Source organism: Arachis ipaensis, chromosome B2 (genome assembly GCF_059453495.1).
Source record: "Arachis ipaensis isolate K30076 ecotype BB chromosome B2, ASM5945349v1, whole genome shotgun sequence".
Lineage (NCBI taxonomy): Eukaryota > Viridiplantae > Streptophyta > Magnoliopsida > Fabales > Fabaceae > Arachis > Arachis ipaensis.
Genome location: NC_142437.1, coordinates 8,068,816 through 8,140,904, shown reverse-complemented (window position 1 = coordinate 8,140,904; position 72,089 = coordinate 8,068,816). Strand labels below are relative to the sequence as shown.

Genomic DNA, 72,089 nt, shown 5'->3' with positions numbered 1-72,089 from the left:
CGCTCCACTGGAAAAACCGATAGGCGCTGAAAAAGGTAATGTTTTTGGCCTTTACGTCTTATTCTTTGTGCATCTTGCTTTACTAAGTCTACTAAGTCTCCACAAACCTTAGATTTCATTGCATGCTTCTGTAGCTGTTGACTGCTGTCATGCCAAAGTTACTTCTGTAGTTAAGTTTATTTTATACATACATTAGATTTCATTACATGCATGCTCTTGTAGCTGTTGAATGCTGACATGCCAAAATTTCATCACTAGTTAGTTTTCCCTTGCACATACATTTATTCTGATCCTATAAGTTGGTTCTTCATTTTTTCTCAGCAGGGGAAATTGTTTTATGCTCGTTGTTGGAGAAGTTTCTCGGCATTACTGGAGGCTGCCAAAAGTTTTGTTTCTCTATATTAGTGATACTGTGTTAGATTTAAGTATGGTAATGTTGCCAAAATTTTATTATATACCTCTGCTTCAATTTTATTTTAGAATTTTCACTGTGTCTGTTGCACAGCTTGCATTATTCATAGTTGTATGTTTTGTCAAATTTTGGGGACCCTATAATATAGTTATTTGATCGAATGAAGATGGTTGAGCTTTTTTAAATGTTTCGTCACGTAACTCGAAAGTAAATAAGTATCGTTTCAGCATTCTGCATCGTTTGGTCTGAACTTATTCCAAGCTTTTGTGTAGTTATTGGAAGTTTAGCATTATTAGTGCGCATCAAACGGTAATTTATCACAAGTATTTTGCATTATTGCAGGATTGGGAAAAAAGGCCGTACTTAGAGTATAATATAGGTAGTCTAACATGAGAATTATATCACTAATTCTGCAATTTGAATCCGTAGTTTTGGGTGATACGGAATCAACTCTAGTTATTCAAACGTTGTTCTAAGATTCCCTCACATAAGTTTAATGCCTAGTAAGTAAACAAAATTGAAGTTCCTACAACTACAAGTGTATGAAAATATAGTAGTTACCGATTATAAAGAGGAAGAAGTGCTTGGATACATTAGAAAATCATACTATACTTAATGCTTATGGTAGTTTATTAATTAATTTGTTAGCTCCAAATGGATATTGTCAAATATTTTGGGTGTAGGTTTCGGTTTGTTGTATTGAATCAAGTTTTATTCTTAGTATGTTGGGTAACAAATGTGTTTGAGGCCCGCAGATTATAAAAACAAAATAATGAAAATATCGTTTCTCCAGATAAAAGAACTTAGTATATCATAACCAAGATGTCAATGAGATCCTCATACCATACCTACTTTCCTTAGACAGTTAATGCGGTCAGAATTGTAAGTTTTGATGTTTCCTGTGTTGTACTTGCTGATGGTGATTGGCTAAGTCACTTGGCTGTGTTGCACTCCCAAGTGCCAAAGTAAGATGTAGCCTAGCTTATATGGCATAAAGGTAACAATTACTTGGTAACAATTTGCTTAACCATCACTAATTGCATGTTCAGCATTAAAAAGATTGAATACTTAGTAATTGAATAACATATATTTGATGTAACAACTTCTATACATAAATTTACAATATATTTGTTGACGATTGAATATGCTTAAGGATTACAGAAACATCCTGATCACTATAAATAAGTTAGTATCATCCACATTTCAGGCGCATTTCCCATCATTTTGGAGCTTTCAATAGTCTTGATAGATTTCAGCTTGCACGTATTGAGCAATCTTGGTATTGCTGATTCTAAGACTCCTTCTTTTTGACCAACACAAACAGAACCAGAACCACTTTTTCCATGATAAAATGTCTGATCTTTATAGTGTAATTGATGCCAAATTTTAATCAATTGTTGAAAGATTCATTTGGATTCTTGTGCTTTGCCTGTGAGAAAATCAATTAGCAAGTTCATATATTCATGTCCATAGCATTCTTAACATTCTTAACGTGAACCATTTTAGGGGATGAGACAAAAGAAAATTAGAAAATGATCGAAAGCAGGAAAACAGAAAACAAATTAGAAGAAAATAAATAATTGATATCACAAGCACCTCAAACACTGACCTTCATCTTTTCCCACTCTCCTTCTGCTACGCCACAAAAGCCGAATGGGTGTACCAGAAAAACCAGCATCAGTACGCAGTTGCCTCTCCATATAGCGGCGGTAAGTCTCAGGAAAAAGTTTTGCATCATTGACAAAGAACACAAATGTAGGGGGCCTTATAGCAGCCTGCAAGGGAACAACACCCAGCAAGAGTGTATATGATAACAAGTAATTAAATTGCATTATGACTTGTGAGTATGTCAAGTAGAAACAACCCACCTCATGATTGATCCAGTTGGCATTAATCATATCATTCATGTTCTCATTGGTAAAAGTTTTCACCGGTAAAATATATTATTCATTTTAACATTTTAACAAATGCAAAGGGCAATACTCCGGCATTAAAAATAAAGGCAACAGGACAACAAACAGGGATTCATACAAACATCTAAGCTAAAGGCATACAATAGCAACTATTACAAGCATCATTACATGGACATACCTGTGTACAATAGTAAACACGCCCTCTTTTACCAGCTCGTGTCCTAGGAGGAGGCTTAAAAGCCACTGCTTCCAGCACTACTTGATTTAGTATAGAAGTTCCGAGTCTTCTTGATCTCTCCTTTTCAACCTCACTAGCAGCATCAATAATCCTTTGTTCAAAAAAGCAAAAGGGAATCAGCAATTCTCTCAGAGGATCAACTCCAATAAAAGATTTCAATCCTGAGTAAGTCATAATATCATGACAAATATGGCACTAAATTATTGTCTACCTCCAAGAAACCTATCCACCATAATTGATCTAAAGCATTAATTACACTCTATAGTAAGGGAGAAAAGAAAGCCTGTAAGGCTGTAACTGAAATAGAGAATTTGTTTGAAATAGCTGAGTCCATTGCCATGAGCATAACTCAATCCCTATAAATAATTTATGAAATCATTTTGGTAGTACTAGTCTAGTATAGACTAGTTATGCAATGGAGATTATGTAACTACCACCATCCCTATATAGCAAACCCTAAATTTCAACAAAATATAAAAAATTGGGCTCATTCACAATGTCAATTTCAAGCTGATATTTATTTATAAAGATGAACTCCGCAGAAGGGTGAACCTGTTTTTAAGGAAAAGATGGAGTAAGTCACAGAATGAACGATTCGTATATGATGCAGATTAAATTTATCAATAATATTTCAGCTAAAACATACTTGTCAACACTATGGCCAGCTATTGCAGTAGAATAAACAATTGGAGCCCAGTCAAGTATTCGAAGCTTCTCTCTGACATCTTGCTCATAGTATGTTGCAGTCTGCTGGTTCTTATTTGGTATTGTATCCCACTTGTTAACAACTATTACACAACCTTTCCCTTCTTGTTCTATTCTTTCAGCTATCTTGTAGTCCTTCAAAACATATTCATAGATGTGTGAGGAAAAATAAATTAAATAAATGAATAACCAGTGTATGAAAATTGATTATGAACTAGAATACATAAAATAAAAGCATCTATCAAGAACCTGTTCTGTGATACAAGCCATGGCCTCAATTACAAGGGCAACAACATCAGAACGGCGAATAGCACGAAATGCTCTATTCACTGACAAAGCCTCTGTGGTACTTCCAGCTGAGGCTACAGCTGCTCTTTTCCTGATTCCGGCAGTATCAATAAGCTGGAATTTCTACAGAAAGAATACCAGAAGTCAATTATCATGTTGACCTAAAATTCAAAAAGCTCATACAAATATAATTATGGTCCAAGTAAATTAGCCATATGAACCAAGTGGGAAAACCTTATAACTAACAAATCCTTCCTAGTTTTCATTCTCACAGCATAAATTCATAAAACAAGTTATTGAGTAGTCATTAACTTCACAAAAATTGAATTACTGGATAGTCACCAAAAGAATCAAACCTGGCCATCTGGTCCGGTAAATTCAGTATCAATGGCATCACGTGTAGTGCCACTGACAGGGCTTACTATTGTTCTGTCCTCACCAACTAGTGCATTCAAAATGCTACTTTTGCCAACATTTGGTCTGCCAACAATTGAGATTGCAGGAACATAATCTTCTTCTTCATCAATATTGTTTGGCTCCTATTGTTTTGCAAAAATAAATCATAAATTAAACAAGCTCGGGATTCAAATAAGATTAAAACAAGCTGATCTATGATGGTAATTATAATATTTTCAATGAAGTGCCCATGATTTGTTACTGTTTTGGAGAAAGCATGATTTAGTCAAACCAACTTCTTGTGACATGAAAAAAGATAGGACCCAAAGTTGGCTATTATCAATGATATATACAGAAGAAAATTCAATCTTCATAGAAACCAACCTCAACTTTTTGCAACCCTAAACAAACAAGATCAAGAAGATCTCCAGTTCCAGTGCCTGATATAGCTGATATTGGAATTGGTTCAAACCTGATATAGTAGCATGTAATATATGTTAGATTCAAAACTACTCATTTGCTCATAACCAGTGGCTTAAGCTTTTGGAAGAGAGTTTTTTAACACAGTATCAGAGTCTGCGTGATTAAATGTTGGCAAAATTAATCAGTTCCATCTCAGACCTCAACTGGATCTTCAAACCAATCCACAAACAATTCATGCTCATTAAGGCAAATTCAAAACCACATTTAAAAAATGACATCAAAAGCAAACATAACATATTGTATATCTAGTCCACGATATCCATGCCAAGAGACCATAAAAATATGAGTGTATCATGATCATGTTGAATTGTGTCTAATCATGACTCAAGCATGTAACTTTCCCACCCAATGACTCACCCATGGAAGGGAATCCTCACAGATATAACTTACCCAAGGGACCAAAATTCAGATGCCTGCAAAATTCCTTTGCGTGGAGATTCACACTTGTTAACTGCAAGAATGACACATTTATCTGAGTAGTTTCTACGAAGCCAATCCGCAATCTCCTCATCGGCAGCCGATGGACCTGCCTGTTTAGCATAATCAACTATGATCTTCGGGTGATGATCAGGAGTAGTTTAATAAAACAAGATCATATGACACACTTAATATACATAAAACCCAGATGTTATCAGTCATGACTCACAATAGACTCAATGTGAAAAAAATAAAATATTTTATGCAAGCATCAAAATACCTGACCATCAACAACGAAAACAATAACAGATGATTCTTCGACAGCTGCAACCGCTTGCCTCTCAATCATTGATGGCATCCTGGCAACTGCAGCCTCTCTAGTGGCAAGCGGAATACCATCCATACCAACTGTAGTAGTAATAGCCAGATCTTCCATAACATTAGCTTGTGATTTTGAAAGAGTAAGAACCCCGCCTGTGTCCACCACCATGAATTCACGGTCTCCCCAGTAGGACCTACCATACAAGCGATCCCTAGTCACCCCAGGTTCGTCCACCACAATTGCCCTGTTTCCCTAACAATGTAAGCAGCAAGAAGACAACTTTAAAAACACAGACGAACTTTAATTCCCAATTTAAAGCTCAGAGAAAGATCAAATACCCCAACAAGACGGTTGAACAAGGCTGATTTGCCAACATTTGGCCTCCCTACAATTGCAACTCTTGGGAGAAGGTTGTCAGGGATCTGCCATTCAAATCAGTAACCTCTTTCAAAACCTATTTTATTTCAATATCTTAAAGATATTGAACTCATAACTACATACAATCATGCAACTGCTCCTGTATTCTCAGATTCCTCCAGAATATAAAGAGTTCCATAATTCAGAAAACAAAGCTGAATGTTACCCTGACATTGTTAGCTCCGGTTTTACCCCTCTTGTGTCTTTTAGCTGTTTGCTTAATATCATTTTTCTCGTCATCTGAAATCACCAAACACAAAAAACACAAAGAAAAATAAAAATAGAGTTACTGAGGAGTTTCGTGAATAAGCAAAATGAAAAGGAGAGTTTAAAAATGTAGAGTGACCAATGGTGAGAATGCGAGAGAGAGAGGTAGAGTAAGCTTCGACAGCGTCCTTGGCTTCTTGCTCTAGCGCGTTGACATCAAGCTCCTCGTTTTCATCTTCGTTGTCAGTGTCGGAAAATTCGAGGTGGTTGAGTTTGTGGGACGGTTCGTGGCGGTCATGGGTGGTGCGTAGGGCGGAGCAGGGGAGTGTCCGACGGGAGATGGAAATAGTGGAAAGGAAGGGAGGGGAGAAAGAGAATGAGAAAATCGAGATCAGGGTTTTAGGGATGGAAGTGGGAGCTTGCAAGTGCTGAACAAGAGATGACATTGCAGCAATTCTCAACTCAACTGTTAACTGTTTACAACAAGTGGAGCTAAGCATAGTTATGAGAATTGGTAATCAATCCGGTCATAAGACGGGATCATTGGGTCACTAGTTGAACCGGTGGATCCAATCACAATTAAATATAAATATAAAATTACAAAAAATAAGCTTAAATTAAAAATTCAAAAGCAAGCCTTCACAAATACATTAATAACAATCAAGTATTAATTCTTAAACATAACTAATAATGCAAAAATAGAAAATAAACTAGTCACTGGTATAAAATCCTTTCTCAATTTAAATGGAGAGCACAGTTCTTAGTTTACTTGCGAAATAGGTTGCGAGAACCAACCGGTCAATGAACCGGTAGAGTGACTGGTTCAATGGTTCAGAGGTTCAACCGGAGTTTAACTGGTTTAATTAAATATAAAATAAAATTATTAAAAATTTAATATATAATTTTAATTATTTAAATTTAATGATTTTAAGTTGATAAAATTTAAAAATTTACAATTTTATCTAATAAATTATCCATAATTTATCATTAAAAATTCACAAACATCTTCAAACATCAAAATTTATAACTAATAAAAATAAAAATGCTCATAAATGACAAATAAGAATAAGAAACATCAGCATAAATAACTCAATCAGAAAAATCAAAATAAACAAAGAAAAATTCCAACATAGCTTTGCACCACAGTATCTTCAACAACTCAGATCAGACAAATAAACAACCAAAATCAACAAATCAGAAAAATCAGCATAAACAATTCAAAATCAGAATCATAGCATAAACAACTCAATTAATTCCAGCATAGAAATCAATGAATTGAAAGGGCTAAGTTATATGTGACTGCAATCCCTACCAGTCCAGTCCCACAACATCCGTTTGCAACATTTATAGACCCTGAAATGATTAATTAATTTAAAACATACATGATATGGTGATTATCAATTGCCACCAAATTAAATAGCACATGAGAGCCACACTAACCTGAACTAAAAGGATTTTGTATGATCTTGAGCAGTGCAGCACAGAAATCAATGAATTGAAAGGTAGAACCAGAAAGTGGCTTGCGAAGAACTAACAGTCGATGCTAATTGACCATTGAATAATTGAGCTTCTCCATTGACAATATCAGAACACAATCTTAAAGGTCCTCCTGCTGCAGTTCTACCTCCTGGCAAAGCACCCCAATGGCAATGTACTCAGAACCCACATTTTTCTTGCTCCGGCATCGTATAGTTGCTTCATCATATAATCATCAATTAACCAACAATAACATTATATAACGGTAAGCATGCATGTTGGAATCGGTGACAAATTAATTACCTTGGCGACGGAGCTTCCCAGCGGAGGAGAGTTCCGCGATGACAACGAAGTGGGGCTGCGGGAGCTGCGGTGACTGCGGGGGCTCCGGTGGGTGCGGGGGTTGCGGTGGCTGCGGGGGGCTGGGGGTGCTAGAGTTCTTTGTTCCCTTTTCACTTTTCAGTTTCAGCTCAACCGCGGAGGATGACAGCGGGTGCGAGCTGCGCGAAGGACGACGGACAACAGCTTCGAAGTGTGACTGTGGGCGACGGGCGATGAACAACGGCCGCTGCGACAGCGAGGGAGAGAAAGGGTGAGACAGGGACTGCGAAGGTGGAGTGGCTGACCGACGGTGAGGAGGAGAGTGGAGATGGGCTGAGTCTCTGTGAGAGTTGAGGGAGAGACTGGATTTTGAACTGAAGTGGAGAGGACTTAGGATTGGAGGTGACAACACTACCCAAATTTACGGGGAATTGCTTCATCTTTACCCGCCCGAGTGGATAATTATCCGCTCCGGGCAGATTTTTTGTGGGGTGCCACAGAGTTAGATAATATTTCCCTCGATATATAATATATATGAAATAATTAATAATATTATATTTAAATTTATATTTTAATTTATGTTATGTATGTGATAATAGTTATATAAATTTTAAAATTTAACTTTATTTATTAAATTTAATAATTATAAAAACGGATATAGGCGGGACGAATATTTACAAGAATATATTAGAATTCAATTTTTTATCATCTACGAATAGAAATGGCATAATTATTGTATGACAAGATGAGTAAGACAAAAATCTGCCCTACTCATTCTATTGTCACCCATACTTAGAATTAGGTTTAATTTAATGGTAATTTTTGGATTTAATTTGTTATACGTTGTTAATTTTTGCTATCTTATTTTATTAAATCTAGAATTATATTATTGTTTATTTTATCCAAAAAATATTTTCTATTAATTAATTTAAATATAACTTTTGAAAAATTATAAACACATGATATTAAAACAAGATTACAATTAGTGAACAATAGATAAAATAAATTGATAAATTATGTTTGTTTTCTATATACGTTACATTAAAAATGAGCAAAATTTTAAATTAAAAAGATAAATGAACACTTATAATAATTTCTTTTGGTGTATAATAAAAAAAATAAATTAAGACTTATAATTATTACTCTAAATCAGTACATAGTTTGAAATTTAAGATTTATTATTAAAATTTAAAATTTAAAATTTATAATTTTTAGATTAGGAATAAGGGTTAATATTTAGGAATCAGGATTTAGAGTTTAGTAATTTTGAATTAGAATTTTGTATTTAAGCTCTAGGATATAATTAGGTATTAGAATTTTAGATTTACTATTAATGTATAAGTTTAAGGTTTAGGGTTATTTAAATTAGGGTATAGGATGTAAAGATACCGTTTGTCAGATTAGGTTTTAGAATTTAGAGTTTAAATTTTAGGATTATAATATTTTTAGGTTTATGGGTACTTTATTATTTATTTACTTTAATTTACGTCATCTATAATTCATGTAATTGACTTATTTAATAATTATAAATCTATATTATGTATTCAGTCATTAATTAATATTTTTAAATAATATTAAATGTTTAAAAACAATCTAAAAAAAAGTTATCTAAATGTTAAAATATCAGATGATAAATCAGTGTAATGTTATGTATAGTTATTACAAACTATGTTGTGGAGATATTTAATTATATTTATGTATAAATTATCAACTAAATTATAATTGCATAAAGTTATTATCTAGCCAATGAGTAATAGTTTAAATGGCATAGTCTTTCCATACTCAATTAAGAGGTTGCGGGTTTGAGTCTCCTATCTTTGGTAAAAAATAAAAATAAAAATAAAGCTATTACCTAATATTGATGTAGAAAAACCAGGAAAATCGTGTAAGCAAATTAGGAAACAAAAAAATTATTTATAAGTATTTATTATAGTAATATTAAATTTTAAATTTGTCCTTAAATTTCAAATTATCTAGTATTTTTTAGGTAAAAGGTTATATATACACACAATAGGTTGAGACTTTTTTTTAGCGGAATAGTCAAATTTTTTTATCCACAGCAGAAATGTGCGATTTGTTTTTTTTTTTTTTTTTTTTTTTTTGAGTATATAAAGATTTGAATTGTGAGTGTAAACACTTTCTAAAGAGGTAATAAGAATGAGAGTCAATCTATAGAGATCGTTATTCGTAATAAAAAAAATTAGTATTTAAAGATAATTATAATAATATAAATTACATACGTATATATTTTTTTAAAAAAATTCACATACTTATAGATGCAGTTATTGAAAAAAAGGAGATTAGGTCAAAAGCGAAGTTAAAAAAACTATTTAATAGTTTGCCTAATTAATATTATATGGATTATTTTATACCATATAGATATTGACACTTAATAATACTAAGGGTCAAAAACCAAAATAAGCCATAGTTGGTTTAATATTACACGAATAAGCTAATGAAAAAATTGATTCAGCAATCAACCAATCAACCAATGTGCATAACTATGTAATTCGAATCACCACGATTCGAACTCAATTTGAATGTAGTTTGAATTAGTGCAATTCGAACTACTTACACGCATGCATCCAACGTAATTCGAATTGATGCAATTCGAATTAGCTTCACTTAATTCGAAACATGCTGATTCGAACTATGCACGTTTCGCCACTAGTAGTAATTCGAATTGGGGTGTTTCGAATTACACATTGGTCAATTTGAAATGTGCTAGTTCGAATTAGTGAGGATGTTCACGTTTTGTAATGTTGGTTCACTACAGAGGATCGATTAAGAGAAAAAATTGTTCGAGAAGTCTGTTGAAAACACAATGCAAAGAAAAGCTCTACAATAACATAGTTACCGAAAGTAGCATTGAAATGCCGTTTTCAAAGTACAACATCATGATAAAATTCTAACGAACCGAAACATAAATAGTCAAAATACAATAATAAAGTTCGCTAAAATACAATAATGAACATGAAAAAAAGCCATACAAGATACATCAATCATCTAAAAAGATGCGAACCGATGAAGCAACGACGGGGTACCCGTGTCCTCTGGCCTCTCCGGATAAGCGGCTCCTCGTCCTCAATCTCATCATCCTCCTCGTCCGGGGCAGGCTGTGCAGGTGGCCTAGGCTGAACGGAGGCCCCAGACGGCCCGGCACTTGAATGTGACGCAGCAGTATAGGCGGAAGGAGGAGTACCACCCAATGCAAAAGGGTCAGCAACTGGCATCGAAGGAGACTCATTAAGATCGACAGCTAACGGTGCAGGCGTGCCGGAACTCTGACCACACCGACGGGCCGCATCATCCTCCTGCATGATGGCAGTAAGCTCATCTAGAAAGTGTGAACCGCTATATGCCGCATCAAGCCCGTCAGCTGCCAGGAAGTCTGAAAACATCGAACCCGGGCTAACCCAAGGCGTACTCTCCTGAAGTGTCTGATCATCGGCAGGGACACCAACAAAGTAATTGCCTAGCGGCCCTGAGCAAAGTCCACCATCACCCTGATTTGTCCCGTCCCCCATACCGGAGCCGTACCACTCACCTCCATGCCCTACATGATGGGGACTAACACCCCCTACTGCAGCATGCCCTCTAGCGTCCCCACCCACGGGCCCGTGCTGATCGTCATCGTCGTCATGACCATGGTGTCCGTGATCGTCGGCCGCAGCACGCCCTCTCCGTCTGCCTCCGTGGCCTCGTCGTCTTCCTCCAGGGCGGCCGTCCCCATCACCCTCCTCCATAACCTGGTCCAGCCACCTCCACTCTCGCTGGCTCCGACGTGTCCCTACACGAGCTCTCCTCTCGACCCGACGCCTATCCGGGATTTCGTCAACACGATCCATGTCGGGAACTCGCCCAGCACCCCTCTGCGACGCCTCCATAGGAATAGGAACGGCTCTTGGATCACCCAAATACATCTCTGGTGACAGAAACCTCTTTCCATGCTGACTCCACCACTGCAGGTAATCATGTGTTGGTCCAGGGTCAACATCGAACCGAAGAACGTGGTCAGCACGGCTCTCCCAATGAAGATGCCATAACTGAAGAGCCGATGGGAACCAACAATCACCCCATCTCCCGTCCTTCGACATCAGAAAGTCGATGTTCAGGGCGGGATGTGGACGGGGCTGGACTCCGCTGAACTGCGGTAAAACCCTATCTATCTGATGCCACTCTATCACGGCAAAGTAGATTAGTGACGTCACAGATCGCCACATCGCCGTATGCCGAGGCTCCAACACCTCCGGATGCACAACCTGCAGTACCTCGGGAGAGCTATAGGGCATCCAGATAAACTGCAGAAATATTCCAAAATTTTTCAGTTCAATCCATGATCTAAAGTCATAAAGTTTAATTAATTAAATAAACATAGCCGGTTAGTATACTTACATCGGTGGCCTGTAACATGTCTAGCCTCAGTCTCTAGTTCTGCACTCTAGGTCCCTTCTCGCCACCGGGAGGGTTGTAACCTGACCACCTGCATCTCACATCGGTGTTACAGCTAATTAAAAGTGTGACAAATTTTGTATAACATAAGAAGCGAACATTTAATCAACTATTTTAAATTGAAATAGAAAGGTCTAAGAACGGTACCTCGAGGCCAAGGGCCAGCTGCACGTATCATACCCAGCAGGCCTAAACCTAGGAAAGTGCCAGAAGATCCAGGACTGAAGTAACTGAAGTGGGCCCGCTAACTTTACCACATATCTGTTCGCCACTCGGTACATGCACCGGTACAACCATGCTAGTGCTACAGACCCCCAGCTGTAGGTAGCCATCTCCTCAAGCCTAGCAACGTATGGAAGCCATCTGATGTGAATATGGTTGCCGGACTTGTCGGTAAATAGCTGAGTACCCAACAACATCATGATATATGCACGAGTGTTCCGAGGGTTACCTGAAACTGTAGGTCGATCTCGGACGAGATCTTCTGTACCGGTCTAAGATGATGTGTCCGGCTAGTAGGTGGCGGCCGGAGTCGTCGTGTCCGACTTGTTGGACTGTCTGCACTGCTGATTCTTAGTCACCGGAGGGTGGGGGTACCTGCAAGAGACTCCGATGCCTAAGTTAGCATGGGTATTAAACAGGTTTTATGTAGAATCAGAGTATGAGTTATACCTGGATGCTCCAGTGTATTTATAGTAGTGTGGGCTGACCTTTCTGATAAGATAAGTTAGTTATCCTATCTTATCTTATCTTATCTTGAGTGAAGTCAGCTTATCTTCAAGGGAACCGCCTTTATCTTTGTAGGCTGGGATTGCCTTTGGATTCTGGGTCGTGTTCCTCTATTTGGGCCCTTCTATTGGGCTTTGCTGTCGATTTGGCCGAGTTCTTCGTAAAGAAGTCGGTCCGCTTGACCTGAACAGGTCGGTCGCTTTGCTACTGCACATCCTGGTTCGGACAGCTCAACCCTGGGTATGAACAGTGCCCCTGCTTGAGCTCGGTCTTCTTTTTGAGGTTGAGTTCTCGACTTCGATCCCCCCTTTTTTTAGTGAAGCCGAACTCAAGCATTTTGTCAATTTTCTTGCAGCAGCTTTTTTTGAATGTAGAACGTTTTCCTCTAAAAGCGCGCCCTTTTATATTAGTGCTTTGTCCTGGGGAACGTGTGAGGATTTAATGCCCTAATTAATTAGCTTTAATTGCCCCGTTTTTTCCTTTGGCTCTTTATTTTGATTTTTGAATAATCAGAGACGGTTTCTGTTCTTTGCTCTTTCGTAACTTCTTCATCATTTTCTCCGTTATTCTCGTTCTCTGTTTTTCGCCTTCACTTCTTCTTTTCTTTCGTGGCGGCGTTGCCTGGCGATTATCGGGACGACTTACATCTTTTCCTTTGAAGCTTTCTCTTCTCCAGGTGAGTTCCATTCGCATTTTCTTTTCTCTTTCGCTGCTTTTGGCTTTTTTGTGATTAAGTTGCGATTTTGCTTTGAGGGAAGTTTGGACTTTTCTGCTTCTACTTGTGCCTTGGTTGTAGTCGTAATGCGTGTTCTGAGTCTTTTTCGCCTTTCCTATTGCTTTGATGTGTTTTAGGGCTTTCTGCATGTTATTTCATGTTTGTGCTTTTGATGATAACGCATTTGATTCTTGGAAAAAAGGGGGCTGGTGTCTTTGATGATTTTGGTATGCTCGGTGTTGGTACTTGCCTTTTACTTGGTTTCGAAAAAAGTTTGCACCTTTCCTCTTGACCGTTTTTACTAAAATGTAGAAATAGCGCTTTCTTCTGATAAACCGTATGAGAGCGATCCTTTTTGTATTTTCACTTTCTTTTTTGTTTTTCTTTCTGAGAGGTACTGGGGTGCGAGTTGTGGATTTTTTTTTTGGAAACTTTGCCTGATTATTGCCTCCAAAGGATGCCCCAAGATTTTGGTTTGAGTCTTGGGGTTTTCCTTTTCTGTGTGATCTTCTTGCATCGTGTTGAGTTGTTTTTCCCTTGTCCGAGATGTTTTTAGTAATCCCCTCTTCTTTCTTTACTTTGTAGGATTTAGTTGGCCTCATGTCTTCTCGCAATAACATTGTAGAGATGTCTTCCAGAGTTCCCGAGGGGATGTCCGATTGGCTGGACTCCCTTGTTTTGTTGTGTGTTTCCATTGTGGATGCTGAATTTTGCACAGAGCTGAGGAAGCGCCATAGGATTTGTGCTAACGGTTCCTGCGAGGGTGATTATGAGCTTGTTGCTCCTGATTCTGATGAGAGAGTCTGTTTTCCGACTTCCGTCGAGGGGGAGCGTCCCTCTTTCTATGCTTATGAATACTTTTTCAGCCAATTGAACGTTACTTTCCCTTTTACCGCTTTTGAAACTGATTTGTTGTGGTCTTGCAACATTGCCCCATCTCAGCTGCATCCAAACTCTTGGGGTTTTATCAAAATATTTCAGCTTCTTTGTCAGGAGTTGGATATAACACCTTCCGAGACTCTTTTCCTTTATCTTTTTGTCTCGGCCAAACTTGGGGGTTCCTCTAAAAAGAAAGCTTCCTGGGTTTCTTTTAGGTCGGCCCAGGGGCATAAAGTCTTTGCTATGTATGATGAGTCGTTTAAAGATTTTAAGAACTACTTCTTCCGAGTCTGTGCCATTGAGGGGGTTCGCCCTTTTTTTCTTGATGAAAATGATGAACCTGTTTTTCCTCTGGAGTGGCAAAAGAATGTAAGAGTGCCACGCTACACGTGGGAAATGCTTAGTGAGGTTGAGCGGGCCTTTGTGGTCGTTCTTGAAGATTTGTGGGGGAAGCCGCCCCACCTGGACACGAAGAGATTTTTGAGTGATCCATCGTTGGTTCGGGCTGCTTTGGGTATTGTATGATTTATTTTTATACTTGCTTCCGAGCTTTGTTTCTCCTGTGTTGTAACAATTCTTTTGTTTTTTGTGTTTTTCAGAGATGTCGAAGAATAATGATTCTATGAGAGCCTATAAGAAGGCGATGAAGGCGACCGCAGCACTAAACCTCTCGGCCAAAGTGGCTGGAGAGGGATCTTCCCAGCCTCTGGTTAAACCTCCTATACCGAGTTCTCCTGGGCCGAGGAGAGCAATTCCTACCCCTCGGGTCCGTCAGGTTGATCCTCCACAATCTTCCATTGCGGCTCCTGGTCCCCCTCCTAGTAAGAAGCAAAGGACAGCTGAACCTTTCAATCTCGACGCTCCTGACTTTGATGCAGTTGAGTTTGTAGATCAACAAGTCGGTCCTTATGGTGTTCTTCCTATGGACGACGTGTCGATTCTTCATCATTTTGATTACATCACTCGTAGTGGTATCAAGTTGGCGCATATGGGGGCGGCCCTATATCGGACTGCTCAAAGTCTCCCTCTTCATGCCACTAAAGCTTTTATGGAGGAGGCCAAACAGGAGTTTGATCGGATGAAGGATTTGAAAGGGGAGCTTGAAGTGAGGGTGGCCAGGTTGGAGAAGGATTTAGAGAATAAGAAGGCTATATCTACTTCCTTGGCTGGCTCTCTGAAACTGGCCGAGGACACGGCTATGCGGCACAAGGATAGTTATTTGACATCTTACCGGGAGGTGTTGCGCCTAAGAGAAGAATTGGAGAATGCCCGGGAGAATTATTCCGAACTTCAAGGTCACCTTGTTGGCAGTGTAACTGCTGCCTATGAAAACCTGAAGGCACAAGTTCGGGTTATTGCTCCTGAGGCTGATCTGAGCCTCTTTAGTTTGGAGAACGTTGTCAGGGATGGCAAGGTTGTCCCTGATGACGAGGATGAGGATGATGTCGATCCTCCCCTTGTAGCTTCTATCAAGGTGTCGACTCCTGCTGTCCCTGCCGAGGTTGGTCCTCCTATTTCTGATCCCGACTGCCAGCTTCTGAATCGGGATGACGGTACGGTAGATGCCGTTCCTCTCCAGACTCGGCCTCCGTCTCCTGATGCTGCTAAAAAGTCTTCTGATTCTTAGCTTTTTATATTTATTCAGGACATGTGGTTGGCCCGGCCTGTGGGCTTTATTAAACTCTTTACGTTTTGCTGACACTTTCCTTATGCTCGCCTTAGCAACTTTTGTTTTTTTATAAAAAACAAATGGTAGCATGCTTTAGCTTCTTTGTGGTAGGTTTTGGTTGCCTCCGAGGCTTTTTGACCTTGTGGATTTTATCTTAGTATTTCTTTTTCCGTAAATGTTGGAGCCCTACAGCTTAACCACTTTTTTGGACTACTTTTGTATTTTGAATTTTGAATCCTTTGTGGTTGTTGCTAGGTAGATCTAACTTGATTTTTGGTTCGTTCTTCGCTTGATTTGTGACCTGATTCCTTCAAGTTGGTCTCCGAGTTGTTTTCGCAGTCCATTTCCAAGTTATTTTTGCGATCTCTTTCCTGGATCTTTGTCAAATCTCTTTCTGGTACTACTGTTAGTAGTAGTAAGAGTCCGACTTAGCGTATCGGTCTCCTTTAAGTTATTTGTAGTCCTCTTTCTTAGATCTTTGTCCGATCTCTTTCAGGGACTACTTTGATAATTTTTAGTGGTAGTAGGAGTCCGACTTGGTTATATCGGTCTCCTTTAAGTTATTTATAGTCCTCTTTCTTGGATCTTTGTCAGATCTCTTTCAGGGACTACTTTGATAACTTTTAGTGGTAGTAGTAGGAGTCCGACTTGGTTATATCAGTCTCCTTTAAGTTATTTGTAGTCCTCTTTCTTGGATCTTTGTCAGATCTCTTTCAGGGACTACTTTGATAACTTTTAGTAGTAGTAGTAGGAGTCCGACTTGGTTATATCGGTCTCCTTTAAGTTATTTGTAGTCCTCTTTCTTGGATCTTTGTCAGATCTCTTTCAGGGACTACTTTGATAACTTTTAGTAGTAGTAGTAGGAGTCCGACTTGGTTATATCGGTCTCCTTTAAGTTATTTGTAGTCCTCTTTCTTGGATCTTTGTCAGATCTCTTTCAGGGACTACTTTGATAACTTTTAGTAGTAATAGTAGGAGTCCGACTTGGTTATATCGGTCTCCTTTAAGTTATTTGTAGTCCTCTTTCTTGGATCTTTGTCAGATCTCTTTCAGGGACTACTTTGATAACTTTTAGTTTTGGGTTGACTTTGTCGTATCGAGCCCTTTTAAGTTAAAGTAATCCTCTTTAATAGGGTTGGCCAGACCTCTTTCCAGGGTTTACTTATAACTTGGATTGACTTGGTCCGACTTGGCAACGTCGGCCAGTCTTTAAAGTTATTATTTTAGCGATCCGTAAGACCTTGTCAGGTTCTTTTTAAGATTACTTTCGATAACTTCTTGCATTATTCTGTGTTCATCTTTGCCGATTTGTAGAAAGTGGTTGTCATCTTTAGATCGTCTTTTGGGTGAATCGCGTTTTCACCTTTATCGGACGATTTGTCTTTATCGTGATCGTACAGTGAAATTGTTTTTCACTTTATGTCGATCTGTCGCTTTATAATCGGACGATGAATACTTCAGATTAATGCGTCTTGAAATCTTTGTAGAATATCTCAAAAATATTTTACTTAAAAGAAAAGGTAGAAATATATACATATGGGATCGTCTGAGTCTCAATCCTGGTGCCTCATTAAAAAACCTTTTCAGGAAAAAGAGTGCATCCAGTGATGAGATCTTTTATATACTTTTTTCTAACTGTAGTACCTTCTGAGGTTGCAGGCGTGCCATGACTTGGGAAGCTCCCGTCCATCGAGTTCGGACAGTCTGTAGTAGCCATTTCCAAGCACTTCTATAACTCGGTAGGGTCCTTTCCAGTTTACTGCTAGCTTCCCTTCTCCTGGTCGAGTTGTTCTGATATCATTTCGGATTAGGATGAGATCATTTTCTATGAAACTTCTCGGCACCACCTTTTGGTTATATCTGAAAGCCATTCGACGTTTTAGAGCTTCTTCCCTGATTCGAGCTCTTTCTTGGGTTTCGGGTAACAAGTCGAGCTCTTCTCTCTGAAGTTGGAAGTTCGCTCCTTCATTGTAGTGAACTACTCTTGGCGATCCTTCCTCGATTTCTACTGGAATCATTGCTTCTGTTCCGTACGCTAATCGGAAGGGGGATTCCTTCGTGGTTGAATGTGGAGTTGTTCGATATGCCCATAGGACCTGTGGCAGCTCTTCTGCCCAGGCTCCCTTTGCATTTTGTAATCTCCGTTTTAGTCCAGCCAATATGACTTTGTTAGCCGCTTCGGCCTGTCCATTGGCTTGTGGATGCTCGACGGAGGTGTACTGGTGCTTTATATTCAGGTCGGCTACTAGTTTTCTGAAGCCTGCATCTGTGAATTGAGTGCCATTGTCTGTAGTTATTGAATATGGAATCCCGAATCTTGTGACGATGTTTCTATATAAGAATTTCTGACTTCTTTGAGCGGTGGCATTTGCTAGGGGTTCTGCTTCGATCCACTTTGTAAAGTAATCTACGCCCACTATGAGAAATTTAACTTGTCCTGACCCCTGTGGGAAGGGGCCGAGAAGGTCAAGTCCCCATTTTGCGAACGGCCAAGGTGAAGTCACGTTGATGAGCTCTTCTGGTGGGGCGATGTGAAAGTTGGCATGTTTTTGACATGGTGGACATGTCTTTACAAATTCTGTGGATTCTTTTTGTAAAGTTGGCCAATAGAATCCTGCCCGGAGTACTTTTTTGGTGAGAGCTCGCGCTCCGAGATGATTTCCACAAATGCCGCTATGTATTTCTTCTAGCACTTCCTTTGTGTTGGAGGTCAGTACGCATTTTAGTAAAGGTATTGAGATTCCTCTTTTGTATAGGATGTTGTTTATGATGGTGTAGTACTGTGCCTCCCTTTTTAACTTCTTTGCCTCCTTTTCTTCTGCGGGGAGTGTTCCTTCTTTGAGGTAGTTGATTATGGGGGTCATCCATCCTTGGTCCTGACTTGTTATGGCCAGGACTTGTTCCTCTTCCGAGATTGATGGGTTTTGCAACATTTCCTGGATGAGGCTTCTATTGTTGCCCCCTGGTTTGGTGCTGGCTAGTTTTGAGAGTGCATCAGCTCGGCCATTTCGTTCGCGGGGTATGTGGCAGATTATATATTCCCCAACTTGTCCGAGCAGTTCCTTGGTTTTATCCAAATATTTTTTCATGGTGGGATCTTTGGCTTGGTAGCTCCCTGTTATTTGTGATGTGACTACTTGTGAATCGCTGTAAATGTTGAGTTTTTGAGCTTCGACCTCTTTAGCCAGCTTCAAACCAGCTAACAGTGCTTCATATTCTGCCTGGTTATTGGAGGCCGGGAACCCGAACTTGAGGGAGAGCTCAACTTGGGTTCCTTGGTTGCTTTCTATTATCACGCATGCGCCGCTTCCAGTTTTATTTGAGGAGCCATCCACGTAGAGATTCCATTCTATGGGAGTTTCCGGTGTATCTGTGAATTCTGCGATGAAGTCGGCCAGATATTGTGATTTGATGGCCGTCCGAGCTTCATATTGGAGGTCGAACTCTGATAACTCGACTGCCCATTGTAGGATTCTGCCTGCTAAATCTGTTTTCTGCAGTATTCCTTTTATGGGTTGGTTAGTTCTGACCTTAATGGTATGAGCCTGAAAGTATGGGCGGAGTTGTCGAGATGTTAGGATGAGGGTATATGCAAATTTTTCTATTTTCTGGTAATTCAGCTCAGATCCCTGTAGTGCTTTGCTAATGAAGTAGACGGGTTGTTGCCCATTTTCGTCTTCTCTGACTAGTGCTGAGGCTATCGCTCGGCTTCCTACCGCGAGATATAATATAAGCGGTTCTCCTTCTTGTGGTCGAGATAGGATAGGTGGCCGTCCTAAGAACTCCTTGAAGTCCCAAAAAGCTTGCTCACATTCTGTCGTCCATTCGAACTATTTTCCCTTTCTTAAAGTAGCATAGAAGGGGAGAGATCTTATTGCAGCTCCTGCTAAGAATCGGGATAGGGCGGCCAATCTTCCGTTGAGTTGCTGTACCTCTTTGACACAGGTTGGGCACTTCATGTTGAGTATAGCTTGACATTTGTCTGGATTTGCCTCGATTCCCCTTTGTGTGAGCATGAATCCCAAGAATTTGCCTGCTTCAACTGCGAAGGTACATTTTGCGGGGTTGAGTCGCATGTCATGTTTCCTTATAGCGTTGAATACTTGGGACAGGTCGGACAGTAATGTATTTTCGCTTTGTGTTTTTATCAACATGTTATCCACGTAAACTTCCATGATTTTCCTGATGTGAGCAGAGAAGACTTTATTCATTAACCTTTGATAAGTAGCTCCCGCATTTTTGAGACCGAAAGGCATCACGATGTAGCAGTAGTTCGCTTTTGGTGTCAAGAACGATGTTTTTTCTTGATCTGGTGGATACATGGGGATTTGGTTATATCCTGAATAGGCGTCCATAAATGATAGGTATCTATATCCGGAGGAAGCATCTACCAGGGCGTCAATACTTGGGAGTGGATATGGATCTTTTGGGCAGGCTTTGTTGAGATCGGTGTAATCGGTACACATGCGCCACTTCCCATTTGATTTTTTCACCAGAACAACGTTGGCTAGCCATAGTGGGTACTTGACTTCTCTTATGAATCCTGCCTCCAGTAGGGTTTGCACTTGTTCTTCCACAGCTCGGGATCGCTCTGGTCCGAGTTTTCTTCGCTTCTGCTGCACCGGCCGAGATCCTGGATAGACCGCCAACTTGTGGCACATTAACTTAGGGTCTATGCCTGGCATGTCTGCGGCTTTCCATGCGAAGAGGTCGGCATTATCTCGCAGGAATTGTATCAGTGAGTTTTTTGAATCTCCTCTTAGGACCGTGCCGATATTAGTCGTTTTATCCGGGGTACCTCCAATCTGAACCTTCTCTATCTCGCCCTCTGGGTGCGGATGAAGTTCCTCCCGACGCTGAGCTCCGCCGAGCTCAATTGTATGAAACTCTTCTCCTCTTCCTTTGAGGTTTAAGCTCTCGTTATAGCAACGACGTGCCATCCTTTGATCTGCTTTTACCGTGGCTATCCCTTCTGTAGTTGGAAATTTCATGCATAGATGTGGGGTTGAGACTATTGCGCCGAGTTGATTGAGTGTTGTCCGACCTATGAGAGCATTGTAGGCTGAACTTACGTCGACTACTATGTAGTCTATTTTGAGGGTCCTAGATTGGTTCCCTTTTCCAAAAGTAGTGTGTAGCGATACCTATCCCAACGGTTGTATCGGGGTGTCTCCTAGTCCAAACAGATTGTTCGGGTATGCTCTAAGTTCCCTTTCGTCTAAACCGAGTTTGTCGAAAGCTGTTTTGAATAAGATGTCGGTAGAACTCCCTTGGTCCACTAGTGTGCGGTGTAGATTGGTGTTTGCTAATATAATTTTGATGACCATGGGATCGTCGTGTCCCAGAATGATGCCGGATGCGTCCTCTTTAGTAAATGTTATTGCCGGGATGTCGGGTGCTTCCTCCTTTCCCTCAACGTGGTATACTTCTTTGAGATATCTCTTTCGGGATGATTTGGAGATCCCACCTCCTGCGAATCCGCCATGTATCATGTGGACGTGTCTTTCTGGTGTCCGAGGTGACCGTTCAGTTCGTCCATTATCTTCGTCTCTCCGTCTTTTTCTTTGGTCATCATCCCGGGTGGCCAGAAATCGATCTAATTTGCCTTCTCTTACCAATTTTTCTATGATGTTTTTCAAGTCGAAGTATTCGTTGGTAGAGTGCCCTTGAATCCGGTGGTATTCACAATATTCCTTCCGATTTCCTCCTCCCCTTTTGCCTTTGAGTGGTCGCGCTGGGGGAATTTTCTCTGTATGGCAGACTTCTTTGTATATGTCGACCAAGGATGTTTTGAGGGGAGTATAGTTGTGGTACTTTTTGATTTTCTCACCCTGTCGATCTTCTTTCTTTTTGGAGTCCTTGTCTTTGTCTCGGTAGGAGGCCCCATATTTTGAGGTTTCTCCCAACCGAGCGTTCTCTTCCATGTTGATGTATTTTTCTGCTCGCTCTTATACTTCGTCTAAGGAGGTAGGATACTTTTTTGATATGGATTGGCTGAAAGGCCCTTCTCATAAGCCATTGATAAGCCCCATGATGGCAGCCTCTGTTGGTAAACTTTGTATGTCCATGCATGTTTTGTTGAATCTTTCCATGTAGTTGCGGAGGCTCTCCCGATCTCCTTGCTTGATCCCTAGTAAACTGGGTGCGTGCTTGGCCTTATCTTTCTGGATGGAGAATCTGGCCAGGAACTTTTTGGCCAGGTCGTCGAAGTTTGTGATGGACTTCGGAGGTAGGTTGTCAAACCATCTGATCGCCGTTTTTGTGAGAGTTGTTGGAAAAGCTTTGCAGCGAACGGCGTCTTAGGCATCGGTAAGGTACATCCTGCTCCTAAAATTGCTAAGATGGTGGTTGGGATCTGTGGTGCCATCGTACAAAACCATATCCGGAAGCTTGAAGTCTTTTGGAATTTTAGTCTTCATAATTTCCCTGGTGAATGGGTCCTGTTCTTTGCGTGAAGTTTCCTCAGGAGTGGTCCGAGGAGCTTTCATTTTGAGGTCGGCCTCTAATTGCTGTAATTTTTCTTCTAGTTCTCGTCGTCGCCGTACCTCTCTTTACAGATCTTTTTCGATCTCCCGTTGTTGCTGGGTTTCTTTCTCAAGTTATTTTAAACGTTCTTGGAGTGCTTCCATGGCTCCTGGATTTGTTGAGTTTTTGAACCCGTTGGATCCTGGGGTATCCTTTAACATAGTGTCCGCGTTCTTGTGCGGCGTTCTGTTTTCCAGATCTGAATCGTGGTCGTTGTCATGGCCGTCTGCCATGGTTTTGGGATGACTTCCAGGTTCCCCGGCAACGGCGCCAATGTTCCGAGGGTTACCTGAAACTGTAGGTCGATCTCGGACGAGATCTTCTGTACCGGTCTAAGATGATGTGTCCGGCTGGTAGGTGGCGGCCGGAGTCGTCGTGTCTGACTTGTTGGACTGTCTGCACTGCTGATTCTTAGTCACCGGAGGGTGGGGGTACCTGCAAGAGACTCCGATGCCTAAGTTAGCATGGGTATTAAACAGGTTTTATGTAGAATCAGAGTATGAGTTATACCTGGGTGCTCCAGTGTATTTATAGTAGCGTGGGCTGACCTTTCTGATAAGATAAGTTAGTTATCCTATCTTATCTTATCTTATCTTGAGTGAAGTCAGCTTATCTTCAAGGGAACCGCCTTTATCTCTGTAGGCTGGGATTGCCTTTGGATTCTGGGTCGTGTTCCTCTATTTGGGCCCTTCTATTGGGCTTTGCTGTCGATTTGGCCGAGTTCTTCGTAAAGAAGTCGGTCCGCTTGACCTGAACAGGTCGGTCGCTTTGCTACTGCACATCCTAGTTCGGACAGCTCGACCCTGGGTATGAACAACGAGCAAAGCGCCGCACAGTCTCCTCATCGGCTCCCGCGGGACACTCCCCAAAAGTCTCCTGGAACTAAGTGCAGTTTACAGCGAACTTCTGAACTTGGCTCGGAGGAGGAACCACTCCAAGCAACTCCTGGAACCACACCCAGGCAGGACGGCCACCCTTGATGTATATATGAAAATCTGTAAGGCAACCACTGACATAGCGTCCGTCCACTGGCAACCCCAACTGGTATGCCACATCCTGAAGTGTGATCGTGCACTCTCCGAACGGCATGTGGAAGGTGTGCGTCTCCGGACGCCACCGCTCGACGAATGCACTAACAAGGAGCTCATCTAATCGGAACCATCTATCGTTCAGCCTCGCAAGATGGTATAATCCGGCCATCTGTAGGTACGGAACGTATCTCTCATCCAGTGGCATGCCCTGCTGCCGCCGCATGCTCGAGATGCAACGCTGGGGCTGCCAAAACAATGACCGCATACAAAAGCAATGTAATAAACCATATACAAAAGCCATATAATAAACCACATACAAAAGTAATATAATCAACTACTTCCAAAACCGCATTTAAACCCGCTTACATAAACCACATATAATACCACTTACAATTCCACTAACAAAAAACCACTAACACAAATCGCTAACTTAAACCGCTAAACTAAACTGCCTATCAAACCACAAACAAAACCACTTCAACAAACCACATGCAATACCACCAACAAAAACCACGTGCAGCATCACAAAAATAAACCACCAAAAAAAAAAAAAACTAACCTCCTCGTTGATGACCCCGGCAATATGATCCACTCCATCCAACCGATATAGTCTACCTAGATCGTCCTCCATAAGCTAAATACTTTGCTCCAGCCTTTATCGGAGCGAAACTGGATCGTTTTCTCTGGGATTTTGTGGGGTCTGAGAGTGGAAAAGTGGTTTGAATGGGGTGGATTCGAACTCCTTTTATAGGAAAATCTAGTGTAATTCGAAACACCCCAATTCGAATTACTACTAGTGGCGAAATGTGCATAGTTCGAATCAGTGAGATTCGAATTATATAGGGTTGCAACCTCATGCTAATTCGAATCAGCATGTTTCGAATTAAGTGAAGCTAATTCGAATTGCACCAATTCAAATTACGTTGGATGCATGCTTGTAAGTAGTTCGAATTGCACTAATTCGAACTACATTCAAATTGAGTTCGAATCGTGGTGATTCGAATTACATAGTTATGCACATTGGTTGATTGCTGAATTAATTTTTCCATTGGCTTATTCATGTAATATTAAACTAACCATGGCTTATTTTGGTTTTTTACCCTAATACTAATCACATTTGAACTTAATAAAGGTCTTAATCAATTTGATTTTACCAAAATCAAGTTTATTTAAAAAATTTTTGCATTATAATATATTAATAAAAAGGTATATTAAATTCTTATTTCTCAATTAAAAAAGAATTTAATAAGAAAGAATTAAGCGATTTTTCTTAGTATCTCTAATTGATGTGTTGTTTGCAGTTATTTATTATGATTATTATCGCGCAACACGCAGAGATTGAGAGTTTAGGATTTTTGGATTATGATTTAATATTATAGTTTAAGTTTTAGGATATAAGATTTAGGGGCAAGGATTTAGAATTTTTTGAATTACGATCTTAAGTTTAGTGATTTTCTGTTCGTAATTTAGTGTTTATGCATTATGATTTAGGATTTGCACATAGGGTTTAAAGATTATGTCTTAGGAGTTTTTTAGTTTATGATATGTAGTTTATGGATTAGGATTTATAATTTAGAGTTTAGCAATTATAAGTTTAAGATTTAAGATTTTTAAATTACAATTTATGGTTGAAAAATATGATTGGTGCATAGAGATTGAAGTTTAGTGTTTTTTGAATTACCGTTCATGGTCTATATTTAGGAGCTAGTGCTTTGGGTTTACTATTAAATTTTAGTTTAAAAAAATTTGAATTAGGATATATGGTTTATGGATTAAGATTTAAGAATTAGAGATTTAGGAATTAGTGTTTAAACTCTAGTTTTTTAGATTAGGGCCTAAGATTTAAGGATTAGAATTAGTGTTAAGGATTAGGAATTAAGATTTAATATTTTTAGATTAGGATTTAAAATTAAGAATTTAAAGTTTGGGCAAAAAACCCTAATAAGTCAAGGCTAGTTTCAAATTACGCATATAAGCCAAAATGAAAATTGTTTCAGCAATGAGCCAAGGCATAATTTAATGTAATTTGAACCAGCCTGGTTCGAACTACATTCACAAGTAAATCGAACCAATCTAGTTCGAATTAGGATGGAAAATGGTTGAACATAATTCGAACCAAGGTGGTTCGAACTCTATATGCTCATAATTCGAACAAGGCTAGTTCGAATTATACCCATGAAAGCTATCCAAGTAATTCGAACCAACCTGGTTCGAATTACTCACTTTTTGGCTCCAATAGTAATTCGAACCTACCTGGTTCGAATTACTCATTATTCGGCTATATAAGGAGTTCGAATCAGCCTCATTCGAACCATTGTTCCTTTCCCCTACCCCACCAAATCCCAGAGAAAACGACCCAGATTCAATCCGACAAAGACCTGATCGGAATACTCTGCCAATGGGGGACGATCCGGCAAGGTTATATCGGTTGGACGGAGTTGCTCATATAGCCGGGGTCATCAACGACGAGGTTAGTACATAAAAAACTTCGTGCTAGCGGTATATGTGAGTTAGTGGTTTTGCATGTGGTTTTAGTGGCGGTTTATGTTAGCGGTTAATCGAAGTGGTATTGCTAGTGGTTTAGTTGAGAGGTTTTGCATGCGGGTTAGATGGTGGTTTAGTTGGTGGTTTATGTTAGTGGTTTATGTTAGCGGTTTATGTTAGTTGTTTTATGTTACCTGTTTTACGTTAGTGGTAGGTGTTGGTGGTTTTATGTTAGTTGTTTTATGATAGTGGTTTAGGTTAGTTGTTTTATGTTAGTGGTTTACGTTAGTTGTTTTATGTTAGTGGTTTATTTTGGTTGTTTTATGTTGGTAGTTTATGTTAGTTGTTTTATGTTGGTGGTTTGTGTTAGTTGTTTTATGTTAGCTGTTTTATGTTAATGGTTTAAGTTTAGCTGTTTATGTTAGTGGTTTAGTTGTGTGGTTTATGGTAGTTGTTTTGCATGTGGTTCTCGTTAATGAATTGTTATGCGGTTTTATTTTGTATGATATTTTGTTGATGATTTATCGTCTTGGTTAATTAAGTCATTGGTTATGAAGCTAGTTCTAACAATGCGGTGCATGTAATGTGCAGCCACAGCGATGCATCAAGAGCATGTGGCGGCGGCAGCAGGGCATGCGACTCGATGACAGATACGTTCCGTACTTGCAGATGGCCGGATTATACCATCTTGCAAGGCTGAACGATAGATGGTTCCGATTAGATGAGGCCCTTGTCAGTGCCTTTGTCGAGCGATGGCGCCTGGAGACGCACACGTTTCATATGCCGTTCGGAGAGTGCACGATCACACTTCAGGACGTGGCATACCAGTTGGGTTTGACAGTGGACGGGCGTTACGTGAGCGGCTGCCTATCTGAATTCCAGATATACATCCAGGGTGGCCGTCCAGCTTGGGTGTGGTTTCAGGAGTTGCTTGGAGTGATTCTTCCTCCCAGCCAGGTTCAGAAGTACGCAGTAAACTGCAGCTGGTTCCAGGAGACTTTTGGAGAGTGCCCCGAGGGAGCCGATGACGAGACTGTGCGGCGATATGCCCGTGCGTACATCATGATGTTGTTGGGTACGCAGTTGTTTGCCGACAAGTCCGGCAACCGCATTCACATCAGATGGCTTCCCTACGTAGCTAGGCTTGAGGAGATGGGTACCTACAGCTGGGGGTCTGCAGCACTGGCATGGTTGTACCGGTGCATGTGCCGAGTGGCGAACAGACATGTGGTCAAGTTAGCGGGCCCACTACAGCTACTTCAGTCTTGGATCTTCTGGCGATTTCCTCGGTTTAGGCCTGCAGGGTATGAGACGTTCAGCTGGCCATTGGCCTCGAGGTACTCTATTCATCATTCTCTACTTCAATTTAATATACATTACTCCATGTTCATTAATAATGTAATACAAATCTCTCACACGTTTAATTAGCCATAAGACACTTGTAAGATGCAGGTGGTCAGGTTACAACCCTTCCGGTAGCGAGAAGGGTCCTAGAGTGCAGATGTGGAGGCTGAGGATAGACAGGTTACAGGACAGAGAGGTGAGTACGCTACTTACTAAGTTGCTTTAATTAACCACACTTTATGAATTGCGTCCAAGAGTTGCCCTGACAATGTTGAGTTCTCTGTGCAGTTTATCTGGATGCCGTATAGCAGCCCCGACGTACTTCAGGTTGTGCATCCAGAGGCTTTGGAGCCTCGGCATATGGCGTTGTGGCAGTCTGTGACGTCACTGATATACTTTGCCGTCATAGAGTGGCATCAGATATATAGGGTTCTTCCGCAGTTCGGCGGGGTCCAGCCCCGTCCGCACCCCGCCCTGAACATCGACTTTCTGATGTCGAAGGACGGCAGAGGAGGCGATCGATGGTTCCTGTACCACTTGCAGATATGGCATCTCCATTGGGAGTCTCGTGCGGAGACCATGCTGAGGTTTGATGTTGTTGCCGACCCTGGACCGTCGCATGAGTTCCTGGAGTGGTGGAGTCAGCATGGGAAGAGGTTTTTGTCTCCGGGGATGTCCTTGGGGGATCCGAGAGCCGTTCCTATTCCCGTTGAGACGTCCCAGCGCGGTGCTGGGCGAGTTCCTGACATGGATCGTGTTGAGGACGTGCCAGACAGGCGTCGGGTGGAGAGGAGGGCTCGTGTGGGGACACGACGGAGCCAGCGTGAGTGGAGGTGGCTTGATTAGGCTATGGACGAGGATGACGATGCCGGTTCCTCTGGAGGCGAACGACGAGGCCAGGGAGGGAGACGGAGAGGGCGTGCTGCGGCGGACCACCCTGGTCGTGAGGCGGACGACGATGACGACGATCAGCATGGGCCCGTTGTTGGGGATGTTGCAGGGGCTGCTGCAGTTGCTGGTGTTAGTGGACATGATGGCGGACATGGAGGTGAGTGGTATGGGTCGGGTATGGGTGACGGGGCTGACCCTGGTGACGCTGGACTTGGGTCAGGGCCTCTTCGAGATTACTTCGTTGGTGTACCCGGCCATGACCAGACTCTGCAGGAGAGTACCCCATGGGTTATTTTAGCCATGTTTACTGTTGTTGTTTATTCATCATATTGTACTTTGAAAACGGGTGTTTACTGGATTGTATTAGTGACTATCATAATCATCGCATAATCAGACAATTTAATATGTAGATTTATTTTTTAAACTTTGCATTTAGTGGACTTGTAGAAAGACGCAAAGTGAAACATAGCATGTTCATTAGTTAACGCAGCATGCACAACACAACGCAGAAAGATCAACAAAAAACATGAGTGCTCAAATACAACATCGAACAAGGAAAATTAAATAAAATAAGTACCAACACTAAGAACATGGCTACTAATGGCCCACTGTGTGAGACGATCCTCCGAGCTGTGGGCAACTCCGACGTGTGTGTCCGGGTTGGCGACATAGGCCACATCTCTTTGGCCGGTTCGGATATGCCTCGTCCATATTTGTCCATATCCTAGTGGACCTTGGACGACCCTCTCTTGCACACCTCTTGTCAGGATCCGGTATAACAGTGGGCCCGTCGTATGGTGGCCAGAAACCCTCTGGAATCGGAGGGGTGAATCCCATCCGATACACGCTGAATACCGAGCTAATCCGATACACGCTGTGAACATAAGCGGTCCAGGTAACCCGTGAGTAGGCACAACATGCAAGTGCGTGCTGACACGGGAAATGAAGCGCCTGGAAGTACCCACAGTCACATGTCTGAGAGGCAAGCGATACTCTGTAGCTACCCAATGAGAAAGAACCAGTCGGAGTGGTCTCTGCTACGGTGAACTCGGAGTTATCCTGGTCATACAAAGTCACCGTGAAGCACCTGGCCGTCTTCAAGTTGGCCTCAATACACTTCACCAAGTGCTGACTGAATTGTTGTCCAGTTCCCATCTGGGCCTCAGCCTCTCTCCCCTTGCGAACAAAGTGTTCCGCTAGCCTTCCATATGTTGCCTTCACCAGGGAGCATACAGGGAGGTTTCTGACACCCTTTAGCATTGAGTTCACACACTCGGAGATATTCGTCGTCATGTGACCGAATCTCCGCCCCTCATCACGATGCTGAGTCCACAAGGAATAATCAATCCGGTTTGCCCACTCACACATCGCCGGGTCTTCAGACCACAGAATATCAAACCAGTAATCAAACTCAACCTCAGTCTTGGCATACGCCGCATTCACAAGAAGCCTCCATGCGTCTTTGCCCTTGAAGGTAAGGGCAAAATTAGCCGCTACGTGTCGAATGCAGAATGCACGGTATGCAGATGGAGGTAACCAACCTCCGTCAGGAGCCTCAAGCGTAGCCTTGATGCCGTTATGCCTATTCGATATAACTAGCAGACCCGGCTGCGGTGTCACGTGTTGTCAAAGGTGGGAGAGAAAGAATGTCCAAGACTCTGCATTCTCACCCTCTACTAGTGCGAAAGAAACAGGTAGAATGTTGGAGTTTCCGTCTTGTGCAATCGCGATGTGCAACGTTCCCCCGTACTTGCCATACAGATGGGTGCCGTCAATGCTAACTAGCGGCTTGCAATGACGGAATGCCTCGATGCACGGTGGAAACGTCCAGAAAAGTCTGTGAAAATAAGCTTGAGACTCGTCTACTTGTCCACCAACTCGAACGGGGCTCGTCCTTAGGACTGCAACAGTACCAGGCATTGTCAACTGGACTCCCAACACCCACCTAGGGAGCTCGTTGTATGACTCATTCCAGTCACCGTAGATGAGGGCAATAGCCTTCTGCTTCGCCAACCAGACCCTCCTGTAAGTCGGCCTAAACCCAAAGTGTGATGCGGTGGCATTTAGGAGAACTTTGATGCTGACGGATGCATCAGCCCTAACCATTGGCATAATGAACGCCGATATCACATGATAATCCAAACTCCTGTGGTCACTCAAGATGGAGGTGGCAAGACAAGTGTGAGGTCCATTGTACTGTTTGACCTTCCAAATGCCCTTGCGCTGCCGGAGACTCAGTCGAATCAACCATGTGCACCCATTCCCAAACTCAGAACACTTGCCCACATACCGGCGATAATCAGACTCCACTACCTTGTACTGTACCCCTCGCCGGATGCTGTAAGTCTTCACACTTAACAGGGCCTCGTCTTTATCCTGAAATTGCTGACCAACCTGGAACTCTGTCAGACCAGCAGTCTCTTCCGCATCTCTAGCTCCGAATCCAACAGAGTGCCCAGAAACCCCCTCCTGCCTCATGGCATCCAAGTCCAAAGAGGAAAAATGTGGTGGATACTGCTGTGTGCCAGAGCTAGAACCACCTACCGCCAATGCAGGCTCACTCGCTCCAATATCATCGCCGCTGTCATCATCAATCATATCCAGCTCGACGTCATCCTCCTCTGCATCACCCAACAATCCGTCTCCAACGCCAAGCGGTGCAACGCCCTGTAAAGCGTTCGGCAGAAATTTCCTTGATCCTACCTCGTCGCCTACGCTGCCATTGAGATCAACAGCAAAAGACGGGGAGGCAATAGGTTGGACCGCTGGCTCGTACACAGGGACGGAGGAAGAAGCAACGGCAGGCCTGGAACTAGAACCGGCTGCCGTGGCTAAAGTGGTGGTATTCTGGTTCGAACCCCCTGAGCTGGATACCACATCAACCAGCTTTGCCAATAACTCTGGTGTCCTTACCTCCGGAAACTGCCGCCGACAAAAAAACATGACTTGCAAGTCCTCATCACTACGAATCGTGAAACAATCATACTTCACCGTATCCTGAAGGACCGTGATTGGAATGCGATAGAAAAACTTCTTAACCCGCTTCGCACCTTCCAGACCAAGTTTCATCAATACAGATCTAACAAGGTCATCATAGCTCGTCGTAGGACTCACTACAATACAGAGAGGATCCTTATCTGTGAACTTCACCCCGGAACGAGTTTTCCTCTTAATGGATCCTCTGTGGTGAACCAAAACAACAAAACTCTCCTCACTAGCCATCTTACACCCTCTAATGAGAGCAACTCACGTTTACGACCATATATATACAGCTCTGTCTCTCACTAATTCGAACCAGCCTGCATCGAACTATAGTTTGTGTAATTCGAACCAGCCTGGTTCGAATTACTTTGGCCAGCTTCTCTCTCTATAATTTGAACTAGTATGGTTCGAATTACGTGCGTTGCTAGTTCGAACCAACCTGGTTCGATTTACGTTGAATTCTTTATTGGTAATTCAAACTGCTCTGGTTCGATTTATTACTAAATGCAGTTCGAACCAGGTTGGTTCGAATTATATTAAAGTATTATTTGGCTCATTACTGAAACAATTTTGATTTTGGCTTATTTAGGTAAATTCCAAGTTGCATTGGCTTATTAACGTTTTTTGCCCTTAAAGTTTTGACATTAAAGTTTAGGATTTATGGTTAATGTTTAGAATTTAGGATATAGAGTTTTTTTAATTAGGGTATGGGACTTATAAATTAAGGTTTAGGATTTAGAGTTTGAGAAATTAGAAGTTTAGAATTTATGATTCTTAGATTAGGAATTAGAGTTTGTGTTTAGAAACTAGGATTTAGTATTTTTTTATTAGGATTTTGTGTTTAAGTTTTAGAGTTTAGAGATTCGGATTTTAAATTTACTATTAATGTATAGATTATGATTTTGAGTTTAGTATTTTAGATTTAGAATTATTTAAATTAGGGTACGTGGTTTTATGAAATGTTGTTTTAAGTTTTAGGATTAATAATAAACCTATACAAAAGTCAATGAATAATAGCTCAAATGGCATAATCTCCCCATACTCATCTAAGAGGTTGCGGGTTCGAGTCTTCATATCTTTGGTAAAAAATAAAATAAAATAAAATAAACCTATACAAAAAATTCAAAAGAAACCACGATTTACTTAATATACATTATCATATATTGATAACAATACCTCTATTAGTTTATTTTTGTTATGTATGTTTAATATTGATTATTATTTAAGGTGATTGATTTCAAAAAAAATATAAAGATCAATTTAAAAAATTAATTATTTTTTAAAGACGAATTTAAATATTAACTTAATATAAAACCTTTACCTAAATTTTGGATAATATATATTCTATCAGGTTAAAAACTAATTATGTACAGAAATATGATAACAAATTATTTATTAATTCTCAACCTATTATTTAAAAAAATTTATTTACTATGATTATCTATAGTTTATATAACAAATAATTAATAATTATATAAAAGTATATATCAAACCACTTTTATTCTTACATATGAATATTCTAATTACTGATTAAATGTTGTATTAATATTTATATATATTATGTTTAATATAAGATTTGAGATTTAGTGTTTAAGATTTTAAATTTTGAATTTAATATTTAGGAATTAGAGTTTAGAATTTAAAATTTAAAAGCTAAGCTTTGAATCTAAAAATAGATATTGAGACTTTCATAATCCTATATATGAATAAGTTGAAATACAACATGTAAAACTATCATGTAACTATGTAAGAATATCATTGTCAATGTGATATTATCAAAATATTAATAATAATAGTTAGAGATGAGAGATTTTTTTTTTTGTTTGGGTCATCACTTAAGAGTTAATCAAGTATAGAAAAGTAAAATTAACTTTTTAAAATTAATCACCTTAGTAATGGTTTAATATTAAACATACAAAAAAATAGAATAAACTTATTATATATAATTTACAAAATATAGTGTACAAAATTAAAACTATAAATTATGTTTGTAATAATTTAAAATATATATTTAACTATTCAAATTAATTTACTAAAAATAAATATACAAAATTATAAATAAAAAGTTACAAATTATTTAAAATACATTATTATTTATTCATAACAATATTTACCCTTTATGTTACGAAATGGATGTCCATATATCTATTCAATATTTACTCAACATAATCTATTCTTCCATTCAAGTACTATTGGGAAGTACAAACATTAAAAAAATAAGCGGTGCATATTTTTCAGCATTTGAAAAAGTGAAACATTGCACATGTATAAATAGGAGAATAAGGCTGAGGCTTTTGATACACAGCAATAATAAAAGCAAATACTTTCTCTCTCTCTCTCTTTTATATGCACTACAATATATAGCACTTTTATTTTCTCTCTTCACATACTACTAATATAATATTAATATATTATCTTTATAGTAGTATAATAGTATTGGTAAATTCTGATAGTAGTGTTTTTCTATTTATACTTTACTTTATTATCTCTTCCTTATTTATTCTACAATACGTTATCAGCACGAGACTCTTGATCAAATTTTTAGGAAGACTCAGGTAACAAATTTTCATTATGTCGAAACTCTCTCATCTTGAATTCAATGCTCTTGATATATCTGAAAACAATTATTTATCATGGATATTAGATATTGAAATCCATCTTGATTCAATGGATCTTGGAGATACCATTAAGGCTGAAAATAATGCATCACAGAAGGATAAAGCCAAAGTCATAATTTTTCTTCGTCGTCATCTTGATATAGGATTGAAAAATGAATATATCACATTAAAAGATCCTGCAGATCTTTGGAAAGACCTTGAAAAAAGGTACAATCATAAAAAAACGGTGATACTTCCTCAAGCCCGATATGAATGGACGCACTTGCGTCTGCAGGATTTTAAATCCATAAATGAATATAATTTTGCAATGTTTCAAATCACCTCACGAATGAAATTATGTGGGGAAAAGATAACTGATCATGATATGTTAGAGAAAATTTTCTCAACCTTCCATGCCTCGAATGTGCTCTTGCAGCAGCAGTATCGAGAAAAAGGGTTTAAAAAATATTCTGAGTTAATTTCTTGTTTTCTTGTTGCTGAACGCAACAATGAGTTACTTTTAAAGAATCATGAAGTGCGCCCAGCTGGTGCCGCCCCATTTCCTGAAGTAAATGCGGCAAATTACCCCAGAAGAGGTAAATTGCAAGGTTTTAATAATAAGAAAAATTATGGAAGGAAAAGGAATTATATTCAAAAGAGATGATCTCACCAGAAGTGGGATAAAGAAAGAAATATTGGGCAAAATAAATCAACAGAGGATAAGTATTTCTGTCGTGGTGGAAAGGGCCATTGGTCACGTACCTGTCGTACCCCAAGGCACCTAGTCGATCTCTATCAAGCATCTTTGAAAAAAGACGACAAAGGAACAGAAACGAATTTTTTTTTCAAATGATGCTGAAAATTCCACCACTCATTATGATGTATCTGATTTCTTTGAGGACCCTGAAGGAAATATTGGTCATTTGATCAATGATGGAATAGTTTAATATGTGGGATTGTTAAGTATCTATGCAAATAAATAATGTAAAGAACTTATTGTTAAGTTTTATTTTCTATGTATTTAAGTTTCAAATGTGATGTATATAAGTAATGAAACATTAATGTTTATGAATTTTAAAATCATTAAATGTGTCAAGTTTTAAAATAAAATTTTAGTATATGACATTATTTTTATGTACGATGTTTCTTAGAAAAATAATTCCGATCAAGTATTCAATTTAACTGTGCATATTACTTATTTTATTATTATTATTTGTCTTTGAAGAAAATGGCAAGGATATATAATGAAAATGTATGCCTTGCGGATAGTGCAAGTTCGCACACCATTCTCAAATGTGATATATATTTTACCCATCTTGTGCCAAAAGAAGAATATGTTAATACTATTATTGGCTCAGGCAATGTGATAGAAGGCTCCGGAAGAGCTATAATTTTGTTTCCTGGAGGAACAAAATTTATAATAAATAATGCACTATTATCTACTAAGTCCCTGGGAACTTGTTGAGTTCTCAAATATATTCGCCGAAATGGATATCATGTTGAGATAATGAATGAGAAAAATCATGAGTATTTATGTATCACAACTCATGATTCAAATAAGAAAGTTATATTAGAAAAATTACCCTCACTTTCATCTGGGTTATATTATAGTATTATACCAAGATTAGTGCAATTGAATCACATGCCACTGTAAACCAGAAGTTTACTAGTCCAAATGAATTCATAACTTAGCACGACCGATTGGGTCATCCGCGAACAACCATGATAAGGAGAATTATTGAAAACTCCCATGGACATTCACTAAAGAACTAGAAGATTCTTAAATCTAGTGAATTTTGTTGTGCTGCATGTTCTTAAGGAAAGTTAATTTTAAGGCCATCACAAGTAAAGATTGGATTTGAGTCCTCTGAATTTCTAGAAAGGATTCAAGGTGATATATGTGGACCTATTCATCCACCATATGGATCTTTTAGATATTTTATGGTCCTAATAGACGCATCTTCGAGATGGTCACACGTGTACTTGTTATCTTCTCACAACCTGGCGTTTGCGAGATTACTGGCTCAAATTATTCGATTAAAAGCACAATTTCCAGAAAATCCAATTAAAGCAATTTGTCTTGATAATGCTGGTGAATTTACTTTCCAAGCTTTTGATGCTTATTGTATGGCTAATGGAATAAGTGTTGAACATCCAGTAGCTTATGTTCACACACAAAATGGGTTAGCAGAATCACTTATTAAAGGCCTCCAATTAATTACTAGATCCTTACTTATGAGAACAAATCTCCCAACCTCGGTTTGGGGGCATGCTATTTTACATGCCGCAGCACTTATTCGTTTGAGGCCAACGAGTTACCATCAATTCTCTCCTATGCAATTAGCTTTTGGCCAGCAGCCAAATATTTCCCATTTAAGAATATTTGGGTGTGCGATATATGTTCCCATTGCACCACCTAGTTGCACCAAAATGGACCCCAAAGAAAATTGGAGATATATGTTGGATATGATTCTCCCTCTATAGTGAGGTATCTTGAGATACAAACTGGAGATGTATTTAAAGCCCGGTTTACAGATTGTCATTTTGATGAATCAAAATTTCTAACATTAGGGGGAGATAATAAGCTTCCTGAAAAGGAACTTAATTGGAATGCATCATCGTTGATGCATTTAGATCCTCGATCAGGACAATGTGAACTATAAGTTCAAAAGATTATACATTTGCAAAGAATAGCAAATGAATTGCCTGATGCATTTTTCGATACAAAGAGGATAACCAAGTCGTATATACCAGCGGAAAATGCCCCAATTCGAATTGATGTCCCAGTTGGACAAATTGCCACCGAAGCAAATACACGCCAGAAGCGTGGCAGGCCTGTCAGTTCCAAAGATAAAAATTCTCGAAAGAGAAAAGAGGTAAATACTATTTCTGTTGAAAAAGACATAGAAAAGACACCTGCAGTTGTCCAAAATTTTGATATAACGCCAGAAGACGTTCAGGTACCTGAAAATTATGAAAATGACGAGATCTCGATAAATTATGTCTTTACAGGAAAGAAATGGGACCGAAATAAAACAATTGTCAATGAAATATTTGCATATAATGTGGCATTAAATATCATGCATGAAAGTAAGGATCTTGAGCCAAGATCAGTCGAAAAATGTCGACAAAGGAATGATTGGCCAAAATGAGAAGAAGCCATGAAGGCTGAGCTAGACTCACTTGCAAAACGTGAAGTCTTTGGACCTGTAGTTCATACACCAGACGATGTAAAACCTGTTGGATACCGGTGGGTATTTGTGAGAAAATGAAATGAGAAAAATGAAGTCGTGCACTACAAAGCCCGACTTGTGGCACAAGGTTTTTCACAAAGGCCCGGCATAGATTATGAAGAAACGTATTTCCCTGTAGTGGATGCAATAACATTGCGTTATTTGGTCAATTTATCTGCATATCATAAATTGCATATGCATTTAATGAATGTGGTAACAACCTATTTATATGGCTCATTAGATCGGAATATCTATATGAAAGTCCCTGAAGGACTAAAGATATCTAAACCATTCAATGAATATTCACAAGGGTTATACTCAGTCAAATTACAAAGATCTTTATATGGTCTAAAGCAATCTGAACGAATGTGGTATAATCGTCTTACTGAGTATCTGGCCAAAAACGGATTCAAGAATGATGATATCTGCCCCTGTGTTTTCATAAAGAAATCTGCATCTGGATTCATTATAATTGCCATGTACATTGATGATTTAAATATCATTGAAACTCCTGAAGAGATTCCAACAATTATAAAAACTCTAAAAGAAGAGTTTGAGATGAAAACCTTGGAAGGACTAAATTTTGTCTCGACCTGCAGATCGAGCATATAAGAAACGGGATCTTTATTCATCAAACAACATACATAGAGAAGATCTTAAAAAGATTTTATATGAATAAATCACATCCCTTGAGTATCCCAATGGTCGTAAGATCTTTGGATGTGGAAAATGATCAATTTCGTCCTAAAGAAGAGAATGAAGATATCCTTAGTTCTGAAGTACCATATCTTATTGCCATTGGAGTACTAATATATCTTGCTAATAATACACGACCCGATATATCATTTGCTGTGAATTTATTAGCAAGGTATAGTTCTTCTCCAACCAGAAGACATTGGAACAGAATCAAACAAATCTTTCGATATCTTCATGGGACGGTTGATATGGGATTGTTTTATCCCTATGGATCCAAGTCACAACTAGTTGGCTATGCAGATGCTGGCTACTTGTCTGATCCACATAAAGGGAGATCTCAAACAGGATACCTGTTCACATATGGTGGTACAGCTATATCATGGAGGTCCACGAAACAGACGATAGCAGCAACCTCCTCTAATCATGCTGAAATACTAGCAATACATGAAGCTAGTCGTACGTGTTTTTGGCTCAAGAGTTTGATCCAATATATTCTGTCATCATGTGGACTGATTGATCATAAGATAGCTCCAACTGTTCTGTTTGAAGATAATACAGCATGCATTGCTCAACTTAAAGGCGGATACATCAAAGGTGATAGAACAAAGCATATTTCTCCCAAATTCTTCTTCACTCATGATCTTCAAAATCAAGGGACAATTGATGTCCAACAGATCCGCTCAAGTGACAATTTGGCATATTTATTCACAAAGTCACTCCCAAAATCCTCCTTTGAAAGATTGGTACATGAGATTGGGATGCGCCGATTTCGAGATATTAAATGATGTCGACAAGAGGAGGAGACTGTACTATTTTTTCCTTCGTCAGGTTTTTTCCCATTGGATTTTTCTTGACAAGGTTTTTAATGAGGCAGTCCCCATCACAAAGGATATTGTACTCTTTTTTCTTTACTAAAGTTTTTTTCCCATTAGGTTTTTTTTAGTAAGGTTTTAACGAGGCATAATCCTAAATGGACATCCAAGGGGGAGTGTTACAATATGGATGTCCATATATCCATTCAATATCTACTCAGCATAATCTATTCTTCCATTCAAGTACTATTGGGAAGTACAAACATTAAAGAATAAGCGGTGCATGTTTTCCAACATTTGAAAAAGTGAAACATTGCACATATATAAATAGGGGAATAAGGCTGAAGCTTTTGACACAGCAATAATAAAAGCAAATACTTTCTCTCTCTCTTTCTTATATGCACTATAATATATAGCACTTTTACTTTCTTTCTTCACATACTACTAATATAATATTAATATATTATCTTTATAGTAATATAATAGTATTGGTAAATTCTGATAGTAGTATTTTTCTATTTATACTTTACTTTATTATCTCTTCCTTATTTATTCTACAACACTTTAATTATTTTATAACCGATTATATATAACCAACTGTGCATCGTGCGGACCGATTTCTAGTAACACAATAACTAAATTAAGTCTAAAAATGATTTTAAAGTCGGTATCTATATCTTTATCGGACAAACTTGGAGCTTGACCAATATTATCTATGTAAGAATCAAATCAATCAATATTAAAAATCAAATATATTTATACAGTAACAAATTCAATTCGTTGATAATTTTTAATAATAAATTCAATTATGATAATTTTCAGCAACAAAAAGTTTAGTTCAAAAAATAATTTACAGCAACAAAAAATTTATCTAAGTGATTATTTTAGCAAGACATCAAAAATTTTAAGGTTCAATAATGATAATCATCAACAAATTCAACTTATTGCAACAAAAACAGCAACAAATTCTAGTATTTACAACAACATTTAGATCATCAACAAGGCAAATTAATTGATTAGAAATTCAACATCTCAAAATATAGGGAGAAAAAAAATGTAGAAGAGACAAAACAGGAGAAGCAATGATGCAAGGACTCACCAATGGTCTACGGCAGTTGGCGACGGCGAGGACCTCAAACTAGAAGACGACGACCCCACGGAAGGCAACAAAGCAAGCAAATTAGGGGAAAGACGATGACCACCACCAGCCGAGGGACCAGATGTTGGTTTCGTCTGCTTCTGCCGCCGGCAAAGGCGAGCGCAGGTAAGGCGGCGACCGAAAGCGAGACGGCGGTGACCACACAGCGCGCGACAACAACCTTGAATGCAAGACGGTGAGTAAGCGAGCGAGACTGGAGATGTGAGTGAGTGCGATGACAACACCAACCACGAGAGAGGTGAGAGCGCTTGAGCTTGGGTGAGACAGTGAGGAGAAAGAGCCTTGAGAGAAGCAGGACGTTAAGGGCTTGAGATCAGATTAGGACGCCGTTTTCGAGTTACAAAAGAAGAAAGTACGGTTATATAAACCGACCAGGTCAATTCTTTTTCCCCTAAAATTCAGGCCGGTCAACCCGAATTTTAGCGGGTCTAATGTTTGAACATATAGAGAATGACTCGGTTTGATCAGATGACTAGATTTTTAATCGAACCGATTAAGTCGAGTCGGACTTGATAATTATGAAGCTAAATGCTGGAACACTCGACATTGCGGCAGAGTTTATCCCCCTTTCTCTTTTTTTAATGTAAAATTTCTTTTTATTTGTTAATGTATATATACCTAAGAACAATCATTAACAATATTTAATTTAATGAAAAACAGATATTCGTATTTTAATACAAAAATGATATTTATATACTACAATCAATTATTATATATTTGCATATAAATGTGTTATTTAATTTATTTTTAATATATTTTATATTTTAATATTTATTTTATACTAGTAGCTAATTTTGATAATTAATTTTGATATACACCTAACATAATTGATTTTAATAATGTCGCTTATTTTCTCTACAAATTTATGCAAATATATAATACAAAGTGTTTGTGTGAAGTATTATGAAAAATAAAGTTGACATGATCATTTTCCCATTTAATGTAATAATATGTAGTTAGTAACATCATTTTTGTAAAGCAGTTTGCATTTTTTATTTTGCTTCTCATATAGTTATACCTATATACCAATTGTTCCCACCACTTTTTATTATTACAACTGATTCAGTTAATGACAGATTAGAACATTTGTGCTCACAACGCTGCAAAAAACATTGATGTTAAATAAGTTTGCATTGTCCGCATCATAAATGTCTTTTCTACCAATATTTCATTGATATCTTCCCCATGATACAATAATTAAATTTCTCTGTTACATGTGAAGCATCTTTAAGTTATATATTGTCAATAATGTACTTATGTACAGACTGCAGAACATTGGTGCTACCACCAACCCCCTCCGCCCCCACAAAAAAAAACTACAAACTACCGAATAATGGGTGCTCTTACTTTCCTACTGTCTTTGCATTGCATCATAAAATAGTCATCCCTATTCCCTACATTATGTCCATTTCTATGGATTCTTTTGATTGCCAATTGGAAGGGAATATATAAGGCCCTCTGCTTATTGTTTTAGTGGCAGCAACTCAAGATTTTCTTATTCTCTTATCATGCTTTGCTTGCTACCTCTGTGGAAACAAACACCTCTTCTGGTTTAACTTTTATCTTAACTGGATTCCCTAGCTTTGATTTATCTTCCATTCTTGCAATTTCTAAAGCTTTTGCACATACAGGAAAACTTTGATCATCCCATGACTCCAAAATCACACCGGAACCTATGCATTTTCTTCCCTCATAGAAGGCCGCAAATTGCCCAGCTGCTAGGCCTTGATCATCTTCAGATAACCGGACAACAGCAACGCTTTCTTGACCATCCTCTCCTACTTCCATTTCGAAACTACAATCGTAGAATCCCGGACCGTGTCTCACCTGAAATGGTTCAAGATAACAGAACTTACAGTACTATACACAGAACGAAAATGTTTCTAGTTTCTCCCAACAGGGAAGAAAAACTGAAATTCGAGAACTTCTCACCTTGCATTGAAGCTGACTTGTCTGGGTTGCAGGCAGCCCACTCAACCATTTTAAAGAGCTTACACGAAATAGACGCCTTCTTTTGTCAAAGGAAAAGTAATTTCTTGACACAAAGACTACATTGTTTTTAATATCCTTTTCAACAACGTACCTGCGCGAGAAGAAAAATGGGATAAGAAACATTACAAGGAGGCCAAAATTGATACTTTAGACTAGGATAAATATACAATCAAAGCAAATTTTAAAATGAATCTAGGTGGAGAAACTTATTGAAGAGCAAAAGCTTGATCCTTTTCAAGAAAATTATCAAAAGTTTAAAAACCTCCCAATGTGAACTATAGAGTTCAGACTTTCATACTTCACCTACAATATGTGGGATCTATCTTCAGGGAAAAATGGAATCTATAATTATATGATCGAAACTTCATTAGATAGATAATACAGTTGATGCCAAAAAGAAATATAGAGGGAACAAACCATGGGCCCCCAGGTAGACGTAAACCCTGACGCTGGCCAATAGTATAAAACCAGAATCCCCGATGTTTGCCAAGGAAATCTCCTGTCTCAGCTTCTAGTATGATACCTTCCCTCTCCCCAATATGTCTTGCAACAAATTCACTGAACCTTATCTGCTACCCAGAAGGTAAGGACATGGTTTTGAATAAGAAAACTATTTTTGAGATTTGTTTCAAAATACTAAAATGTGAACTAATTGACAACATAAAAGTAAATTATTCAAAATGTAAATTAACATGAATAAAATTTCAGAATCAACATCGTCCACATTCAAATCAATTCAAAAGAATCATTAGTGATATGTAAAAGAATCTATTTCTCAAAACTTTGACATAGATATAGTGTAATGGAGCTGTTTACTTTGCATACCTTGCCCAAAAAGCATATACCTTGTGAATCCTTTCTATCCTTATTTGGAAGATCAAATTCTGTTGCCAGCCTGCGGACTTCATCCTGCAAAATTTGTGGCAGGAGACAAAAGTTAGACTTCAAATTTTATTTTTCACAATGCAGTGCTATAATTGTTTTTAATCTTTTCATTTACAAAAAAATGTTAGCATGCCCGAAATGATAAAAAATGTTAACTAAACAGAACAAAATAACTTCTCGGGCCTTTCATAAGTGGTTAGTGCAAAACAGCATACAATTTTCAAACTCAAATTACAATTCAGGGCACTACAAAGGTAACAAGTATTTTCTGAATGCATACAGCCGATTAGTCATGCTAGACCATCATAAAAGTGACAACATAATGCACAAAAATAAAGCAATGTAACTGGTACAAGTCAGTCACAACTCGCAACAAACCTTGGAAATACGCCCAAGAGGAAAAAGAAGTTGCTTCAGCTGGGACTGTGAGAGGTGTGAAAGGAAATACGTTTGATCTTTCACCTAAAATTTTAAAACCACGTAAGAAACCAACTGCTAACAAAAATTTTTACCTGAGTAATAAACGAGAAAGCAAACACTTAATAGGACTTCTAAAAAAATTTAAGTTAATCTGTCTAAATTCTTCACAGAAAGCTGACTATGTATATCACCTATAAACCTGAAATGCAAACAAGATCAGGTAATGATAATGGTATATACATCTCATATGGGTACCATGTCTTGCGACAGCTCCAGAACAGAAGGTTCCTCCATTTGATCGGCACATGGGTGGATAACATTTGCATAATGTCCGGAGGCAACATAGTCAAATCCCATACCACTTATTGCATCCAAAAATGCACCTGAAAAAACTAATGTTTGATTAACGAAATAGTACACAGAATAAACCATGGCAGTGGATTCGTTCATCACATGTAATTCAATGCGCACCAAATTTTATTCTTGTGTTACAGAGAACATCCGGATTAGGAGTTCGGCCACAACGATACTCTTCAATGATGTAAGAAACCTGATATGCAGCATGTGTGCATCTTAATTAGAATCACTCAATTATTTTAATAGTCTAATTACACGAGTGTGCTATAATTTGATGTTTGACAGCTTGGGTGAAACTGAGTAAAGAATAGAAAAAAAAGAAGTTCAAGAGAGGGGTTCATTTCATCATACCACATTGTTCCAGTATTCATCGGTCAAATGCACAACTTCTAATGGCACCTCAACCTGTAATAAAACTCGTTTGCATTATACATAAGCAACAATGAGCTCTTTCTTTTGAGTAGTGAACAAGGAAAGAAATTAACCTGATTACAAACAGCTTTGGCATACTTCAAATCCTCTTCCCAGGGGCACTCTGACCAAAAGTTCTCAAAATCTTCCTACAGATAAAAGCCACGCATCAGAACCAATCTAAGCAAGTGTGTTGGGAATGGTTGGATTAAGATGCAGTTATGTTAACTAACTAAATGCAAGCATACACTAGGTCAAATCATGTCATGAACACTCAGTTGTGAGAATTTAATGAGGGATTAGAGTTCGGAGGGAGCAGTACTTGGAACCAAATCTTGAGGTAGAAGGCGGTGCAGGAATGGCCGGCGGCGTGGAGGAGCCGGAGGGCGACGCTGCTGTCAACACCGCCGCTGAGAAGTACTGCGACTCGGAGGTGCTTGTGAGGCATGGAGCAGCGGAGATAAGGTTGGAGATCAACATGGAAGGAGGAGGAAGAGGAGGAGATGAAAGAGTCACTGGGAGCAAGTGTCGCGGAGGCGGACAGAGGAGAGAGGAGGTTTGAGGTGGGGAAGCGGAGGAGACGTGGGCGGCGAGGGAATCGAAGTGTTGGGAGAGGAAGAGAAGCCATTGGCTTCCAGCAGCTCCATCGCACCACCACTCTCAGCATCATACCCTCCTTCACCTTCTTCACTCTTGCAGCTCGAAAACGGAAAATAAAAAGAGAGAAGAAAATTTCAATTTCATGTTGCTTTGTTGTTGCCCTACCCTACCACCAATATCAATTGTTTCTATCTGCATTTATTTGCTTTTTGCTACCGAAACAAATCAAACAATCAATCAATTTCGCTCTCTCTGACATAACATAAAGGTGTTTGAGTAAACACTCAAATTTGGTCTTAAAAATAAGAACATAAAACGAAATGCCCACGTGAATTGCAATAAACTCAACCAAGAGCATAGTTGTCAGAACCAAACCGGTTATCGAACCAATCAGGCTACTGATTCACTGGTTGAACCGGTGACTCAGTCCCACGTAAATAAAAATATAAAATAGTCAATAACTATATTAAAATTTGAATTAGTCAGCTACAATGGTATCTTAATTTAACAACAATCAAGTCTCAATTAGTTAGTACTACAATAGTATCTTAGTTTAACACACAAGAGTAACAATTCATGAATTATATCTAAGAAATAATTCAGCAATTCAGAAATTCAGCAATTCATAAACTAATTCAGAACTGATTCAAAACCAATTCAACTAATTCAGCAATTTAAAACCAATTCAACATTTCAATTCTGCCAAGAAGCCAAAACTGAATGAAGAACTATGCAATAGCTTGAAGAACAAATAATAGCAAAGGAACCCTTTGAGAAAACAGAATGAAAACCAATAACCTATTGTAATCTGAATATACCTCTTCATTAGTATAACAAAAAAAAGTGTATACAAAAGCAATGATCTATATCTCTCTCTTTAGAACCCGATGACTCATAGCTATTTATACATGTACTGCAAAATTATTATGCACCAATAACCAACTTGTGAACACCAATCCTAACTAACCAATCTTGAGTCTTCTTGACTTCTTTCTTTAATATCTTTGCTATCTTTATTTATACCTTCAATAAATTCAACCACTGCCATAGTTATTTCTAATCAGCTCATAAGCCAATCAACAATAAAATTCACAGCAATAACACAAGAAATTTCAGCAATTCAGCAATTCAGCAAATTCAGAAATTCAGTAATTCATAAACAAGTTCAGAAACCAATTCAACTAATTCAGCCATTCAAAACCAATTCAACATTTCAACTCAACCCTGCCATATTTATTTCTAATCAGCTCATCAACCAATCAACAATAAAATTCACAGCAATAACACAAGAAATTTCACGGGAAAAAAAAAACTGAAAAAACAAGTAAATGCTCACGGCAGGAAAGAGAGTGGAGCAGTAGAGCACACCACGAAGAGAGCTCACGGCAGGGAAGCAATGGAGCACACCAGGGACGCAGGCGGCCGGAGGAGGAGACGCGAGATGCGAGCGGAGGAGAGCTGGTGGATCCGGCGAAGGCGCGGCGACGGAGGTGAGTGTGCGGTGGCGCCGTGGCGGTGAACCGAGGTGACAGAGAGAGAGCTGGGGTGGCTGCCGATTTGGAAGGTGGGTTCAGCCGTTCGGTTCTTCAGGAGGACAGGAAGGACGAAGTCACGAAGGAGAATGGGTGAGAGTAGCAAGGTTGAAGCTGAAGCTTGAAGGAGACAAGGATAGGGGAGAGTCTCAGTCTCTCTGAACTCTGAAGGGAAGGAGAATGGGGGAGTAGTGAGCTAGGCTTTCGTTTGGGGATGGGGTTTCTTTTTTTTTCCCTAATTTTTCCAGTTTGAACCGGTCCAGATTTTAAAATCCGACCGGTTCGCTAATTTTCTACCAAACCGACCAGTTTAAACCGGTTCTTACCGGTTTTCTCTTTTATCCGGCCGTATGCATCATCCGGACCGATCATATGGTCGGTTCAGCAATTTTCCAGTCCGACCGACTAATTCGATCCGATTTTGACAACTATGACCAAGAGCGTAAAAAGAAATTGCTGTACATTTTTATTTTATTTTAGTTACTAATTTTCAATTTAGTCAATAAATCTATGATATCATTAACAAGCTGAATACATCAACACATAGCTCATATTTTACGAGTAAATAGACATTTATTAGCAGAGACCATTAATACGTTGCACTCCAAAATCAGCATTGTTAAAACTAATTTACACACTAAGATGATGTATTGACAATATTTTCGGTCTAAGCAATTACACCAATCTAATAACTCGGTAAAATTTTGATTTACATGGAAAATTAAAATATTAACATTTTACACACACAATTCAAAACTAGAAATAGACACTGCAATAAAAAAGACATAAGAAAAATTAAAACTACACAAACTGTCTTCCTTCCTAGTCATGCCTCCAAATACCAGAGGGAATAACTGAGCTCTACTAAAATCGCCGATTAAAATGGCCTTCTAGGTTTTTGTATGGTAACAAACTGTTTAATTGGGTTAGCTCGGGGGGAGCTACGTGAAAATTTGCATGCATTTGGCAAGGTTGGCATTTTTTCACAAATTCTGTGGCGTCTTTCTGCAAGGTCGGCCAGTAGAATCCAGCTCGGATTACTTTTCTGGCTAGCGACCTGGCTCCGAGATGGTTTCCGCAGATTCCATTGTGGACCTCCTCTAGCACTTCAGTGGTCCTTGAGGTCGGTACGCACTTCAACAATGGCGTTGATATTCCTCTTTTATAAAGGATATTTTTCACCAGAGTGTAATATTGTGCTTCCCTCCGGATTTTCTTGGCCTCTTTTTCCTCTTTGGGGAGGATGTCGAATTTTAGGTATTCGACCAGAGGATTCATCCATCCGAGATTTAGCCCGGATACCTCAAGGACATCTTGTTTGCCCTCTGCTTTTACTACAGAGGGCTCTTGGAGAGTTTTCTGGATCAGGCTTCTATTGTTCCCTCCTGGCTTAGTACTTGCTAACTTGGAGAGGGCGTCTGCTCTGCTATTGAGATCCCGAGTTATATGCTTAACTTCGGTTTCGGCAAAGCGTCTGAGGTATTCCAAAGTTTTTTTCAGGTATCTCTTCATGTTTGGGTCTTTGGCCTGATACTCTCCATTTATCTGGGAGGTCACCACCTGAGAGTCACTGTATATCATCACTTATGTCGCACCGACCTCTTATGCCAGCTTCAATCCTGCAATCAGGGCTTCATATTCTGCCTGGTTATTTGAAGCTGGGAATTCGAATTTGAGGGATACCTCTATTTGAGTTCCCCTTTCATCCGCCAATATTATGCCTGCACCGCTTCCTGTTTTATTTGAGGATCCATCTACATAGAGTTCCCATGTAGTTGGCTTTTCCTCTTGGTCTCCTGCGTACTCAGCTATGAAGTCGGTGAGGCATTGGGCTTTGATTGCTGTCCGAGTTTCATACTTCAAATCAAACTCGGAGAGCTCTATTGCCCATTGAACCATTCTCCCCGCAACATCCGTCTTCTGGAGGATTTGCTTCATGGGTTGGTTTGTTCGGACTCTTATTGTATGTGCTTGAAAGTAAGGCCGTAGCCTTCGTGAGGCTATTACTAAGGAGTAGGCAAACTTCTCTAGTTTGTGGTACCTTAGCTCGGGGCCTTGTAGAACTTTGCTGATGAAGTAAACTGGATGTTGTCCGACCTCGTCCTCCCTTATCAGGGCTGATGCGACAGCTTTGTCTGCTACGAATAAATAAAGGACAAGATCTTCCCTGACTAGAGGTCGGGTTAGGATTGGCGGTTGACTCAAGAACCTTTTGAACTCCTAGAATGCTTCTTCGCGTTCCGGAGTCCATTTGAACTGGCATCCCTTTCTTAATAAAGAAAACAGTGGAAGGGATTTGAGTGCTGATCCTGCCAAGAACCTGGAGAGGGCTGCAAGTCGGCCGTTCAATTGCTGAACCTCTCTTAAGCAAGTCGGGCTCTTCATTTCCAGGATAGCTTTACACTTATCGGGATTTGCTTCAATCCCTCTCTGTGTTAGCATAAAACCTAGGAATTTTCCAGCCTCTACCGCAAAGGCACATTTTGCGGGATTTAGCCTCATCCCGTGTAGCCTTATGGTGTCGAAGACTTGCAAGAGGTCTGATAAGAGGTCGACTCCTTCCTTGGTTTTTACTAGCATGTCGTCGACGTAGACTTCCATTAAGCTCCCAAGGTGAGGGGCGAACACCTTATTCATCAGCCTTTGGTATGTGGCCCCTGCATTTTTTAATCCAAATGGCATGACCACGTAGCAAAAATTAGCTCTGGGCGTGATGAATGATGTTTTCTCCTGGTCTGGCTCATACATCGGGATTTGGTTATATCCCGAGTAGGCATCCATGAACGACAAGTATTGATATCCCGAGCTAGAGTCTACTAAGGTATCAATACTCGGGAGTGGATAAGGGTCTTTGGGACATGCTTTATTTAAGTCGGTGTAGTCAACACATCCTCCAATTGCCGTTTTGCTTCTTGACTAGAACTACATTTGCTAGCCATGTTGGATATTTAACTTCTCTAATGAAGCCGGCTTCTAGGAGTGCCTGAACTTGCTCTTCCACCACTAGGGCTCGTTCCGGGCCGAGCTTGCGCCTTTTCTGTTGTACAGGTCGGGATCCCGGATGTACCGAGAGCTTGTGGGACATGAGCTTGGGGTCTATCCCGGGCATGTCGGAAGCCTTCCAGGCGAAGAGGTCGGATTTGTCTCTCAAGAGCTTAGTCAACCCTTGCTTCAGGGTCTCCCCTAGGTTGGCTCCTATGCTGGTATTCTTTCCTTCCTCTTCGCCGACCTGTATTTCTTCAGTTTTTCCTCCTGGCTGTGGTCGTAGCTCTTCTTTGGCCCTTGCACCACCGAGCTCTATGGTGTGAACCTCTTTGCCTTTTTCCCTCAGGTTCAGGCTTTCATTGTAACACTTTCTTGCCAACTTCTGGTCTCCCCGCACTGTTGTTATTCCCGCAGGTGTCGGAAATTTCATGCAAAGATGGGGGGTAGACACCACCGCTCCGAGTCGATTCAGGGTGGTTCTGCCGATTAGGGCATTGTATGCTGACCCTACGTCGATGACTATAAAGTCTATACTCAGAGTTTTGGATTTTTTCCCCTTTTCAAAGGTAGTGTGGAGGGGTATAAATCCTAGTGGTTTTATTAGCGTATCGCCTAGCCCGTACAAGGTGTCGGGGTAGGCTCTTAATTCCTTTTCATCCAGCCCCAGTTTGTCAAACGCGGGTTTGAAAAGGATATCTGCCGAGCTTCCTTGATCTACTAGGGTTCTGTGGAGATGAGCATTAGCTAGGATCATAGTTATTACCACTGGATCGTCGTGTCCAGAGATTACTCCTTGCCCATCCTCTTTTGTAAATGAGATAGTGGGAAGGTCGGATGATTCATTTCCGACCTGGTATACTCGCTTGAGGTGTCTTTTGCGAGCGGACTTGGTGAGTCCCCCTCTTGCGAATCCGCCTGAGATCATATGTATATGTCTCTACGGAGTCTGCGGTGGTGGGTCTCTTCTATCCGCATCTTCTCGCTTTCTCTTCCCATGATTGTCCGACCTTTCTATGAGATATCTGTCAAGTCGGCCTTCTCTGGCCAGCTTTTCTATCACATTTTTAAGGTCGTAACAGTCATTTGTCGAGTGACCATATATTTTATGGTACTCACAGTAGTCGCTGCGACTCCCTCCTTTTTTATTTTTAATGGGCCTGGGAGGTGGCAGCCTTTCAGCATTGCAAATTTCTCTGTATACGTCCACTATAGAAACCTTTAGAGGAGTATAAGAGTGATATTTCCTGGGCCTGTCAGGACCGAGGTCTTCTTTCTTCTTGGGCTCCCTTTCTCTCTCTTTTATTGAGGGAAGGTGCCCAGGTCGCCAGCTCGACTTTCTCAGCCTGACGTTTTCCTCCATGTTGATGTACTTTTCAGCTCTTTCTTGTACGTCACTCAGGGAGGTGGGGTGCCTTTTTGATATGGATTGTGAGAAGGAACCTTCCCTAAGTCCATTTACTAGCCCCATAATGACTGTCTCGGTGGGCAGGTCTTGAATCTCTAAGCATGCTTTGTTGAACCTTTCCATATAATCTCGTAGAGGTTCTCCGACCTCCTGCTTTATTCCCAGGAGGCTCGGTGCATGCTTTACTTTATCTTTCTGAATGGAGAACCTCATCAGAAACTTCCTCGAGAGGTCCTCGAAGCTGGTGACTGACCTTGGAGGGAGACTATCGAACCACTTCATCGCTGCTTTCGATAAGGTGGTCGGAAAAGCTTTGCAGCGCGTTGCATCAGAAGCATCAGTCAGATACATCCGACTTTTAAAGTTACTTAGATGATGCTTTGGATCGGTGGTTCCGTCATAGAGGTCCATATCGGGGCTTTTAAAGTTTTTTGGAACTTTTGCTCTCATTATGTCCTCACTGAAAGGGTCCTCCCCTCCCGGGGGCGACTCTTCTCGATCTTCACGGGAGTTCCGACCTCTGAGGGAGGATTCTAACTTTAAGAGTTTTTTCTCTAACTCTTTTCGTCGATCCATCTCCTCTCTTAGGTGCTTTTCTATCTCCCTTTGTTGCTCCCGTTCCTGTTCCAGCTGTTCCAAGCGACTTTGGTGGACATGGACTAGCCCCATTAATTCAGTTGCGTGGGGTGGTCCATCCTTTTCTGACTCACGCCCCTTCGAGGAATTTGTCTTCGGATTTTTAAATCCGAAGGTTCCTTCCCTGTGTTGGTCGTTGGTTTCCTGGTGAAGGGTCAGGTCTGCGTCGTGGTTTCCGGTATCCAGATTCTCTTGTTCGGAATCTAATGCCACATGACCGTCTTCCTGTGACATGTCCACCTTTACTGGTTGATCTCTCGGGTCCCCGGCAACGGCGCCAATGTTACGGTGGGTAACCAGAGATTATTGGGTTAGATTAGTTTGGCTGGCCCAATCGTTGGAATGATGGAGTATCCAAGCGGATTGATGCTCCAAGGCCCCTGTCCGACTTCGATATGAGAGAATGGGGGTGGTACCTGCAAATACACTCTGATGCCAAAGTCAGCAAAGGGAGCAAAACAGGTCTAGAGAGTATTGGGGCTTAGAGATACCTGAGGAGTGTCAGGGTATTTATAGTGGTGAACCCATAACCACCGTTGGTGTAGTTCCGTTATTCATGGGGAATAACCGTCCCTTTATCTTAGGGAGGTTGAGATATGGCTCCAGGAAGTGGGTAGAGAGATTTTAGGGGCAGTTACTCATTTGAATGGGTGTTTATCTACCAGCTAATCTTCGTCCCGACTTCTTTAGAGCAAGTCGTGGTAGGAACCGACTTCGTGGGGTGAAGATCGGTATAGAGCGAGGCGTAATCCTTTGGATTGGGCTTTTCGTTTGGACCTGGGCCTTATCATTAGGCCAGGGTATGAACAATATATATATATACTGAATGTGATCATAAATAATATAGTAATAGTTAAATCCACCAACAAATATATTGGCTATTATCACACTATAAAACAAATTAAATATAAAGGCTATTAGCTCTTATAAATTTATAAAATCGCACTGTCTTTGATTCGTGTAAGGGTTTACTTATCAAATAAACTTAAAATGTGAATAAAAAATATTTATAAAATGGACCTAACATCACTTGAAAGAATCATGGAAAATAATCAACTTACCTTATTATCCATGAGAACCATTTCTATATAAATCGTTTTGTTCTTGTTAAATTTAGATGAGACTTTCCATAATCTTATATATTAATTTTGTTAAATAATTATATATATATATATATATATATTTCGGTAGTTTTTCTTAATATATATACATATACATAAATATAAAAATATATGAATTATATTTTGTTAAACTCTATGTTATTGGTTATTAAAAATACTTCAATCACATATATTATATTTTTTTGTTATAATTATTTTGTTTTATAAATCTTATTTTATTTAAAAATTTGTTATTGACTAATAGAATGCTAAATACACAATATAAAATTCGAATTTTCGACGCTTATCCAAGCAAACGAGTAAATTGATTGTTTGATAATTCAAATTAGTTAAATTTTAATATTTTATTAATGCATATTCACATATACATATGCATGCACGTGTGTGCATGATACAATGTCTTGTGCTGAGTACTCTATATAAATTTGTTAGAAGAATGCCAAATTAATGCTCTCTAGAGTTGGTTCTGTGTATGCATAATTATTTAAGTAATTAATACACGTCATAAACGGAATGATTTGATTGAGAAGAAAGTCTAGGTCAGTTTTCAGACTAGCAATCATATATTAATCAAAATTTGTTTACCTTACATTTATTTATTATTTTTAAATATTTGATAACAAAATAAAATTAATAAAAAACAGTTAAAATGTATTTTATTTATTAATATTTATTAATTATAATGAATATATATTTAATAAATAATTAATATATACCAAATAAAATAAATTCTAGTTTTTTTATAATATTACCGATAATTTTTTCCATATATATATATATATATATATATATATATATATAGAATCCTTTGTAATGATGCCAAACTAATATCAATTGATCCTATTAACCTAAATTGATTACAAGTTAAGTTAGACAGATAAGAACGTGCCACTTATTTTCAGCAATTGAATTAACTCTCATCCACTTTATGCACTAACAAGTGGTAGTAATTGTTTGAATTATTTAAAGAATCCCGCTAAAGAGCCAATGTAATATTTGTATAATGTGTGTAATGAATTATAAGTTAAAAAATGAACATTATTTATATTATCTAGAATAATTATTCGGATATCAGAGATAATAAACATCTTATGTTATAAGATCACTCATTCTAAAAGTCTAAACTGATTTTGGGGTTCATCAAAGATGAAATTCTTGACATTTTGAATCTAGAATTCTCATACCATGTCATGAAACTACTCATCCCAAAAGTTTAAGCTGATAAGAAAAAATAACACTAATAGTTATATCTCTATTATTGAATCGGACATCCCTAAACCTCCATTATACACATTGTAGAGATATTTTATTCGCTCCCAATACTTTCTCTTATTTAAATATCATATATAAATCAGATTCTTACGAGTAAGAATGTGTATGTATACAATAGAATTTGTGACTAATCCTTACCCGCTAAGAAATAGTCTAAGACAAAACTAAAAATTAGTCGTTAATTTTCAACCGAAAGATACTCAAGATTAACACCTAGCTAATTATCTAAAAAAATGTAGTTACAGAAACTAATAGGCAAAGTAATTTACCAAGGCATTTTTATTTTTATTTATTTTTAAAACCAAAAGAAACATTTTTATAGCAGGTATATTATGCATATAATTGTATGTAATATAAAAGTATAGGGAAAGATATATAATGAATATATTTCATTAAAAATATTCAAAATCAATTCGCTACTCAAAACCAAAGTACATTGAATTCTTGAGGTCTTGTCCTCAAATACATATAATCACCAATAGCAGTTGTAGCCTTTGATTCTTTTATCCACTTGCAATAATATCTCAAATTAATTAAACCAATAAATGTAAACTACATAAGCTATACGCCATGAAAATCCTTCTTATAATATTTGTAGCTTTTGGAAGCCCACCATTATCTTGCACCACCTTCTTGTAGGTCCTTTTACTTTATGCATTGTCATATTCTTTCGAGCAAAGTAGTATAGCAAACCATTCCGAAACCAAAGTTGTTAATGTGGTCATAATAATCCAAAGAATTAGTTTAATTGATTGCACTCTTTATTTGTTCTCTCCTTCTCAAACTCTATTGGCTTAAGGTGGAATAAGAGAATGTGAGGATTTATATTTGAAAAAATATAAAGAATTAATTTTTAGTTTATTAATATTAGTCAATTTTTGAGTTTAGATTTATAATTTAAAATTTTGGGTTAAGAATCTCATAATTTAAGATTTAAAATAAATAACATAATTTAAAAAAAATAGTTGAAAAAATTATTTCTTTAACATTATTTTTTGTATTTTGCTCAAGAAAATGTTATTCCAACTATAGGGCTATGTGGGCCATGTCCAGCAACTAAATATGCCTGGCCCATTTTGGTACAATATTTCATATGCAAGTTGCTTGCTAAGGGAGAAAGTTTTTTTAAAAAAAATAGAAATTAATATACTTTAGTGCCTTAACCTTTTTAATTTCATATAGGTCAATAATGGCAGGCATTACCCCATGGGATACAAATTAAAACATGCATTCATGAACCTTAACTTTATTTGTACTTGAGAAAAACGTAATGTGCTTTGTGGCGGCTACCAATTTTTTGGTGACTAAACAAGGAAAGAAACAAAGCAAAAACTATTCTAAATTCGAGTGGATGATTCGTTGGAGATCAACACCAGACTCAGACCAAATAACATGATTAGAGTTACTCTTGGCACCATATTTAGCCATCCAATCCCCAGCTCTATTTGCTTCTCGGGACACCCATTCAACGTGAACAAGCCAAGGACGAGATAAAAGCTCCTGAATCTTGTGAACCAAATCTGTTACTTCAGATGGATACCCACTTGTAAGCTCATGCATGATGGGCAGAATATCAAGGCAATCTGTTTCACATATAATATCCCTCAAACCGCAATCCCAAGCTAAAACCAGCCCCCTCCAAGCAGCAAATAATTCACATCTGATTATAGACCAAGGGGGAATGCTTCCAGAGCAGCCCGAGATTCAATCTCCCTTAGAATCTCTAATAATACACCCAAATACCGCTAAATTTGAATCCATATACAAGCTTGCATCACAATTAACTTTAAAACTATTGTCTACCGGTGGTTTCCAACACAGGCAATTTCGGAGAGACCTAAAGGCATTGCTTCGATTCCTGTAAACCTGTAAGTCCTTGGCGGTAATTCTGGCCAAGGCAACAACCTTATGGTCTGTCCAAGGGTTGTCAGTGTTGAATATGTCATTGCACCTATGTCTCCATACCCACCAAAGCCCTGCACCAAAGGACGCCTCATTGTTAGCCAAGGCCTTCCGAAACCATTCTTCAAGAGCAGTACCAGCCGTCGAGTCCAGGATACTCGGATCCAACATATACCAGATTGCCTTTGATCGTTCACAGTCTCTAAGGCAATGCTCCATAGTCTCCTGCGCCTTGTTACATCTCTTACACATATCTGAAGAAGCTAAATGCCACTTGAATCGAAAGGTCTCAGTTGGTAGAGCATCATGTAAGCTAAGCCACATAGTAAATTTGAACTTCTCTGGAATGTTTGTGTTCCACAACCAGTTCCAATTACTGTTGGCATTCCAATTTAATGTTTTCTTTAATAACCATCTGTAACCCTCCCTTGCACTATACTTTTTTGTTGCTGCAGGCCACCATTCCTACTGTGGCTCCAACTCAGTCAAACTAGGATATCTCAGACCACAAATAAACTGCTTAATCTCATGCGAAATAGGCGTGGTAAGACTATCAACCTCCCAAGACACCCCTTTCCACAAGTCAGCCACCATGAAATCTGATTCAGAAATATGTACATAAGGAACAAGGTTGCAAAGCTTACCAAAAGGAGTCCACTCATCATACCAAACTGATTTGTGGACATCTCCAATATTCCAATGAAGCCCTTCCTTGAGATGCTCATAGGCACTAACAATGTTCTTCCAGGTAGCCGATGAAGAATTTCTACTGTTTCCGTTCATATCAGATTGATTCCTGAGATATTTATGCTTCAGAACCTGCACCCATAACTTCTCACTATTATTTAGACAATCCCATACCAACTTTCCCAGAAGCGCCATGTTAGCACAGGAAGTATCCCTAATACCCAATCCTCCTGCCTTTTTAGAAGTTATGGCGACCTCCCACCTGACCAGAGGCAGCCCTTTTCCAGTCGCTTGGCCTTTCCACAAGAATTGTCTCATCAAGGAATCAATTTTATTACATGCATACTTTGGGAGAAGAGAAATTTGCATTTCATAAACTGGGATAGAGGCCATAACCGATTTAACAAGACAAAGCCTCCCTGCCTTATTCAGTAGGCGTCCTTTCCAACTGGAGAGCTTTCTCGAAATTTTTTCAATAATCTCCTGAGCCGTCTTCCTGGAAGCTCTGGCATGACCGATGTTAATTCCCAGGTATTTACCCAAATCATTGCAGAACCGGATGTTAGAGACCCCTGAGAGAACCTCTTTTCTCCTCTCCGACACCCTCTTGGAACACTGGGCCTTTGACTTATGAAGATTTACCTTTAAACCTGACGCTCTAGAAAACAAGTCCAAACAATGCATGACCTCTATTACTTGAGCTTTTGATGCCTTACAGAAAAGCAAAAGATCATCTGCAAACATCAAATGAGAGAGTCGTGGTCCATTCCTAGAAACCGCAACTGGGTTCCACAAACCTTGGGAAACTCTATGAGAGATAAAGCAGGCAAGCATTTCCATACAGAGTACAAATAGATAAGGAGACATAGGATCTCCTTGCCTCAACCCTCTCTTCGGATTGAAATTTTGGAGCCTGTTCCCATTCCACAAAACTGCCAACGAAGAGGAAGTCACACAATTCAATATAAGATTAATGGTAGCCTTTGGAAACCCAAACCGGACCAAAGTAGCTTCCAGAAAACGCCAGTCTACCCTGCCATAAGCTTTTTCCAAATCAATCTTGAATGCCATGGTCCCTTTTCGAGACTTGGTGTTCCTCATGAAGTGCATAATCTCTTGAGCAATGATAATATTCTCTGTGGTTCCTCTTCCTGGAATGAACCCTCCTTGCAAAGGACCAATGATCTCCGACAAGAAAGGTCTGAACCTGTTAACTAGAACCTTTGTGACAATTTTATAAATTACATTACATAAGCTAATAGGCCGAAACTCCCGTAAGGAAGAGGGAACTTCCACTTTAGGAATTAGAACAATGAGAGTATCGAAAATAGCCGCATTCAGTGGCTCACCCTCAAAGGCTCGCTTGACCAGTCTACACACATCGTTGCTAAGAGAGTCCCAGAACTCTTTGTAGAAGATTGCTTGAAATCCATCTGGCCCTGGGGCTTTAAATGAACTCATGGTCATCACAGCTCTTTTAACCTCTTCAGACGTCACCGGTTCCACTAACTTTTGACAAGCCTCAGTACTAAGAGACGGGCAAGGAAAAGGCCCCATGGCGTCCAGGTCAATATCCTCCCTTGTAGAAAAGAGCTTTTGAAAGAAGGAATTTGCCGCCATTTCTAGAGTCGTAGTCTCCGTGGCCCAAGACCCATCCTCCAAAAATAACCCATGAATTTTGTTCCTCTTTCTCCTGATAACTGTCTGCAGATGAAAAAATTTTGTATTTCTGTCTCCACATCTCACCCATTGTTCTCTAGATTTTTGATACCACAATAACTCTTCTTGAAGAAGGACAGCATTCAGTTCCTGATGCAAAACTTGCTCTTTGATCCTAAGCTGTTGATCTTCCCGACTTTCCAGAGTAATCTGAACATCATTCAAAAGCCTCTCCAACTCCCTTTTCTTAACAAAAATATTGCCAAAAACATTTTTATTGAAGCTAGTTGCATCTTTTTGAACCTCCAACAAACATTTGACTACATCCGGAGCTCCTCTATTCCAAGCTGTATCAACAACATTCCTAAAAAGAGGATGAGTCATCCACGCAGCCTGGAATCTGAACGGACGATGGCCTTTGGTAGCCCTCTTTGCCATCTTGCACCTAGTGAATAATGGGCAATGATCAGAGTGAAGGCGCGCCAGCACCTCAGTATAAGCCTCCGGAAACATTAGTCGTCAGTCCTGGTTGATGACTGCTCTATCAAGCTTCTTGGCCACCTGCACCCCACCTTTCACCTTCCTGTACCAAGTGAATCTTCTCCCAATAGCCCCCATATCAAACAGCCCACAATCCTCCAATGTTTCCGCAAATTGTTCTGCTCTGGCAAGTCTAAATTGCCCCCCTCTAACTTCACTCTGCAACAAGACATCATTAAAGTCCCCTAACACAATCCAAGGTCCGTGGATCATATTAGCAATCCTTGTCAAGTCACCCCACAGTTCTTTACGCCGATGTATATGCGGATTAGCATACACCGCACTGCAGTAACTAGATGTATTGCCCATAGTGATTTCAAAACTGATACATTGATCAACTACATCCAATACTCTCACAGAAATATTTGAATTAGAACATAGAACCCAGATACCCCCACTATGACCATTAGCCTCAACAATACCAACACCCTGGTAACCTAGATTATTCCAAAAAGATTTCATCCTCTCGAAAGCAATATGGGTTTCAAACAGAATGAAAAAAGTAGGATGAAATTTATTCGCTAACTCCTTACTATGAACCCGGGCCAATTTATTAGAGGCACCTCTAATATTCCAAAATAGAAAGCTTAAATCTAAATAATCCATAAAATAATTTGTATTGTAAAAAGGACCAACCTCAGCTGAAGTCCCTAACGAGATGATGAAGATCCACCATCATATCCCCCTGAGCCTTGCTTGTCCTTGTCCGGTTTTTGCCCGGTTTGTCTGTGTCCCTCCACTGACAACCCTTCCAATTTGCCGATTTGCTGCTTGCTGGTGTCGCCAAGGCAGTCCGGAGTCGACGGTGAATTCTGCAAAGAAGAAGGGCGCAACCTCTTGTGTCCGTTTTTGATAATGGCAGTGAAAGTCGGCACCGCAACGGAGACAGATTTGTCCTTCACCCCTTGCTGTTTGGAAGATGCCATGCGTGCCTTAGATCCGCTAACCGACCCGGTCTTCACCCCTGATTCGGCTCCTCTCATACGTAGCCCAAAGTCACGGTTCTGGTCCAATTTCTGATTTGAGCGCACCGGCATTTTATCTTTAGATGTTTGTTGGGCTTTGTTTGATTGACTCAATTTTCCTCTCTTTTTACCGCTGACTTTGGTCCAGCCAGCCTCATTTTCTAAATGTTGGGACCCCACTTCCTTCCCATGCAACGTATCATCTAATTCCTCTCCAATTTCTGCAACTATCACTGACTCTTTGGGATTGCATCCAAATTAAAAAATTTTCTCTTTTGAAGCTTCCTGTGGCTGCACCACCCGGGACGACTACCAATTAAGTACTCTATATATGGTGAATTATTAGTTTGTTAAGTAATTAATTCTCACGTTACAATTATTGTTATTATACAAACACAAACACTAGAATTGGATGATTATATATAATGGCCCTTCTTTCATTGATCTAACCACTACCTCTATATATTCTTCTCTCACTCACTACTCGAATCAAAACTTTGATTATTTAACAAAAAAGCAATTAAAAGTGAGTGAGAGCATATATTAAAAATGGCACGAGGTATTCTTCAATACACAAAAAAGAAAGTAGCAATATAAAATTTATATAATTTTATTAAAATTTTAGTACATTCGGAAGAGTCATAAAGGTTACAAAAAGTTTTTTTCAAAGAAATTATAATTTATTGGATTTGGTTTTTGTAACTTGATAAAATATTAATATGCTTGTCATAAATAATATACAACATTAAAAAAGAAGAAAAAATCATTAATGATTTTCTTTCAGTTATTATTAATATTTTGGGCATTTTTTTTAGCACAGTGTGTTTTATGCAAATTTTTTTTCAAGAGTTTCCAACTTAGTAAAGGATCTTGCGCACTATGCAAATAACCTTATCATTGAGAAATATTGTCTTCTTTTAATGGTTACTACTTACTAGCTCCCAACTCACCTGTAAACATCTATCTTTTTAAACCAAATTACACTTAGGGTTAGTTTTAATTGACTTAAAAAAAAGTAATTTTTTTTTATTTTTTAAAAAGGATATTTTTTTTATACACAAAAATTATTTTATATTTGGATATAATTTTTAAAAAAAAATTAGTGTATGTTTTCGTACTGTTACGGATCCGACCCACGGATCCTACGCCTGGAATGGTCTCCGAACCCGGTTACCCGGGTCCGACCCGCTTCGCCCTTCTAGAAGGCCCAGAACCGGCCCTCTAGAGCTCCTAACCAACTTTCGAATTCAAACGTCTCCCTTATCTTAGCCAAACAAGATAAGATAAGATAACTACCATCACCTATAAATAGAAGATCCAGGTCCCTCCAGGTATTCACTCATTCCTCACACCTTACACCTCTCAGATCCATTCTGACTTGAGTGTCGGAGTGCCTTTGCAGGTACCTTCCCCCATTGCTCCAGTCAAGCGATCCGGTCTTCGCCTCGACCCGCAGGTTCCCGATCCATCTCTCAACTCGTACCAGAGACATCTTGTACATTGGCGCCGTCTGTGGGGACTTTGCAACGTTGTGGCGGCATGGCGGATAACCCAGAAGAGCAATCATCAAACTCAGATTTCTTGCGTGTAAGTGAGAGCAAAAAGGAATAATGTTTCCTTAACTTGCATCACCTTTGCATGTTTATGCATCCTTTCGCCCTATTCCAACGGCGAAATCTCAAAGGAATAATATTTCCTTAACTTGCATCACCTTTGCATGTTTATGCACCCTTTCGCCCTACTCCAACGGCGAAATCCTAAAGGAATAATGTTTCCTTAACTTGCATCATCTTTGCAGGTTTATGCACCCTTTCGCCCAATTCCAACGGCGAAATCCCAAAGGAACAATGTTTCCTTAACTTGCATCACCTTTGCAGGGATAACACACCTTCGCCCTACTCCAACGGCGAAATCCCAAAGGAATATTGTTTTCTTAACTTGCATCACCTTTGCATGTTTATGCACCCTTTCGCCCTACTCCAACGGCGAAATCCCAAAGAAATAATGTTTCCTTAACTTACATCACCTTTGCAGCGATAACACACATTCGCCCTATTCCAATGGCAAAATCCCAAAGGAACAATGTTACTTGCAATTACCTTCTTAGTGATAACACTCTTTATGCACCCTCGCCCTACTCCAACGGTGAAATTCCAAATCCTCTGAGCCCAAAGTCTCGCCTCCCTTTAGTGGGACACCTCCACCTCTTGGACCCTCTCATTCACCACTCCCTCATCCGTCTCTCCAAGCGCCATGGCCCCATCTTCTCCCTCTACTTCGGCTCCATGCCCACCGAGGTTGCTTCTTCTTTTGAACTCTTCAAGCTCTTCCTCCAAACCCACGAGGTCACCTCTTTCAACACTAGGTTCCAAACCTCTGTCATCCGCCGCCTCACCTGTGACAACTCTGTCGCCATGATCCCCCTTCGGACCTTACTGAAAATTCATAAGGAAGCTCATCATGAACGACCTCCTTAAATGCTACCACCGTGGCCAAGCTCAGACCTCTCAGGAGCCAATAGATCAAGAAAGTTCTCAAGGTTCTTGCACATATATGGGGGACAGCCAAATCGTGGCGGCATGACGGAGAACCTCGAGGAGCAATCCTCCACCCGACACCCCAACTCAAACCCACAAAGCCCAACTCCCGAACTCCAAGATAACACTCCTCCCACCCACGAGAGGATAATAAACGCGACACATCGCCAACCAACCCCAACCCAGCAACAACCAAGAGAGGACAACCGTCCTCCCACTGAAGCCTGGCCACCCGATGGCCTGGGAGAGAAGGCGGTCCAGATAATCCAAGAGTTGTGCCTCAGGGTGCAAAACCTCAAAGGTCGAGTCACACCCAAAGAACGGTACCACCCGGAGCATACAAGCCAAGCGACCTCCATGACCTAATCTCATCGCGATACCAGGAACACTAGGCCCCCTGAGCAACAACACTGCAAACAGCACGATCGCAGCGTTTCCCTAGACCCGAAACACCGACGCAGAGAAGACGACCGACGGCACCATCGAGAGGCCAAACGAGCAGGAAACATGCACGTGATAATGGAAGCCATCCCGTTCACAGAAAAATCCTTGAGAGCCAAACTTCTGAAGGACTTCAACAAGCCCACTGACATGAAATAGGACGGGACCAACGATCCCCGGGAACACCTAACGGCCTTCGATGCCAGGATTAACCTGGAAGTAGCCGCCGACATGATCCGGTGTAAGGCCTTCTCGATAACCTTAGCTGGTCCTGCGATCAAATGGTTCAACGCCCTCCCAAACGGGTCCATAGCCAGCTTCCACGATATCACCAGAAAGTTCATGGCCCAGTTCACTATCAAAATCACCAAAGCTAAACACCCCATTAGCTTGCTCGGAATTACCCAAAGACAAGACGAATCTACGAGAAAATACCTGACGGTCGACGGATTCACGGACTCAGTCGCGAGCCTCTGCCTGACCAATGGACTTATGAATGAGGACTTCTAAAAGTATCTCACCGCGAAGCCAGTCTGGACTATGCACGAGATTCAGAGCGTCGCTAAGGATTACATAAACGATGAGGAGGTGAGCCAAGTCGTGGCGGCCAATAAACGGCCGAACGGCAGTACGGCACCTCGCCAAAACACCCCACCAAGAGAAAACCAAAAGGAACATTCCAAACCGACAAATGCTCAAATTACACCCTCTTGTTAGCTCCCATCACCAAGATCTACCACCAAATAGCTGACCGAGGCGTCCTTCCGAAGGCCCGACCACTTAAAGAAAGAACGGGTGGCAACAAGAATTTATATTGTGACTACCACCGAGGATACGGACACAGAACACAGCACTGCATCGACTTAAAAGGCACTCTGGAGCAAGCCATACGAGACGGCAAGCTCTTCGAGTTCGCCAAGATCATCAAGGAGTCGAAGCGCACAGAAAGAGACAGATCACCAGAGAGGGAAGGACGCAACCCAAGGACACAAAGACAAGCCCCTCGGGAAAGTCCGGAAACAGACCCGACCATAGTCGTCAACGTCATAACAAGCAAGGATAAGCCGGAAAAGTCGAAATCGGCACTAAAAAAGAACCTCAAGGTCCTGGCAGTCAGAAACCAAACCCCGACAATCATCACCAATAATGCGATAACATTCTCCCCCGAGGACCGCAAATACGGCACCTCGGCGAAAGATGCCCCCTTCGTTATCTCCGCAAAGATAGGAACCGGGCTGGTCAGAAGAATACTACTCGACACATGAGTAGATTCCAACATCCTCTTCAGGGGATCCTTCGACAAACTTGGGCTCCAAAATGAAAACCTACAAACCCACCATAATGGGGTAACCGGGCTCGGGGATAACTTCCATCAACCGGACGGCACCATCACACTTCCCCTCACCATCGGAGCCGGGAACCAAAGAAAGACCATCCTCTCCGAATTTGTTATCCTCAAGAACTCCACCACCTACAAACATCATCCTCGGGAGAAAGACCATTAACAACCTCTCGGCGGTCATCTTCACCAAATTCTTACTCATGAAGTTCCAAGCCGATGACGGCACTATCGGCACAATACACATAGACCAGAAAGTCGCGGTAGAGTGTGAGAACACTAGTTCAACCCTCCGCAAGAGATCCCGAGATGCGGCAGGCATCTTCCTCGCCGACCTCGATGTACGCCAAGACCAAAGTCCGTGCAGAACCGTGCGAGAAAATGACAAAGAGGCAGAGTGGGACCTTGCAGACAAGGTCAGGAGCATAGCACACCTACGGGAGCTAGCCCTAAAACAAAGAATAAGTCTAAGGTACAATGGCAGCACAGTACGATGAGACTTTGGACCAGGAGACCTCGTCTTACGACAAAACGATATCGGTCCACCCACTCCCGGAGAAGGGATACTCACGCCCAACTGGGAGGGTCCCTACCAAATTAGGACGGTAATCGAAAAAAGAGCCTACATGCTCGAAAGACTAGACGGGACTAAGCTTCCAAAATCCTGAAATTCTACCAACTTACGGTGCTACTATATGTAGAAACATCCTTCCAAAGCAACAAGATTGAGGTCGTTTAAGACTATCTCTTTACCCTTTATATTTTGCCTTTTTTACTTGCATTTATTGCTTAAGTCGTTTAATTGTATATTTTCTTACTGGGCACTCTTTCTTACCCACATTGGGAGGTTTTAACGAGGCCCAAACCATAAATGGAATTCATTTTCTCAAAAGCATTGCCCCATCCGACGGCACAAACCAAACGCGGCTACACAGGAATCGATTACCCCGAGGCCAACAAAACGGATATCCAAACAATAAAACGGATATCCAAATAAGTGAACGGCTACCCGGGAATCGATCACCCCAAAGCGAATAAAACAGATATCCAAATAACAGAACGGATATCCGAATAACAAAACGGATATCCAAATAAGCAAACGGCTACACGGGAATCGATTACCCCAAGGCCAACAAAACGAATATCCAAATAATAAAACGGATATCCAAATAAGTGAACGGCTACCCGGGAATCGATCACCCCGAAGCCAATAAAACAGATATCCAAATAACAAAACGGATATCCAAATAATAAAACAGATATCCAAATAAGTGAACGGCTACCCGGGAATCGATCACCCCGAAGCCAATAAAACAGATATCCAAATAACAGAACGGATATCCGAATAACAAAATGGATATCCAAATAAGTAAATGGCTACACGTGAATCGATTACCCACGGATATCCAAATAAGTGAACGGCTACCCGGGAATCGATCACCCCGAAGCCAATAAAACAGATATCCAAATAACAAAACGGATATCCAAATAACAAAAATAGTGACTCGTGAATCGATCACCCGCAAAGCCAACAAAACAGAAATCCAAATAAGCTAAATAAACAAAGTCTTGAAATCGGCCCACCAAGAGGCCTAAAATAAGTTCACAATAACGACCCAAAAAAGGCCACACAAAACAAGCATGAGCTGACGGTCTTCCAACTTGCGGAAAGCCAGACTGACCAACATCCTACCAATAAATGCAGGATGATGTCACGCTCTTTTTAGGCCCCTCACAGTCTCCCAAACTACAGAGAATCAGACTCCTCAACGACTTAGCATTGAGACCAAGAAAGCATACTCTCATGCTCCGGGGACAACTGTTCCAGACCCGATCTCTGGGCCCTTCTTCAGAACGGTCATCAAATCCGGCATGTGATGAGACGCCCAAACAACGTGCTCCTCGCCTGACCATGAAACGGCCAGGAACTCCCCAAATCCTCGACCTCGACTGAAAAAACCAAATAAATGATCTCCTTGCCAAACCACAAACGGCGAAGAAAAGGTTCCTCCAGCAATGAGACCGAGCACCCTCACTCTCTCGCTCCGGGGGCAACTGTTACGGATCCGACCCACGGATCCTACGCCCGGAATAGTCCCCGAACCCGGTTACCCAGGTCCGACCCGCTTCGCCCTTCTAGAAGGCCCGGAACCGGCCCTCTAGAGCTCCTAACCAACTTTCGAATTCAAACGTCTCCCTTATCTTAGCCAAACAAGATAAGATAAGATAACTACCATCACCTATAAATAGAGGATCCAGGTCCCTCCAGGTATTCACTCATTCCTCACACCTTACACCTCTCAGATCCATTCTGACTTGAGCGTCGGAGTGTCTTTGCAGGTACCTTCTCCCATTGCTCCAGTCAAGCGATCCGGTCTTCGCCTCGACCCGCAGGTTCCCAATCCACCCTTCAACCCGTACCAGAGACATCTTGTACACGTACCCTATACGAGACGATACATAAAATTATATAAAAAAGTTTATTAAAAAATTAAATTAAATATATATAGTAATTATTATTAAAAATATTTTACAAAATTATAATTAAAATTAAACTCTCATAATTTTTTATATTAAAATATTAAAAATAATTAGTATTTGTCTTAATCAATTTGAGTTTGGTGAGTGATCATCTCACTCGTCTGCTTAAAAAACTATTAGGAGTTAGAATCTCACCTTGTGTGTGTAGCAATACATTAGCTAGCGGTAAACCCTTAATAAATGGAGTATCAATACGTAGTTAGACTTGGCAAGAGTACCCGAATATGCTGGTACTCGACCCATCCATACCCGGTTGGGGAGGGTAATAACTTGACTCGAGTCGGGACATATTTTGCTCAGGACAGAGCATAGTCGGGTTTAGGATATATCCGCCCCGGATATATACATATAAACACTTTTTAGGAATTAGGATTTGCCTCACATCACAGATTCGGTGATTCACAACTTTAGTCTATACTCTACAGCCATGTAAGAGAAACCCAGTCATCCTCACTCAAAGTCTTCTTCTTCTCGGCTTCTTCACAAAAAAATCCCATAGATCCCGTCATCGTCGTTGTTGAGTCCATCGCCGCCTACCCCTTCATTCACAGCTCTCATCTTTCTTCACAGCTTATGTCGCCATCGCTGCTTATCCCGTTACTGTCGTTGTTGAGCCCGTCGCCAACTTTCTCCTGCCGAGTCCCTTTTTTCTAGGTAAATTCTTCTCTCTCTCTCTCTCTCTCTCTCTCTCTCTCTCTCTCTCTCAAGTTCTTCTCTTCTTCTTTCATAAACTCATCACTTAGTCGCCGTCGCTATGAGCGTTGCCATTGCAGTTTCATAAACTGAGTCTGTCATCGAATAAAATAGAATTTTTATTCAAGTTGGACCAGTTGAAAATAGCCATGCATGAGATCATTTTTGCATATAATTTCTGAATTTTCTCATCCAAATTTGATCTATGTGGTTGAGTATTTTAGTATGGCGATCATCGTGGTTTTGTTGCGACCCTAATATGATAAAAGTTGCGGTAATTTTATAACTAATATATGAGATAGACCAGATTATTAAAGTAATCAAGGAAATAACATTCAGATGTGCGCATAAAATTTATAAGATGTAATTATCTCAAAAAAATATATATGTATAGCCTAAGTGGAAGATTGTTAAGAAATTATTATTTCTTAATATATTCATGGACAATACATATATTAATTATAATCGCAAATTAAGTAATTTCACATTAAATAACTTATATAACGGTGATCTCATTTACTATCATAAATGTTGAATTAAATAAGTCATTATTACTTTTGATTTGGATAAATGAGATTAAAACCATAGATACTATTTTATTTCAGTTGTAGGGTTTAATGAGTATCACACTCAAATATAAATAATGACTTCAAGATTTTAGTCTCCAACATATCAAACTCGCCTCCGTAACTCTTTTTTCAGAGTGGAATTGTGATTCAGCCCTATCAGGGATACATAACATTTTGGTTGACGAAGATTAAAGAATCACAAGAGCCAAGCTCTTTGATCTCAATCATGCTCTCGAATAAAGGGACGCTTTCACGCTCTCAGTTATATTTCTTAATGATTTAACATGGATGATATTGAGGTTGAGAAATCCTAAAATTTTCAGATAAAATAGAATTTTTATTCAATCAAATGATGATAAATAATTTTATTAAATTAAATTATATTAGTGTGATCATGAAATGATAAAGAATGCTAAATAAATAAATAAATAATATTTTAAGAGTATAAAAATATTAAATTATCATTTTAATTTACTTTTTTAATCAATGACAATAAATATCTTGAATTCATTAAATTTTTATAAAAAATTATATGCCTAAAATTATTTTATTTTTTCAAAAATCTTTTGAACATACAATAATTCAATGAGAGATTGACTATTGAGAATTGAATAAAATATTTTTAAATTCATATTTTCAATAAAAAGATGTACTTAATTCTATTCATCCTAAATAATTCTATATTTACTATTACTTATCCATCTAAATAATTCTAACATTGATAGAATATTATTTTTAGATGCAAAAAATTTAAAATATATTTATTCTATTTCAAAAATCAATATTCATATTTAACTTAGGATTTCAACAAATATGACAAAAATATTATATTTTTTAATTAAAAAAGTAAAATATATTTAAATATATTTTGTGCTTTATCTTAAGATTTTTAAAAAAAAATTGGCAAGTTAATGGAATCAAATCATATTTTTATAACATATATAATAATGTATACTACACATAAATAAAAAATATTAGGTGTAATAAGAACAAATACGTAAATTAAAGTAAAATAAGAACCAATAAATATTGAAGGAAAGAAATATAAATAGAAGGAAAACAAAATTATTAGACGGAAGAGAAATAATTTAATAAATTTTATGTGTATATAAAAGAAGAATAAAAAGAAGATATACAGTACCTTGTTTAATTTAGTAAGATTTATGAAAATAAACACATAGAATAAGAGAATAAATAATAATAATAATAATAATAATAATAATAATAATAATAATAATAATAATAATAAAAACTAAATATCTAAATTAATATAAAAAATAAAAAGTAATAAAATAATAATAATCCATCATAATCTTAATCTTTTAATATAATTAATTAATAACAATATAATTAGCCTACCATAATCTTAATCTAATCTTTTAATATAATTAATTCTAATTAAATAATCAAATAAATTGAATATAAATATGTCTAATCTAATCGTATAAAGAAATAATATATTTTCTACCATTAGACATATATATATATATATATATTTTGGAGATAAAACGTCACTTTAAAATAAGATTATTATTATTAATGACATATAAAGATTAAAATTATATTAATACATTAATTGAAATACATTATTAGAATAAAAAGTTGCAAGAATTAAAATAACTAAAATTTATTAACTTTAATTAGTTAAATTAGCATAAAATAAGAAAGAGATGATTAATCAGATTAAATAAATTAAAAGTTATCATTAAGCAAAGAAAATGTCACAATAATTATATTACTAATTAAAAAAAATTAATTCAATTAATTCAAATTTTTATTTAAAATAGACAATTAAAGTTTACCAATAAATAAAAATAAATGGGATATAATAAAGAATATATAATTTTGGTTGTATAAATAATTAAATGAAATTATTATATACAATTTTTACTTTTTACCTTATTATAATTTAAGTTAACATTAATGATAAAAAACTAATTTTAAATAGTCCCAATTTTTATTTTACAACATAAATAACGCACAATTCATAATTTTTTATTTTATGATTATATTAAAAACTTTTTTGGTTAAGTCTTCTGTATTTTATGATCGATAAATTTTCTCTACAAAATACAAATTTGTGATGAATTATTACAATCACAATTAATTAAGAAAATAAAAAATATAAAAAAAATCAAATAAAAAATAAAAAATAGAGTAAAAATTTATTTTGAAACTAAAAATTTGTCAATTGTGATAAAATTCTAAGAATTTGTATCTTATTCTATAATCAATTTTGTTACTCACTTCAACTTCATTATCCCTTTGTATCTAAAAAAGTATATGATGTCACACTTATTTCAAAAAAGATGAAACTCTTCAAATACACGGTATAATGTATAATTTAAGAATAATAAGATAAAAAATATCTAGAAATTTATAATAGTATTTGAAATTTTCAATGACGATAATACAAAGAATTTAAATCTATCAAATAAATTCAATAGTTACCCTTTGCACATCTTATTTAAATTTAAATTTTTAAATTTAATTTGTATCTTCTTTTTTCTCCTAATATAAATTATTTTAGACAAAAAATAAGGAAAAAATTTGTTAGACCAAAAAAATATTCTATCAAAGAATTATTATAAGGAAATTTATAATTAGAGAAGGAAATAATAAAATCATTAATAATAATAAAAAAATGAAGCTCATATTAAAGAATGTTCAAAAAAAAATAATAAATTTCATAATAATAATAATGTTGAGAAATGATATTGCTGCTTTAAGCTTTTAGCCTCCGTCTTTAATTTGGCCATCATTTTTTTTCTTTTTTTTTGTTTTTTAATTTAAATTATCAAGTCATAAAAAATAAAGAACAATTTAAGAAAACGAAAACACAATATTAACTATACAAATCAAAATACATAGGAGAAAAATAAACTATTATATGATAAAATTCACATGAGTATATTTCATCATTAAATAAACAAAGTTAACGCAAAACAAAATTACACGTAAAAAAAGAAAAAAATAGTTAAAATATCCGTAGTGATAAAAAGATTATTTTTACAATTTTATTCTGTCATGTTTTATATATATATAGAAGACTATAAAATAATAAACTTCTAACTAAATTAAATTATATTTATTATTATTAAAAAGGGTAAGAGAGAACAGTAGAGAAAAGGTTTGTGTGTATTCAAGTTGTGTAGAATGATACAATATAGAATGATATTTATAGGTGCTAAGAGAATCGAAATAATAAAGACGTAGTATCCTATAATAAATATTCAAATATGTTAAATAATGTTAATTGATCCTAATTATACTCTAACATCCCCCCTCAAATTCAAGTGAAAATTTGAGCTTGAAACTTAATTGAAACAATTAAATAAAAAAATGCATAAACTGATAGAATGGGTGCAGATGGAATTGCCTGAAGAAAGCGCAGACAGAACTGTCGGAAGAAAGTGCAGACGGAACTGCTGGAAGGATGCGTAGACAGAACTGACACAAGGAAACGTAGACAGAACTGTCGAAAAGAAGCATAGACGAAACTGCCAGAAGGGAACGTAGACGGAACTGCCGAAAGAGAACACAGACGGAACTACTGCAAGAGTGGCCAACTGTCGAAGAAATGCTGAAAAGATGGCGAATTGTCAAAAAACTGCTGAAAATTGACAAAGTACAAAGAGATGACAAACTATCGAAAGGTGACGAAAAATATATGGTTTCTCAATGAGAATAAGTAAGTAGTGAATGAGCTGATCGGTAAGGTCAGAAAAGCATCAAAATATTGGCAAAAGAGAAAAAAAAATGGCATGGAAGAAAAGTATAAAAAATACGGTGATTTCATCAGAAGAAAATCAACTTATCCTCCTCAAGGAGGATACCATGACTCTGAAACCATGTTAGAAAGAGGAGAAGGAACAACAAAAAAAAGTTTGTGAGTATTATTCAAGTTTTGTAGAATGATATAATATAGAAGGGTATTTATAGGTGATAAGAATCGAAATAATAAACACATAATATCCTATAATAAATATTCAAATATGTTGAATAATGCTAATTGATCTAATTGATATACATAATATTAAATTGTGTGATACTTAAATATCTAATCAAATCAATTAGTTGATATAATTAAGCCATCGTAATGAATTATATTTAATGAGTTACAAGAAATAAATCAAAAAACACTCTCATAAGCATGTCACGTCAACTTTATCATTAAGTGCAAAAACCCAATTTTTATATAATAGAATAGATAGAATAGATTTTTAAGTATTATAAACGTCTTTTGCTTCTCTTTTTTTAAAAGTAAGGTATTATTAAATTTAAAAAAAAAATTAACAAAAGTAATTTTTTAAAAGACGTATTTAAATAAGTTTTAAATTGAATAAAAGTACTTTATTTTTTAGAAAATCACTTTTTTTCACTCAAAAAAGTCAATCCAAACTAGCACTTACTCTAACTATAGGTATCAGATTTCCTTACAAATACCTTCCACTACCATACGATCACTGTTTAAAAGTTTTTTTTTTTGTTGAGACTTGGATATGGGTGGGTAAAAACCCAACCCATGCCCAAAGAACCAATAAGAGAAGAAGGACCAAGTTCAATTGAATGGATTTTTCACCCATCAACTAATACACTAAATTCTTCTTCTATTAACGCCACATGTAACACAAGATGGAGGAAGCTGCTCTACCCTTCTTCTCAAATGAACACTCTTCTATGCTGCATCTCGTCACATTCCTCTGTTGGTGCTCCCTCTCTCGATTGATGAAGCTCTTCTGCTCCGAACAATCAATATCCCTACTTCTCTCGGAATTTTCATAGTTTTTAGGCAACACACTATCGA

At 38.8% G+C, this 72,089-nt stretch overlaps 4 protein-coding genes across 14 annotated transcripts in view; 1 reads left to right on the top strand and 3 right to left on the bottom strand.

Moving 5' to 3' along the window:
- LOC107624758 (nucleolar GTP-binding protein 1) overlaps positions 1–597 on the top strand; it is a 3,652-nt gene extending 3,055 nt beyond the window's left edge. The window contains exons 2-3 of one of the 2 annotated variants that reach the window (XM_016327215.3): positions 1–35; positions 325–597. The exon at positions 1–35 is cut by the window's left edge and continues 2,006 nt beyond it. In XM_016327215.3, coding sequence (XP_016182701.1) covers positions 1–30 — 30 coding nt within the window. In that variant the 3' untranslated portion in view covers positions 31–35; positions 325–597. Of the gene's footprint in view, positions 36–321 lie in introns of both variants that reach the window. The other variant, XM_016327214.2, reaches the window with a different exon arrangement.
- An 883-nt stretch (positions 598–1,480) lies between these two features.
- Positions 1,481–8,086, bottom strand: LOC107624757 (uncharacterized). Of its 6 annotated transcripts, none has more exons than XM_016327212.3 (15): positions 7,578–8,018; positions 7,239–7,425; positions 7,111–7,151; positions 5,938–6,271; positions 5,758–5,831; positions 5,513–5,596; positions 5,133–5,426; positions 4,826–4,965; positions 4,337–4,424; positions 3,913–4,095; positions 3,518–3,679; positions 3,210–3,403; positions 2,504–2,654; positions 2,022–2,187; positions 1,481–1,841 (listed from the first exon to the last, which is right to left on the bottom strand). In XM_016327212.3, the coding sequence occupies exons 4-15, from the start codon at positions 6,242–6,244 to the stop codon at positions 1,819–1,821; spliced, it is 1,866 nt and encodes a 621-aa protein (XP_016182698.1). In that variant the 5' UTR covers positions 6,245–6,271; positions 7,111–7,151; positions 7,239–7,425; positions 7,578–8,018; the 3' UTR covers positions 1,481–1,818. The 6 variants fall into 6 exon arrangements, with proteins under 6 accessions (XP_016182698.1, XP_088360844.1, XP_088360846.1 ...); XM_088504718.1 differs by having other exon boundaries at positions 5,938–6,290; positions 7,578–8,014; XM_088504720.1 differs by having other exon boundaries at positions 7,239–7,493; positions 7,578–8,012.
- Positions 8,087–10,597: 2,511 nt separating this feature from the next.
- On the bottom strand, positions 10,598–12,469 carry LOC148572950 (uncharacterized). The gene is made up of 3 exons (XM_088505588.1): positions 12,302–12,469; positions 11,991–12,023; positions 10,598–11,896 (listed from the first exon to the last, which is right to left on the bottom strand). Exons 1-3 carry the CDS (start codon positions 12,467–12,469, stop codon positions 10,598–10,600), a joined length of 1,500 nt encoding a protein of 499 aa, XP_088361714.1.
- A 28,457-nt stretch (positions 12,470–40,926) lies between these two features.
- Positions 40,927–46,200, bottom strand: LOC107624756 (uncharacterized). Of its 5 annotated transcripts, none has more exons than XM_088506286.1 (11): positions 45,795–46,200; positions 44,181–44,550; positions 43,933–44,007; positions 43,799–43,852; positions 43,562–43,640; positions 43,346–43,473; positions 43,049–43,132; positions 42,611–42,694; positions 42,203–42,354; positions 41,726–41,876; positions 40,927–41,620 (listed from the first exon to the last, which is right to left on the bottom strand). In XM_088506286.1, the coding sequence occupies exons 2-11, from the start codon at positions 44,526–44,528 to the stop codon at positions 41,300–41,302; spliced, it is 1,476 nt and encodes a 491-aa protein (XP_088362412.1). In that variant the 5' UTR covers positions 44,529–44,550; positions 45,795–46,200; the 3' UTR covers positions 40,927–41,299. The 5 variants fall into 5 exon arrangements, with proteins under 5 accessions (XP_088362412.1, XP_088362411.1, XP_088362410.1 ...); XM_088506285.1 differs by having other exon boundaries at positions 44,181–44,543; positions 45,795–46,196; XM_088506284.1 differs by having other exon boundaries at positions 45,827–46,128.
- Between the last annotated feature and the right edge of the window lie 25,889 nt (positions 46,201–72,089).

Bases quoted from the DNA above. Each gene is read 5' to 3' on its own strand.
- LOC107624757 (XM_088504718.1), bottom strand. From the start codon at position 7,142: ATGTTGCAAACGGATGTTGTGGGACTGGACTG. The intron at 5,597-5,757 runs GTAACATTCAGC...TTTGAATGGCAG, and splicing joins CCGGAGCTAACAATGTCAGG to ATCCCTGACAACCTTCTCCC. The intron at 3,680-3,912 runs GTTTGATTCTTT...TTCTTTCTGTAG, and splicing joins TTACCGGACCAGATGGCCAG to AAATTCCAGCTTATTGATAC.
- LOC148572950 (XM_088505588.1), bottom strand. From the start codon at position 12,469: ATGATGTTGTTGGGTACTCAGCTATTTACCGACAAGTCCGGCAACCAT. The intron at 12,024-12,301 runs GTAAAGTTAGCG...GTGCAGAACTAG, and splicing joins GAGTGGCGAACAGATATGTG to AGACTGAGGCTAGACATGTT. The intron at 11,897-11,990 runs GTAAGTATACTA...ATATTTCTGCAG, and splicing joins ACATGTTACAGGCCACCGAT to TTTATCTGGATGCCCTATAG.
- LOC107624756 (XM_088506286.1), bottom strand. From the start codon at position 44,528: ATGATGCTGAGAGTGGTGGTGCGATGGAGCTGCTGGAAGCCAATGGCT. The intron at 43,853-43,932 runs GTTAATTTCTTT...GTTTTATTACAG, and splicing joins CCAAAGCTGTTTGTAATCAG to GTTGAGGTGCCATTAGAAGT. The intron at 42,695-43,048 runs GTTTGTTGCGAG...CAAATTTTGCAG, and splicing joins CTCTTGGGCGTATTTCCAAG to GATGAAGTCCGCAGGCTGGC.